Source organism: Eptatretus burgeri, chromosome 8, assembly GCF_056783735.1.
Source record: "Eptatretus burgeri isolate ZD-2024b chromosome 8, Ebu_testis_v1, whole genome shotgun sequence".
Classification (NCBI taxonomy): Eukaryota; Metazoa; Chordata; class Myxini; order Myxiniformes; family Myxinidae; genus Eptatretus; species Eptatretus burgeri.
In genome coordinates, this window is record NC_140968.1 from 44184152 (window position 1) to 44256240 (window position 72089).

Below are 72089 nucleotides of genomic sequence, written 5' to 3' on the forward strand. Positions count from 1 at the left end.
ATTTTCTGGATTCTTTAAAAATATATATATATATATATATATATATATATATATATATATATATATATATATATATATATACATACACTACAAATTCTCCACAAACACGAGTATATCAGCAAGCACATCAGATTTGAAGCACATCATCAAGAAAACCAAAATTAGGGGTTATGTGGAAAAAAAACAAAAACAATCACCACATGATAAATAAATAAATAAATAAATAAATAAATAAACAGAAGTGAAATACAATGCTAAATGAGCAAACGGAAAGGTAAACTGGGTGGGTAAAGTGAAACAAATGTGGCGTAGCTGACAAACTGGATAGCTCAGAAGTAGTGAACTCCCTGTTCAGCTGTGTAGTCTGGGTTTGATTCCTTGCTTGGGTATAAACCATCACGCTGGTGATTAACGTTCAGAACATCACAACAATGAGTACACCGCCGATTGGAGGGTCATTCAGACAGCTCTAATGTTTATCAATGCTAACTTGTGTATGTTGAAGATCCCACAGTTATCTTTTAAATAAAAAAATAAAAAAACAGGGTGGGCTATGTCCGAATTCTACGTTACTGTCCTTGCATATGGGTATGGCTCTGTACTTGATAGAATAGTCATCTGTTCAATGATAAATTCTCAGCTATGGAAACTTTCCTGACTGTTCGTGGGCACCCTTATATTCACCAGAGAGATATGGAAGTAACAAGTGATATCAATAGGTGCAGCAGCTGATAACATTGAATGGTATGAAGACAATTTTCAGAAATCTCCATGGGATGGGATCGCATTGCTCACTTTATGGATCAAGATCAACAAACGTCCATGGGTAGTTCCAGGAAACGATGATCTGCCAAAGCAAAAAGACAATGAAGACACACAAAGCTCCTCAGAATGCCTCCTTTTACATCAATCAAACAATGACTGGAATAAAAACAGCACAGTTTGGCTCAACATTGATGCATTCTATCTCAATTCAAAATTTCAATGGGATGGTGTAAGGTAGCACACTTGCGTTTGATGACCAACATGACTATAAACTGTCACAATGGTGCTTCAGAGGTAGGAAATTGTGTCAACAAGTGCACCGTCCATCAGATGTGACATTATTCTGGAGACTCATCTGCCATCATCGATCACTGGTGGACTTTAAACAGCAGGCAAATTATCACGAGCACTCCTGAACACATTTCAAATTATTGCCCTAACTCGACCCACAAAGTCAAAGCCCTGATATATGGCTCTGGCTCAATCACCCACTATGTCTCGATACCAATGGTTCACGGCAGAGCCTGAAACATGGCCAAGATAAGCAAGAACAACAGCATCTTAAATCAACAATTGTACAAACTGCTGTGGTCAAAGAAATACCATCAAAATATACATTTACGTTTCCAACTGTAACATAAACGAAGTTTCTGTGTTTGTCATGGAAGGGAGAAAAGTGCGAGTATGATGGATTATATATAAAGGCAAAAGTACATGCCTACAATCCACCAAAAGCAGAAAGAAACAACCAGTCACCTTATCATTGTGATCTGCTGCTGCTGTGGAACTGGCTCACAACTAGTCCACGTTGGTGCCAACGAAACCACCAGGCTGATCTCAGGTGCTTTTGAAACCACGCGATACAACAGATGCAGATGACAGCAGCTCCAAGGAGTTCACTTCAGTTTACAGGAGAGAAGATGGAATTCTGATCGTAGCTTTCTCAAAAAAGTCATGTGGACAGAAATAGCGTTTTTGCCACATTATAATAAAAATGTTTTTTTTCAAATCTGGTTTAAAAGGGTCCATATTAAAGAGATAGGTGGGTCGCAATGCAGCATTAATTCATTTTGGCTGCAACAGGCAGGTGGCTTCCATTACAGCAATGCCTCAAAGGATTTGGACTGCTTTATCATACCGTCATATGAGTAATGGAAATTTAAAGGAAAGGAATAAACAATAACAGGTGAAATTAAAATTGCTGAGACGGTCATGCATCGACAGGCTGTGTACGTGTGTCCCAGGAAAAGAAAGAAAAAAAAAAGAGGGCAGATGGCAGAATATATATATATATATATATATATATATATATATATATATATATATATATATATATATATATATATATATATATTCCACCCGCCATCTTGTACAAAGATGAATGCACTGTCGAATTATTTAGCTGTGATACAAGCCTATAGGCTCTGTGCTCATAAATCTTCTCAAGCAAAGCTGCAAATTTCAAAAAAGATTAAATCGCAGATACACCTGTTTCGGAATGACCTTTGAAAATTCCATTATAAAGATCTGACAAGCAACACTGCAATGTTTCTTGTTGGCTTTTAGGCTTTGTGGTGCATTTTTGCATAAATAATACCGAATTAAATAAATAAATGGAATCCTGAAAGAAGCTGACAGATAAATAAGACTAATTGTTTTGAACATGGATGTGAACTTCACAGCCTAATTATTTGAGAGCTCAGCCAATCGCATGACTGTGAGCTGACTAATTAATTGTTCAGACAATCAGATTATCAACTCGCAGACTAATAGTTCAGCCAATCACATCATCGTAAATTTATAATAATTGCCATTCAACTCAATAATTACAACACATAGTGTAAAGACTGTTGAAGTATTTATTTTGTCTCATTGTTAGGGAGCGTGTGACCCTATACCACAATCCTTTTGTGTCCACACCATCTCATAACTGCCGCCTTGCGTAATCAAATGATCTTCTGTTACTCATGCTACAAATTTTTTCTACATATGATTTGGGTAGTTCAAGGAGTGTGATAATGACTTTTGGTTTCCTCACTTTTGTAGACGTCTGTTTATTTTAGTCAAACGAATATGATTGGAATAGGTTTCAAGATTTTTAAGAAGAGGTTATGAGGTGTGGAGGGGAGTTGGGGGAGGAGGAGAGGCGAGAGGGTCCCACATTTCCCGAAAAGAAAACCAAAACTAACAATTGGCAGAATCGTGTGTGCGTTGCGATAATTTTATCACATGAAAAATAATTTTAATGAAGATTTACTTGTTGACCAAAATTAAAATACATAATTTATTGTTTCCATACACAGTGGTGGGTTCATTTTGACTTGTCTACAATAATTCATGACAATCAGGCTCAAAAACAAATTTCAATGATGAAAAAATAAGTCTTCAAATCAGTCCTCATTTGATTTTATGAAAAACATTGATTTGAACCAGTCACAACCACTTATATCTGAAAATGCCGAAGATTGCAAAACAATACACAATACACAATCCACAAAAATGTTGAAATTTATTTGATGGCAAAGGAACCAGAGATGCAGCCTCAGTTTTGCACAACTGATAAAAATGACTGCATTATCCTGATAATTTCACAAACGATTTTTACCATAATTTATGTTTTATATATAAAGTATGTATACAGTACATACACCCATTATATATAATGGTATAAATGACTAATTTAAGGTTAGGCCTATAATATGACCACTCACAAACATCTATACAGCACCATATCACACTAGTTGCCATCCAAGAATCAGCAGACTGTATCCAACGATGTTGGCATGGCTTTGTCATGACACACTGAAAAATTCCATGTTTTTGCACATAGCCGGAAACGAGCTGCCGATCGGATATAAAAATAGGTGTGTGCCGCAGCTGGAGTATGAGCCTGGTTAGTGCACCACGAACGAAAATATCACTTGAGGCTAAGTCTTCTCTTTCTTGTTCGATTCAAAATCAGTGCGATCTTTGCAAAGTTACTTCACCCAATCTTACAAAAGTTCACATTCAAAAGGGTCGTGCTCCATTTCTGTTGGCAGTGAACATTATTTACTCAAATTCTTATTTCCCTGGATGCAAATGTAATAACTCTTGGAAGGTTAGTTAATTGCATAAACTGTAGATTTTGCAGATAATGTCGTCTTTTTTTTTTTTAAATCAAAGCCAATGCATAAAATTCAGTTTGAGCCTTAAAAAGAAAACGAGAAGAATATAATGATGGGGGTAGGGGATAAGGAAACTACAAGAGAAACACTGTAAATAGGGGGTGAAAAACCTTTTGCCTTTCCAAAAAGTTTCAAAGCAAAGAGCATGTTGACTGTTTACACTGTATAAAGGGTGGACCATGAAAATGTCAATGTTTGTTTGACCACCACTATATTTGTGACAATAGTAGAAATCAGCAAGGCACACTAATATTATAAATACAGTAACTGGTGCGATGCGATACCATACAACATTACACAGTGCTGGTTCTAACAAAACAGTTTCTTCACAAGGGTCACGTTGGGCAGTTTGCCATCCCTCTCCCAGCAGTAGTTGGGCAGGAATTTGGAATATGGCCATTGTGTTTGTGATAGCTCACCGACCCTTCACAAAGGACACCATGGGATCTTTAACGTCCACAAACTAACACTGCTGATGGGACAAACAGTTTAACGTCCATCCGAGGAACGGCACACACATTGATAAATCACCTTGCCTGTGAAGCAGCGGAAGGTCAAACATATTATACCGGTATATACATATATATATATATATATATATATATATATATATATATATATATATATATATATATATATATATATATATATATATATGTATGTACAGTGCCTATTGAAAGTCTACACCCCCTTTCAACATTTTCACCTTTTGTTACCTTATAACCTGGAATTAAATTGCATTAAATCAGATGTCTCCACCTATATTTGCATATCGTAACCCACAACTTCCAGGTGTAAAACGAATTCTTCAAATTTCAGAAAATTAATGAAAAATACAAAACTATAATATCTTTGTTGAATAATTTTATCAACAATCATGTGAAAGGCTGCACTATTAGTCAACCCGCCTTATAACAGCAATTTAAATGAGTTCAGGTGTAACCAATCACCTTCAAAATCACACAAGTTAATTGGCCTCCACCTATGTTAAATTGTAGTGATTCTGATTAGTCAGAATAAAATCATCTGTTCTTGCAGGTTTCATCTGCTGGGTAGTGCATTTCATTGCAAAGACTCAACCACAAGCCCCAAGGAGCTTTCAAAAGACTTCCAGGATAAAGTTGTGGAAAGGCAGAGATCAAGGGATTGGTATAAAATATTTCATAGTCCTTGAATATCCCTTGGAGCACAATCAAACCAATCGTTAAGAAGTGGGAGGTGTATGGTACCATCAAGACCCTGCCGAAATCAGGCCATCCCTCCAAACTGGATTACCAAGCAAGAAGGAGACTGATCAGAGAGGCTGCCAAAAGGGCAACAGCAACTCTTAAAGAGCTGCATGCCTTTATGGCAAAGTCAGGTCACTGTGTGCATGTGCCAACAACATCCCAAGCTCTCCACAAGTGTCAGCCTGTATGGTAGGGTGGCAAGAAGAAAGCTATTACTCAAAAAAGACCACTTTGAGTCCCATTTGAGGCATGAGAAAAACCACTACGGAGATTCTGAAGCCATGTGGCAAAAAATGTTGTGGTCTGATGAAACCAAGATGGAACTTTGTGGCCGAAATGCAAAATGTTATGTTTGGCGCAAACCCAACAAATCACGTCATCCAAAGAACACCATCCCTACTGTGAAGAATGTTAGTTGCAGCATCATATATGGGGATGTTTCTCATCAGCAGGGACTGGTGCACTTGTCAAGATAGAAGGGAAAATGAATGGAGCAAAATACAGAACAATCCGAGAGGAAAATCTTGTGCCCTCTGCAAGAAAGCTGAAATTGGGACGGAAGTTCACCTGTCAGCAAGACAATGACCCGACGCACACAGCCAAAGCTACACTGGATTGGCAAAGGAACAAAAAGATAAATGTCCTTCTGTGGGCCAGTCACGGCCCTAATCGAAATCCAATCGTAAATCTGTGGCATGACTTGAAGATTGTTGTCCATCAATGCTTCCCACGCAACTTGACTGAGCTTGAACAGTTTTTAACAGAAGAATGGGCAAATATTGCCCCATCAAGGTGTGTAAACTTGGTAGACACCTATCCCAACAGACTCACAGCTGTAATTGCTCTCAAAGGTTCTTCCACCATGTATTAACTCAGAGGGGTGGATAATTATTCAACCAAGATATTCTAGTTTTGTATTTTTAATTAATTTTCTGAAATTTGGAGAATTTGTTTTTCACTTGAAGTTGTGGGTTACGATTTGCCAATAAAGGTTTAAAAAGACTGATTTAATGCAATTTAATTCCATGCTATAAGGCAACAAAAGGTGAAAATTTTGAAAGGGGGTGTAGGCTTTCTATCGGCAATGTGTGTGTGTGTGTGTGTGTGTGTGTGTGTGTGTGTGTGTGTGTGTGTGTGTGTGTGTGTGTGTGTGTGTGTGTATAGATATACATATACATATATATATATATATATATATATATATATAAATATAAATAAACATATATACATATATACATATATACATATATATATATATATATTTTTTTTTTCCTTCAATGTATGGTAAGTTCAAATTGTCTTCCTGCATCTTACGCACACAGGTGAGGATTGGTGGCAAAAAATTGGGGCCGCAAATGCGATTAGCGTGAAGGCCACACCACACTATTATTTTTGGAAACTGTCAAGGCAATGCGACAAAATCAACAGGATTTTTTTTCCATTTCCCCAAAACCTTGAATTTTGTTTGTTGAACATCTTGTGTCGGTACAAATGGCACTCGTCATGAAAAATCATGTCTGATAAGTTTATCTCGTTGCAGTTACACATCACTGATTCGAACATGCAATGGTGTTGGTCATCATTTGACAAATGCTGCAAAAATCTAACTTTGTACATGAATGCCTTTGTATTGCAGGAGAAAAATTTATTAGTTTTCCAATAAATCTATGCTTTACCATACAATTCTAGGATTTATTGTAAAAATTCCAAAATATCAAACCTGCCACATCATTGTGACACACTGTGTACAAGTGCCATGTGCACGTTAATTTGGGAGTGATAATGTAGGTAGTGCAGTGATAATGACATTTTACTGTAGTTTATATGAAAGTAATTCAATACTGAAATTTTGCACAACTGATATTTCCACCATCATTTTCATTATATTACTGACTACCAACCGGAAAGGGTTCCAGGAATAGCTTGCCCACTCTTCATGATGGACACCATAGGATCTTTAACAGCCATCAACTGGCAGATGCTGGCAGATGGGACACCGTATGTAACTTCCATCCGAAGGATGGCACACACATTGATGTATCATCGCCGAGCTTGCAAAACACCTGGATGACAGTTTAAAGCTGTGCCTGAGATTAAAAGCCAGGTGTGACAGCTGAGAGATGAGACACAATTATACAATCCACCATGAGCAAATTAACGAGGATGGAACAACTGCTCAATGCATTTAGGTATATCATCACATCTGCAAATGGATGGACATGGCAGAGGTACAGTGCCCTGTAGAAAGTTTACACCCCTTTAAAAAATTTTCAACATTTATAGCCTTACAGTCGGGAATTAAATTGCATTAAATCATACCTTTTCCACCTTTATGTACACATCGGGAAACCACAACTTCCAAGTGAAAAACAAATTCTACAAATTTCAGAAAATTAATAAAAAATACAAAACTAGAATATCTTGTTTGGCTAAGTGTCCACCCCCCTGAGTTAATTTTTCGTGGTAGCACCTTTGACAACAATTACAGCTGTGAGTCTGTTGGGATAACTCTCTCCCAACTTTGCACACCTTGATTGGACAATATTTGGCATTCTTCTGTGTAAAACTGTTTAAGCTCAGACAAGTTGAGTGGGGAGCGTTGATGGATAGGCATCTTCAAGTCATGCCACAGATTTTCGATTGGATTTAGGCCGAGGCTCTGGCTGGGACACTCAAGGACATTAATCTTTTTGTTCCTCAACCAATCCAGTGTAGGTTTGGCTGTGTGCTTCGGGTCGTCATGCTGAAAGGTGAACTTCCATCTCAATTTCAGCTTTCTTGCAGAGGGCACCAGCTTTTCCTCTAGGAGTTTTCTTTATTTCGCTCCATTCATTTCCCCTTCTATCCTGACAAGCGCCCCAGTCCCTGCTGATGAGAAACATCCCCACATATGATGCTGCGACCACCATGCTTCACAGTAGGCATGGTGTTCTTTGGTTGATGTGCTGTGTTGGGTTTGCACCAAACGTAACGTTTTGCATTTCGGCCAAAAAGTTCCATCTTGGTTTCGTCAAACCACAAAACGTTTTGCCACATGGCTTCAGAATCTCCGTAGTGGTTTTTCACATGCCTCAAATGTGACTCAAAGTGGGCTTTTTTGAGTAATGGCTTCCTTCTTGCTACCCTACCGTGCAGGCCGAGACTTGTGGAGTGCTTGAGGTATTGTTGTCGCATGCACACAGTGACGACTTTGCCATAAAGCCCTGTAGCTCTTTCAAAGTTTCCATTGGCGTCCTGAAGGCCTCTCTGATCCGTCTCCTCCTTACTTGGTCATCCAGTTTGGAGGGACGGCCTGATCTAGGCAGGTTCTTGGTGGTACCATATGCCTTCCACTTCTTAATGACAGTCTGCACTGTGCTCCAAAGGATATTGAAGGCGTTTGAAAAATTTTATACCCATCCCTTGATCTGTGCCTTTCCACAACTTTATCACAGAGGTCTTTTGAAAGCTCCTTGGTGTTCATGGTTGAGTCTTTGCTGTGGAGTGCACTATCCAGCAGATGAAACCTACAGGAACAGCCAATTTTATTCTGAAATAATCAGAATCAGAACAATTTGACACAGGTGGAGGCTAATTAACGTGGTTTTGATTTTGAAGGCGATTGGTTACCCCTGAGCTAATTTACAATTGCTGTTATAAGGGGGATGGACTCTTATCCAACCAAGATATTCTAGTTTTGTATTTTAAAATAATTTTGTGAAATTTGTCGAATTTGTTTTTCACTTAGAAGTTGGGGGGTTACGATGTGTAAATAACGGTTGAAAAAGTCTGGTTTAATGCAATATAATTCCAGGCTCTAAGGCAACAAAAGTTGAAAATTTAGAAATGGGGTGTAGACTTTCTATAGGCACTGTATATCATGTATTCCTCTGTTAGGAGAATCAAAAACATGCTGAAATTCACTGGAGACAGTCTGCACAATTTGGTGATGCATTTCATTCATATACTTCAGTGTTTTAATAGTACAGCGAGTTAAAAATTGCCTTAAATTGGTGAGCAATCTTGAGCATTGTCACATGCATCCAGCTGCTATCATTCAAGCAAATTATGTGTTAATTTTGCGGAATTTCTAACTACTTTAGACTCAAAACACACGCTCCAACTGAAAGCAGCCTGTGGGAGGTGGAGAGGGATGGAGGGAAAGAGTTCGCCTGTACACAGCAAATAGTGCAAATGGTTTAACCAGTGACCCATACTTCTTCAACGCATATGGACAGATATGTCTCCTTTTAGTAATAGTAACATCTGTTCCCTCTGGGAGCTAAACAAAAAGCAGTGTCAATACTTGCTCATTCTGGCAGGGATAAGTGATTGAACCACTTGCACGATTCTCTGTCAACAGGTAAAAATTACAAGTCGTCTTACCATTCTCGCTGGGGGCAGCGACGACGAAGGGAGAATTGTTTTGTACGCATAACTTGATCCTGAGCACCCGCAGCATGCATGCAAAACTGGGTGCAGATCAGCCAAGCCATTTTCGATTATATAAGGTTCAGACATACCCAAATACATGGAGGGAATTTATGAATTTTCGTATGATTAAAATGCAAAATTTGATGTCAGTGCTGGAAGTGCAGAAACGATCATTCATTCTCACTTGACATTCAATAAGGTTAGTGAAAGGTGGGTATGAAAAACCATCAAAAGGCAACTGATGTGGCCATTGCAACAGAACTCCTGGTCAGGTCAGGTCAGGTCAGGTCAGGTCAGGTGTGGGAGCATGCACCGGAACAGCGCGTCGCTGCGTCCACTTTCCACCAGTACTCCAGGGGCCTCGGTCTGGCCATCCCCCAGGCAGATGCCTGCCCCAACCCAATCTCCTTGAGATGCCAATCAACCTGCTGCAACCATGAGGCACATGGTCGGCCCATTAGCCTCCTCCTTTCATGAGGCTCTGTCGATGCAATTTCTCTAAAATTAGCATAATGGCCTTGAGGGTGATAAAAACAATAATAAGATGTTGTCAATTAAACATGATATCAAAATAAACGTGTTGTTATACATCTGTAATGGAAAATGTACTCAAACGTGGTATGATTTTATGTGCTTGAACATGAATCTATTTTCATAATTTTGATCTACATAATCATATCTTTCCTCTGTATTGAAAATTGCTCAACCTGCAGAGTCATGGTGTTCAAAACAAGTTGACCTTTCAACTAAAACTTCAATCAGTATTCAGCATAAAAGAATTGTCTATCATTTAAATCTATCTTGCTTGCGAAGGGATTTTTTTCATGAAAGGATAGATATAAGGCACCAGCAAAGCTCAATACTTTTACTGCAATAAAGCTTTACTGGCCTTTAGCTATTGGACTTGGCCATTCCTTCCAGTTCGTCTTTCTTCGTGATGGCATATGAGTTGAAAGAACCCTTCGCAGTATTGATGACCTCATCAGCAAGACACTCTGTGCTGGTTTGATGTTACCGAAGGCAGCTTTACGTGCACCCGTACACAACAACCAGATCGCCTGGTTGACGCGACGTAAGGGTGAAACGTCCGCTGCTTGGCGACGCACCATCCCAGCACGCCTGATCCGAGTCGAGTCCTCTCTTGGTCCACTGTTTATGATGGCATTTACAAGCACCTGCAGTGGGTTCTCGCTGGTGAGCAAATGGATAATCCCAAACGCGTGCTTCACAATGCACACGGTCATCAGCTTCTTGCGGGTGTTATGGCCATGCATCTTTATGGAATTGCACAGACGCTCTACGATGGGGGCACTGCACCTTGCGGAAGCACTTTGCGGCATATCGCACTGCCCTGTGCAGTAGATACTTGGCGTAGTTCTCCTTCACGGCGATGTAGTCCTTCAGAGAGATATCACTGATCTGCACATCTTCATTTTCAATGTCTTTAGCCAAGCATTTCTCCAAAGGTTCAGCAATCATGGATATTTTGTTCTTCTTGTTTGGTGTTTCTGCAAAACGTTTGAGGGATTAGGTCTCCACCACCATCTCGCAAAAGGACACGACCATCTGCCACTTTGATGTCGATCTCTGAATACATTTTCCGTAAGTCGTGCATCACACAGTCCAGGTAGAGCTCTCTGGCACCCAAGACGACATGTTCCCCTGACTCCTATACCTTGGTGGTCAGCAGAGGGTAGCTCTTGTTGACCTTTCGAATACCCTCCAGCATTTTTGGCAACTCCGAAGGGTTCACAGGCTCTACAGCAATCTTGATAACTGAAGCAGTGTTAAACTTCGGTGGGCAGAAGATCTGAGCCTCATCAGAGCCACTGGGATCAGTGATAGCAGCTGTTTTAATAATGGGTTGATCAACACCTTCAATTGGTACCCAGTATCCTGCAGGTACTCGGCTCACCTCCACCTGGTACCAAGCTACAGAGACCCAAAGGCCACCCACAGTGTAGATGTATGAGTCCTTGTCATCTTCAGTCCATACAAGTGCTGAAAAGTGTGGGGGCCAGTACACACCCCTGACAAACTCCAGTAACAACTGGAAATAAGTCGGAGATGGTATCACCACATCACACAGCACTCCAAGTTCCAGAGTATATTTCAGACATCAGTTTGATCAGTTTTGGTGGCACCCCACGAAGACCAAGAATCCTCCAGAGGGCATCCCGATTCACCAAATTGAATACTTTGCAGAGATCAACATAGGCTGCAAGTAGCCCCTGCTGAAACTCTCGTTTGCATTTTGTGAGGACGCTTAGAACAAGGATGCGGCCAATCATTGACCCTTTTGGTGTAAAGCCTGACTGCTCTGAGCACTGGTGCTCAAGCAGAGGGTGGTGAACCCTATCAAGAATTATCCAAGCAAAGACCTTGCCCGGCACTGAGAGCAGCGTCACCCCTCAGTAGTTGTTGCAGTCCTGGTGATCACCCTTCCCTTTCCAGAGAGGGACAACAAAGCCACTCCTCCAGTCAGTTGGGATGATGCCTGTCTTCCAGGCAGAGCACAGAACTGCATGCACTGCCATGAGTACAGCATTTTCACCAGCCTTGAGAAGTTCAGCACGGTTGCCACAGATCCCAGGAGCTTTACCCCATTTCAACTGGTTCTTTCACAGTCTGTGTTTCCACAAACGAAGGTGGACCACAGTTGCTTGGAGGGTCAGCAATAGGAATAGTGACACCCCTGACATCCAACTCAACAGCTGGTGGATCAGCGTGGTACAGCCGCTCAAAGTAACCGACCCAGCAGACCTTCACTGCGGACTCCTCTGTCAAGAGCCCATCACGCTCCGCTCTATCTGCAGTGCACCGAGGCATGGGCTTGGAGGAACACAATGCAAGAATTACCTGATAAGCATGATAAGAATCACCTGACCACAGGTGATGCTCTACCCCCTCACAGATTCCTCACACATAGGCTTCCTTGTCCACCCTCAGCACTCGTACAGCTTTACACCTCAACTCTCTGAACAGCTCAGCTCTGCCATTAAGCCTGGCTTTGCGACTCTGGTCGATGGTATCCAGTGTCCCTTGAGTGACAGAAATTCTTTGTTGCCCTACGGTGAGTTCCAAGACATCCACCGGAAACATTAAGGATGGTGGTCTTGAAGGCACTCCACAATTCTTCAGGATTCCCCAAAGCACCCAGACCCCCCCCCCCCAAATCACCAATAATACTCCTGGAAAAAACAATAAAACAAAACATAATAAAACTGATCAATACAACTCCTGGACCGCTACAAGAAGGAGCAAATTACTCCTTCAATGAAATTAAAATACGTGATAAGGCCCAGGTGATTTACTTATACCATCAGTGTGAGTCTGGATGGAGTGAGACATTCTTTGTCTCCACCACCCGAGAAAATAAAAACAAATTGAAGGTTCAGCCATCAGCTAGAAAGCTTGGCAAAATTGTTTTGGGACCTTAATGGTTTAACGAAGGTGGAATTTCTTCAATTAGTAATACCAGCTCCCAAAGGTAGTGAAATACCATGTCAATGATCAATACCCCCTCCCGACTTGAGGTCCTGCTTTGCCTTCGTGTGAGGACCGATGCATCTCCTTTTCGTGAATGAAACACCCACTCCCTCCAGAAGAGGTCAAGGGTTAAACTACTCGCACTATTCTACATGTACAGACGAAAATCGCAAGTTGTCTCCCTATTCTTGCCAAGGGGCATTGGGAGGGGGATAGGGAGGAGGGTGAGCTATTTTGTGCTCATGACATGCGCCTCGGTATCCCGATCAGAATTACAAAAGTTGGTGGAGATCGGATGAGTTGTTTTCGATTCTATAATGATCAGACATACAAACACATTACATTACAGTATGCGCATACAGAGAATGGCCTTATTACCTCCACCATTTGCAATCGATGGAGGTTACGTTTTCACCCCTGTCTGTTTGTTTGCTTGTGTGGAGGATATCTCAAAATGGTGTGGACAGATTTGGATGAAACTTGTTGGGCAGGTTGGGAGTGTGATAAGAACAAATGGATTAGATTTCGATGAACATCCGGAAACAAGGATTTTAAAATTTCAAAGTGATTCTTCACCATTGAGAGATAGGGCAAAAAACGATATTTAGCATATCTCAAAAAGTTGTGGACGGATTTAGACGAAACTTGGTGGATGAGTTGGGAAGGTGACAAGAACAAGCCCATTAAGTTTTGGAGGTCCGAATACAGATCTGGCCTATCAGTGGGGTACAAAACATAAACTGTTCAGCCTGACGGAGGTATGCGCTCTTCAGAGTGCTGTTCTTGTTTTAGTATGATATGGGAAAACCATAAATGCACAGTCCTTCAGTGAATTGGTACACAATGAAATGGGACTGTAAGTATGCAAATAGCCAGGTATGCCATCTCAGGGCATGATTTTACTACATGGTAATGCTTCCCTGACACCGCAAATGTGACTGCAACTACCACTCAAGAAGAGATGGGTCGGGAAGTTCTAAATCATTCCCTATGCAGTCCAGACTCGTCACCTTGTCATTTTCCTTTCTTTCGACCACTCAGGGAACATCTAGGTGGTATTTATTATGAGAAATGAGAAATTGAAAATAAACTATTTAAATTAACATTACCCTCGTCAATAATGTAAAAAAAAACAGACCTCGAGTGAAGTTTCCTTCCAAGGCTTCCTTTCAATATTAAAAAAAAAAGTATCGATCCTTGTGGATTTGGAAATATATATATTTGTTTATTTTTACAACAATAGACCACCTTGACATTTTCCTTTGCAAGGATTAAAAAATATGTTCCGATCAAGATCTCAGGCCATTCATCCCTTTGGAAGAAAGACTTGTTCTTATATTTATTGAAAAATAAGACTACTTTTAAATAATTTATGTCATCCATTCCAGGAGGTTAAACGTTATGATTTTTATTTTTTCTCAAGCAAACGCCATTAATTTATTTATGATGCTTTTTCTTCCTTTCCTTCTTGCCATCGCATGCACTCAGGCATGGCGTTGCATCACTCAATGTGCCTTCCCTTGGATAAATGTTTCAGACAGTGCATCGATCTTTGAACTTCTAGTAAGTACGTTGGATTACACTGTACTCAGAGAAATAAGTCAATTTGCACATCAATTACTTGGAATACCCAGACTACAGAAGACCTGAAAAGGCATTAAAATCAAGAGTGTAGATGGAAGAAAGAAAAGTAACTCATTCTGGAGAGCTGGAATATCTCCATTGAAAACACAAAACATAAGAATGCAGTTTCTTATTTGTCGATATCAAAGGCAAAAAAAAAATACATTGTACAGTCCAGTGTACCAAATCGAGGCTCATGGAAGAACAAAGTGGCAGAGGGTAAAAAAGGCAACATAGCAATGTTGGGGCCCACAGATGGACACAACAAGCAAGGGATTAAATTAGCAACAAGAGTCGAGTGAGGAGGGGAGTAAACACGGCACTGATAACCTGTAAATAAGAGGGTTGGGGTAGATAGGGTTAATAGGTTATGTTAGGTTAGGTATGGGAGCATGCGCCAGAGCAGCGCGTCGTCGCTGCGTCCACTTTCCATTGGTACGCCAGGAGACTCCGGCTGGACATCCTCCAGGCAGATGCCTGGCCCATCCCAATCTCCTTGAGATGCCGATCAACCTGCTGCAACCACCAGATACATGGTCGTCCCGTTGGCCTTCTCCACTCACGGGGATCCCTCGCTGACAGAATCTGGTGATCATGTTAATGGGAGTAGAAAAGATTGTGGTTATGGATGGAAAATGGTATGAGATGGTGGTGCACTGCTTGCTTGAAGCCCTGAAGTGGAGTTCAATCTTAGTGTTTTTTTCACTCCAAGGATTCAAGCAAGTTGATTTTGGGAGTACAAACACCAATGAGTGAATGGAAGTGCATGCATCCTGGAGGAGCTGGGGAGGGTCAGAGGGCTGATAGAACAGAGTGAGCATGAGTGAAGCATAAGGGGTTAAAAATAAATAAATAAATAAATAAATAAAAGAGGCCACCGACCCCTCAGTGATATGACAGTGACAGGCTTTGTATTTTGGCCTCATTTCAGGAGATATCAACAATGTTGAGAGCTTTGGATACCACAGAATCCAGGAGAGATGAATGCAATCCTTGGGGTTCTGGATCATATGGAAGAACAGTATCCCGTTGATCGATGGACAAACCAAAAAAAGCCTTGTCGGGTGTAAGTATATCTCATTTTTCAAGGAATTATATAAAATTATGTAGGATACCCCATCTGCAGGTTACTTTGCAGGCCAGCCTATTCTATATGATGACCGAGGAGAAGTTACGGCTAATGGTGATGCCTAAAGTTCGAAATGGGTAGGTGGGTTTACTTTTTGTCCTAAAACTGGAGTGATAGGGTCACCATGAGATTTGTTGGGATTGAAAGGCATGTTCCATTTCTCAGAGCAGCATCTAATCAATACCAGATTGGCAGAAAGTGATATATTATTCGTGATTAGTCACCTGCATCATCTGATACAATGAAGAGTTATCTGCAAAAAAGGAAAACAAAAAAAGGGTTTCCAGAGTATTGGAGAAGTTGTTTATGTAAATGAGGAACAAGACTGCACAAAAGACATTACCTTTGAGAATTTCATCCTCCAATGGGAATGAAGAGGAAAGACTTGGTTCCATTGATAGCAAAGCATGGACTACATGAGTGCAGCTCAGCTGCGCACTGCTTTCCTGTGCATGCTGCAGCAACAGCCGTGACGTTTCACATTGTGTGTGCTCTACCTCTGTGTTCAACATTCTTCATCAGTGATTTAGAGAAGATGATTGAAGCAAGAGCACCTAAACAAGCTTTGTCACAACCACTACTTCCTTAATGGCCACAATTATTCCCACTATCTTATAGGTTCGGTCGTGGGAGGTTTTTGTACCAAACCTTTCATGAAACTGTTGGCCAACACATTTGACTGAAGGTTGTGCAGCAATTTGGGATTTCAGGTCCCCTCGTCTTCACCAAAGAAATTTGGAATTTATTCAGAGTGAAAATGATATCTTGCATTCTTTTGCCAAAAGACCTCGTGAGATTTTTGACATCCACCAACTAATGCTCACAGACTGGACATCCAGCTTAATGTCCATCTGAGCAAGACACACTTTGTGATGGATCGCCCTACCTGCGAAGCACCAATCCGACAGTTTATCGTTGGACCGGCAATCAAATCCAGAATAGACATCTCAAGGACAAGTGTGTTAACTCTGCACTGTCCTTTCGGCGATGATATTTCTGAAAGTTATATAATAAGCATCGATAAGAATTTTATATTGCTTCAGACTATGGAGGAAGAAAATAAATCAGCAATGTCAACTTTCGTGATATCTCAGTAATTGCACAAGCAGTTCAATTAACTTGGGTCATCGATTTGCAGTTATTTTCATCAGATATTGCAATCACTATGCAAGAGATTTGTGAGATTGATCGATCGATTGATCTATTGATCCAAACGGAGAATCAGACCATCAGGGAAAACTGTGTGCCTCCAGAATATTTATTGAGAAGCAGCAAATGCTCCCCATCCTTTAGATTAGGACAGCACCATTGAAGAATACGTGTATGTGGACACATTGAGGCTGGTATTTAGCAAAAGGTTACTACAGTTGTGCATAATGTACAATGTCTGATAGAGAAAGCGTATTCAGCTACAAGTGCTTTCAAAGTGTACCTTTTTAATCGCCAAGCTGCATGTGTGATGTCGCTTCATTAATCGATGAAACAAACCAGGCAATCAGCACATTAACCTTGAGGTCTAACCGGTCATTGAACATGGGATAGCCTGTTGCTTAATAACTTGACAAATAACTTGCAATTTATACCCTGAAAGCATTACACAAGGATACACAAGGAACTTGAATGCAGGAAGGCGTCATTTGGTCCATCAAGCCTAAGCTACAGTCTACACCATGTAAATCCAATAGAATAGTTTATCGAATCGTATCAACTTCATCATAAACTTCACCAAACGTTACCATCACCTTTACCAATCGAATAGTATCCTCAACTTTATCATAAAATAAAATAACAAGCTCAAATGAGCTAAGATCCTCGTCCTCTTAATGATGACGTCATAAAAACGAATATGACGTCATTGTGATGTATCAGGTTTGCGATAAATTACTGTGCTAATGGTTGGCTTGATTGCCGCAAACAAAATTCAAACAGCTTGCCTAGTTTCGGAGATAATGGTATAGGTGATTTCCATTAGCGGCGATATTATGACGTCAACTTTTTTTCTCGGAAGAATTTCCAAAATCGGAGATGGTTACTGCCTACGCGTGGGCTTTCTGCATATACATGGCAAGTTTCACGAAGATCCGATGAAAACTCTGGGTTGTGAAACAAAAAATGTCAAAAAATAGGAATGACGTCATAAAAATTGATATGACGTCATAGTGATGTATCATGTGCAGTAATTCATCTCTGCTAACAGCCCTGTTCGATTCCCGCAAACAGAATTCAAAAAGCTTGCCTAGTTTGGGAGATAATTTTTTAGGTGATTTCCATTAGCAGAGATATTTTGACGTCATAACTTTTTTCTAGGAGGAATTTTCAAAATCGGAGATGGTAACTGTCTGCGCAGGGTATTTTTACATATATATGTCAAGTTTCAGGAAGTTTCGATGAAAACTGTAGGCTGTGAAACAAAAAAGTCCACAAGAAGAAGATGAAAAACAATAACGTGAGTAAGACTTAGGGATCCTCCACGAGGATCTAAAAAACAAACAAACAAGAAAAAGAGCAATCAGATTGCAGACCCTCGCCAGGACTTGTTTTCTATGGTGTTTATGTACTGATGTGTTCCGTAATTAGAGACATAACTAGAACTGCCACTTTATAACTGCTGGCAGTGACAACCGGGTACCAAGACGTCCTGCTTTGATGCACAACCGCTTTGATCGGACACCTGATCCTGACCCATGGCGTCTATTTATTATTCAATTGAATTCAGAATGATATTAAAATAAATTCAATTCAAATCAAATGGAAGACCAAAGAGGCATAGTCTTGCATGGGAGTAATTATAATCAGAAGGAACCCAAACAAGCAAAGAGCAAAGATTAAGTCATCAGGAGGAACCTGGATAGGATTCGCATTTCAACTGTTTCTCCTCTACCCTCAAACCCATCCAGGCACAGCCAAGTGAGCCTTATTGAAGAAAAAAAAAACATAATATAAATAAATAAATAAAAAGTACCCAGCTAAAAAAAAATCAAATAATTCTGGCTGCCAGACTATGCACCCGATCAGGTTGAAATTTAAAATATATACTGTATTCTGCATCACTACACGATCATAATTGTGAAGTTTCACTTCGATTGATTAAGCACTTCAAGAGAAAGAATATTTTTGAAAGTTTTTTGCCCAATACAATATGGCGGCCAGACCACGTGACTTATCAATTATTCGTGAATACCATGGTGGCCCCAAGACTTGGGGAACATTTGTGTGAAGTTTCCCCTCGATATGTGCAGCTGTTTTGGAGAAGATTTTTTTATGCGTTTTAGGGTAAATCCAATATGGCTGACAAACCATGCGACCCATGACATCATCACGGATAGGCAGTCAAACGTGTAAAATTTCACCTCGATCTGTTGAGCCGGTTCAGAGAGGAAGATTTTTGAAGTTTTTTTTTGAACAACATGGCTGCCGAATCACGCGACCGATGACGTCATCAATTTCTTTTCTGTGGATCATTTTATCCCAAGATGACCCTCCAAAATTTTCATAGTCGTCACATGTAGAGTTCTACATCCGCAATTATGACGTCATAAAAAAATCACATTCTCCATGAGGAGTACTTGCCCATGTGCCAAGTTTCATATTTTTTTCCTGGGTGCGGTTTCAGAGATACAGAGGTCCAAAGTATTTCCATTTTTCCAACATGGCAGCCACACCACATGACCTATGACGTCAATATTATCAATAAAATACTACATGAGTAGTTGCTCCTATGGTGAAAATTTTGTCTCAATCTGACAAGCAGTTGCAGAGAAAAACACTTCTTCATGAAAGTCCCCGTCGTGTCCATCTTGTTTACCCCGTGAAACCCCGTCCCATCCCTCTCCCTTCCACAGATCTCCTCATGCCTCTGTTATCCACTGTTTTTTCCTTCCCTCTCCCACCCCTCTTGTCTCCTGCTCCCTTTGTGCATTTCTGTGTGTCAGCTCTCATATGAGCCTCGACAGTGTATACAATAAAATAAAAAACTATAGTTCTGTGTGGACAAACAAACAGACAGATAGATACAGACAAAAAACAAACAAACAGACCCAAATGCAATACCCTCTCCTCCGGCGACGGTAACTAGAACGACATTCGGTAGAGCGCATAGCTCCGTCAGGCTAAACAGTTTATGTTTTGTATCCCACTGATAGATCGGACCTGAATGCGGACCTGAACCAAAATCGAATCGGCTTGTTCTTGTCACCTTAACCAACTCATCCACCTAGTTTTGGCATAAAACGTCCACAACTTTTTGAAATATTATGCTATATGCTGTTTTTGGCCCATCTTTCAATGGTGAAAAATCACTTAAAAAAATTAATAAACCCGTGTCTGGATTCGGATTCGGATCTTCACCAAAATCAAATCGATTAGTCCTTGGAAAAGTCCGAACTTGTCTGCCAAGTTTCGTCCGCATCCGCCCACAAGTTTTTGATATATTGTGTTGTACGTCGGTTTTAGCCCGATAGACCACTCGATGGTGAAAAATCACTTTAAAAATTATTGGAATCGGACACGAATCTTCAACCGAATCGAATCGATTCTTCGTTTGTCAGACACCCAACCTGTCCACCAAGTTTTGTCCGAATATGTCCACAACGTTTTGAGATATCGTGCTATGAATCGTTTTTGATCCAATCTCGAAATGGTGAAGAATCAGTTTAAAAATTATAGTATCCAGATCCAGATCTTCACCAAATTCTAAATGATTCGTCCTTGTCGCACACCAAACCTGTCCACCAAATTTCGTCTGAATCCATCAACAAATTCTGAGATACCCTGCTCACAGACAAACAAACAGACAGACAAACACAGGGGTGAAAACATAACCTCTGTCCACCTTCAGTGGCGGAGCGGTTTAAAAAAAACAAATAAAGGGCCTTGTCTTGTGTGCCAGGCACACAAGCAAAAGAGACTTGGGGGCCTGTCACGCATTTCTTGTCCCCACTCCTCCCCACACCCACCTTTTGAAATTTGGTTGTTAGGTTGCGATTTAATCTGGTGTTGGTGTAGCACAGGTACGATGGGCCGAATGGCCTCCTCCTGCGTCAAATTTCCTTGTTTAACTTCAAGTCAGTGGGTGGGTGAGGGGTGGAGGAGTGAACATGAAAACAGTGGAGCAAGGACAGACGTAATCACCATGATGTGTTATACACAAATATATTATATTGTTACTGTTATGGAAAAAAGGACCCTGGAGAGTTGCATCCAACACAAAAGAAACCTTCAATTAGATATTTCATTAGTAAGTGTGCTTAGTCAGATCCCATCTTTTCAGAACAGGGGATGGGGAAGATGCATTGGGTGGGTTTAGCAGCTCTTTCTCTCTATGTGATTTCCATCTTTCCATCCATCAATCCACGCATCCATGCCTCCATCAAAATTCCTCACCCTTTAGCTCCTGAACCTCTATCCTCCGTGCTTCCTGAAAAGCCTTCACCCTTTACCTCTCAAACCCCAAACTGGTTAAAGAACCATACTTCATTTAAATCCATATCTATCCATTAGTTCCTCAAACACATTCAAATCCCACCCACCCCCCCCCCCACCCACACACCTTTCCCACAGCACAAATTAGGCAAACAATGCAGCAAACCACATAGCACACACATTACAATCATATTACAAGTCAATTCCAGAACTGGAAATAACCCTCGCTGAAGCAACACTGCAATCGATTTTTCAAGAAGCTCTTCACTGCAACGCTACCATAGTCGACCCCTTCAAAAGATGATGAGCGCAAGCTAATGAGGATGCACCCACAGGGTCAGAGACCATGTGGAAACCCTTGCTCCCTGGAGCTATGCCTCACGTGAAGTCAGAGAGTGTTGCACGACTTTGTCATCCCCCCCCACCCCCTTCAAGGCCTGGGAAAGATAAAAGGCAGCCAACCAGAGCTGTTCTTTGCTGCTGATCTGCATGCTGGGGACCCTTTCATGAAGTAAGCTGCCTGCATTTTCATGCCAAGAGACTGCTTTCCAGGACAAGCTGTGCTAGGCTGAGACAAGCTGTGTTGTGCTGATTCGAGCAGGAACGAGGCCCGAGAATGTTTGACGCCACGAGGTCCATGGAGTGCAGCAGTAACTCCATAGTGAGTTACACAATCTTTTCATTTTTTCTTCAAGAACCCCTAATTCATCTATTTGAGACACACAAAGAGTTATCAATGTTCCAAAAGAGGTAATGATTGACCTTTGTCCCAGGTGGACGAGGCATTGACTCGCACCTCACACATTTTCCTGTAAGCTTACAGTGCACACGCTGCACCTCTCCTTACACAGAGCAACCACACACCACCGCCTTCCTTCCCTTACCTTCCCTCAACTATGGGATCAATGCAAGCCTGCCTGCTTGCGTATGGTGAGCAAGAGGCCGCATTGAAGCCTCATATCGCCTCCATTTCCTTGTTATTTCTCTATACTTTTTCCCAGATGATTGTGGCATGCCTGTCTTGTGTCCTAAAGTAAGATTAAGGGGCTTTTATGTGTTCAGGGATAATTGCTTTATCTGTGACACTGCATTTGGCTTCAAACATGCTCAGTTGTCTCTTTTCGTTCATTGTTTTGAGATGGCGTGTACAAAATAATCAGACGGGAAGTTGTGCCCCATTAATTTGCAACAATAGATGGCCAACACCCATCTACGGTTTCACTTGGCCGTTCCTTAATAAGTCGACGAGGTGGGATGTTGAGACACGGTTCCCCTGTTGATATAACTAGTTCACCAAGTGAGGTAACGTGACGCTGGGCGCGAGGACCCTGCTCGAGCTAGTTGTCCCAACCTGCATCCACGGTTGCCTCACAACCTGTTGGGTCATGGAGTTATCCGTGGCTTGTGGCTTCAGGGTTGGCAGTGGAGTGGCAGGTCCTAGTAACCCCCTTGTGAACCCGCACATGCACCGGCAACGCGTAACAATATAACAAAAATATATCATATTATTATTTCAAATTTGTAAAATAGTTTTTTGTTTGATTATTTTTGGGAGGGGGAGAACAGGCTTGTAAGGTGAGGAATGAAGAAACACAGGACAGTACATTCACCTTTTGAGGAGACCCTTTCACAGACATTGCAACCATGACACAAATATACAATCACCCATCGATATCTCAGCTACCTACCATTACCAATGTCCATGTACCGCTCTATCCCCAATTATTTAGGTAACTATCCACTTCAAACTAAAACTTATATTATAACTATGAGCCAGACCATTAATTTCATAGATAAATATATTCGGTGCCGCAATCGAAGAGCAATGAATGAGCAAGCGTGTTGAAATTTCACAAGCTACAAAATTATTTCTTCATTTGGTGAACTCGATAACGAAGTCTGGTAACTGAAAACAAATTTTGATGCAGTATATATCGAGGTGGTCGCAAGCAGAAAGGGCAGTTTTAACACGTCGAGTTAAATGACATCATTAAAGAAGCGATAACATCTTGTGAAATACCCGTCTACACTTTTGTCAATAAAATGGTCGCAAAAAGCAAAAAGTGATTCAAAGCAGAAGTTTTTCAGAAATTTTCACTCTCTTCGACCGTGTTCGATCTGCTTAAGATAGGGATGCCACGTTTTCACTGGAGCATTCAGACATGATTTGAGTTGAATCGGAAAGAGAATATCAAGGGATTACCTAGATTCTGTAATATGCAATAAAAACATGGAGCTTAACTGTAATGGGTCTCCAACTTTCCATGGTCTTCTAAATTCTTTCATTCTCCCTATCCTTCTATATCATTCACAAAAACATTGGTTGCTATTGAGACGGCATCACAAAAATAAATCTAACCAAATTTGTTTTTAACTTTCAAAACTTAAAAACTTTAATTTAAAAAAAAAAAACAAAAAAAAAACTCAATTTTAGAAATTGGAAATTGGTGAATTAGCGAAATGTGGCACATATGTTCTCATACATTTTGCACTTTTCCATTGAGCACCCACCACAGGAAGTGACATGGAGATGTAGAGAAGGCAACAGTCAGCTAGTTTGTTCAGTTCGACCAAGGGCAGCAGTATCAGTGCAAAAGACCAACCAGAAAATTTGTTTTGTTCCACCTCGAGTCATATAAGGACAGGCCATCCACTCTTCTGTATCATCAAAGATCTGATATAATATATCAGCGACGACACATTTATTATTGCATTTTAAAATCCAGCCATGGACAACCCAACATTGAATCAACGCTGCCTCATAATTATTGTATCCTTGGTGGTTCAGACACTGAATTAGAAGAACCCATGCCAATCAACAATTACTTAATGAAAAGGCCAGAACATTTGAACTATCTGTAGAACACAAACAAATCAGCCACAGTAAGGGCTAGTAGGATAGCTGAGAGATATGCATGCGTGCCTCCGGTTCTGAGCTATCCAGCCTGGTTTCTAATCGCAGTCCAGCTATGAACTGTTATCCTGGTGTTTCGCAAGCAAGGCCATTTACCAATTTCTCTGCCATCCGTCGGATGGATGTTCAACTGGACATCCCTTCTGTTCGCTTTAATTAGTGAACATTAAAGATCTCATGGTGTCCTTCATGAAGAGTTGGCAGGCTATCGCTGGCACCCTGGCAAAATCCCGCATTCCGGCTATAACCTCGAGGGGGCATTGTATCAGTGGCAAAGCCAAACCCCCCTCGGCCAATAATGCTACTTACAACCCTGTGCTGCATGTGAAAGAAGAAGTAGTAGAAACAAAAAGCAGCAAAGTGCATTGGTTGAACAGTTAGGAATATGTGTCACAGTTTTGGTGGAGAACGGTAGTGGATTTAAATTGTGAAACAATGGTACGGTAATGGATTTGAATTATGAGACAACATTGTGTGCGAGACCAAATGTGCCACTTCACTGTTGCAGGGGCCCAATGGATCAAATGTCATAGGATGAACAAGCCAACTAGTAGCCCTTTATCTTTGCAGTTTATCTCTCAGTCTTCATCCAAATCATAAAACTGGGAGGTACAATATGTCATAGCAACAACTGCCGTTTGGTCATGTTATACCTTGTTCACACCTAAATCAGTCCCAGGTCAAGGTGCTCCTCCATTACCTTTACACCCCACAGAACACCGACTTCAGTGTTGGTCACTGTATGGGATGGAGCAGTCCAAAACAGGACAGTCAAAGCTGATGTAATTATCTTGTATAATGCAATCACTTAAATGTTAAGTGCTAAGGGTGTGAAATAATAATTTCATTGCAATTGTGGCCGTTTGATTATCTATAAAATTGGAGTCCAAACAGCATTCTTTCTTTTCAAAAAAAACTGCACCCCCACTAACATTTTATCATGTTTGGAACTGCCTACTTGTTAGTCTTGCCTCACGCTCAAATGATCCTCTGCAATTATAGCAGAAATTCTCATATCTGTATGTCTCCAGATTGGCTTGCATATTCTTGCAACCCCAAACTGGCAGTAATTCATTGACCTACTCACCCTTCCACACCACACAAGTCCACAATTTTGTGTTATCAGAAAAGAAGCAGAAAGCAACCATGCCTTTTTGTACACTAAATCCAGGCTTAAGGAAGAGTGAGGGTACAGAGGATAAAATGGCAATCTACTGACAGTGGTTCCACAGTTGCACACAACATGCGAGGCAAAATACGGAGGGAAAAAGTGGGTAGAGAGGAGGGGAAGGAATAATAACCTAAAAAAAAGAAGGCTTGGTTAAGTAAGGTTAATGGGGGCATAAAAGATTGTGGGTGGGGATGGGAATGACACAGGATGGTGGTGCATCAATTGCTTAAAGCCCTGAAGTTAAAAATGCAATTGAACCGTTTCTGGGAGGAAGTTCCACATCTGGGAGAAAATAATAAATTGTCCCCACTTTGAAGGTTGTTTATGAGCTATTTGTTTTTTTTAACCTTCCCAAGGTCGTTTGTTCATGCCTGATCCTTTAAATGCTGAGCATCAAGCAAGGAAGCAGTCTGTCAAATTTACATTTAAAGTCTTTGGTGTGACTCAGCTGGGGTCAGAATTGAACTTCTGACCGCCTGAGACTCAGAGCAGATGCTCTAACTGTCATGCAACTGAGTCTGCTAAGTTTTAAATCGAAATCTTTAAGACTGCTGCCTTCAGCACAACTTCAGCTGCTTTGTATGCCAGTCCTGTGTCCAAATCAACACACAAAGGATGTATATCTCTACATCACCACCCCCAACCCCTTCCCAACCTCAAAAAGTTAACATTTTTCATTTTATTTTCACTCTATAAATATATATTTTCATCACCTTTATAAATGAATAAGCCAAACATAGAGAACCTCAATTCTAAAATCCTTTAGTCTGTCTGTAAATATTCCCCATTACTGCATTTTCCGTCTCCCACTCCTCCTTTCTGGAGTACTGAGTGTACTTTGCACCCTTGATTTGGCTGAAGCAATACACACATAATACTTCCATTTGAATCAATCAACCTGCATGCCGACATTTAATCCCATGAATAGCCGAACTAAAAAGATCAGATTTAGGCAGCACACAACCTAAGTCGTTGTTGATATGATGTGCCTCTCATCTCACACATATCTAACATGTCTGATAGGCATTATCCAAATTAATTATTTCCCTCCAGGGATTATCAATATAATCTGAATTGTGGGAAACATGACAGGAACTCAAAACACACACACACACACGAAATGGAAATAATTTAATGGGGTACAGGACAAAAAGTTGGAAATCCCAGACGAATATAGACGATAAACTCGAGTTCATAGTACATTTTACCCCTCGCAGTCTTGAGACATAAGGACATGGGCAGGGTCTGAGAGCAGCAAATTTGATTGGTCGTAATGACATAAAATGCCATAATATTTTGTCCATGTACTGCTAAATGAAAGGGTTTTGAAAGTGCCAAAAACTGGATTTTTGTTCTAACGTGTTCAACTACATAATTAATTTTTCAGAAGTTTACCACCGTTGATGCAGTGTCTTTCACACCACCTTATTTAAGACGTCACACGAGTTCTTCATGTTTGTTGTTTGTGTCCTTTATGACGTCCTTGGAAATGTAAACTTCTTGTGTGGAATGATTTTTAATTTTGTTTCACTGCCAGACTAGACAGGCAGATCGTAAAACAAGAAAATTATCTCACTCCTCTCTGCACATACGTGATCAGTTTGAATTCAGAGCCAAAGTACTGCTAAACTGCAGGTTCGTTTTTCGATTCATGTTCCGATTTGTGTTCAAAATATAACATTCAATTGAAATCAAGTTGTTCCTCGATCATAAACTGACTTGTAGACAGACAAACAGACAAAGTAAACCACAAAACCCATCCACACTGAATCAGATAAGATAATGATGGCTGGCAGGCAGGTAGCTCACGAGGGCAGACATCCTTCCACAGACACAGGCCATGCGAGATAATGCGAGCAGTCACCAAAAGCTCCAACTTTACGAGAGACACAAGTGCTCAAACTTATGCTCTTATAGGCCTGGGCCTCTTAGTTGTTGCCCCCTTGCTGCATGGGCCATTGGCGAGCTATTTTGCTCGCTGACGCTCAGAGGTGACAATGCTAGAAGGTGCACCTGTTTCCAGCAAGACATCAGAGGCCGGAGCTTCCTCCCCTTCCCCAAGGTGTGAGGAGAGGGGAAGAGGTAGATCGGTGTGCTGCAATGTGGATGTGGGGAAGGCCCTGAGCCTCTCTCCCACCACCCCCTGCCTGGTTCAACATGAGAGACATATGACAGGACATCCTTAACCTCTCTAGTCTAAAGTTGGAAAGGGCCCACCTCTCCCATGGGCCATTCACCATGCAGTTTTCTCTAACACGTACTTATTATTTGTTTAAATGTTCTATAAACCACACCAACATTAACAGCTTGTTCAGGCCTTAAAATCTAACTACAGACCAGATATGTCAACAAGTCACTTTATCCAAGTCTCAAGTAAGTCTCAAGTCTTTGAGGGATAGTCTCAAGTCAAGTCTAAAATCACCGTAGCATTACTTCAACTTGTGTCAAGTCCCACATTTACTTATAAACCTTGTACACAAGCCACCAAGGAATCAAGGCACAGGGTTTCAGTGTGTGTTCTGAAAAGCTGTTGAACTCTAGTTTTTATTTGTCAACTTCATACAATGGAATTTTTTTGCTTTGTTCCCAGCAAAAATTAATTTATGTTAAATTTACTTCTCATATCTAGTGTATTGAACATATGTACATGAGACGAGTCAGTAACCTCAGCTTATGTGCTTAAATTGTTTATACATGGAACCAAAGCATCCAATGTGGAATTGGAAAGGAGATATAAAAAAAATTTACTTATGTATTATTATGCATGTTCAAATGAAATTTATAAATCAGGAAGGAAGGTGGGACGCTCGGGAATTAGGAAGGGGGTAGTATGCTGTGAAAGCAGAACGAGGGTGTGACAATTGGGAAAAATTAAAAGTATAACTTATTAACTTCACTTTATGTCTTTTTAACATAAACCATACTTTTTATGTTTTCCTTTTAAAAAGATAAGTCGTGATATGATATACAATCATTGATGAAGTTTAAATAATCCAAGTCAAATTGCATTTAGATCACCACAAAGTCATTATATCTGATTGGGATGTGCACGGGGCCAAGTTTCTCAGATCTTATATGAATGTCGATGACATGTTTTGAATGAAGTTGTGCTTCCCACGGTGGTAAGCTGGTGTTTGGCACTTTGACATGGTTTGCTCTGTGCTTGAGAGTGGACACTCCCTTTAACCCTCATTGGAGAACAAACGGTATGTGACCCGGTGACAGTGAGCGCTGCTGATGTGTTGCATATGTACAGCATACACGTACAAGGTACATGTTGCCATTGACTGAACCGTGCATATTGACGACTGAAAATTATTTACCATATATTTTCAACCCTGTTTTAACTCGATGTTTATTCAATGATTATTATTTTCCGAACATTGTGAACAAGTTATGATAACCTCAAGTCGCAAAATCCCCAAACACCGAGTCCGAGTCACAAGTCAATTTCATCAAGTTGCAAGATTTTGTGACTCTAGTGCGACTCAAGTTGGAGTCGCCAACTCGAATCGCAAACTCTGCTACAGATCCATACTCCATAAATGTAACAGTATTAACAAGCCTGTATTTTACAAGCCTGCCCAAAGCAGAATGAAGTGATATTTTAATTACTTTTTTTTTTATCCTTTCTTTGGATTATGAATATAAATTTTTCTGTTCACTTGGCCTTACACAGCACACTTAAGTAGTTTCTTGTTCATCACTCGACAGATGTATGCTAACACATTAGTTACACATTGTAGGGTTCAAGAACCCTAGCCACATATATTATTTATATATCCATAGGCAAGGTTCGTTGAAGAGCTAGGACACAGAACAGATCAGGACACAACATAACAAAGGGAACAGCAGGAAAAAGGGGAAATGCCAACAGGGAGAAAGTACATCGAGACGGACAAACAAGGGATGCAGGTAACGATGAGTGGAGGTGAGCAGTGGTCCTGGATTTCGGCAGTTTCATGAGGAGGGGGTTGCTGGTGGACCGTGTGTGCCTTGCAGATACCTGGGGGGGGGAGGTGGGGAGGTGGGCAGACAAATCATTGCGCGGGCAAAGAGTCGGGTCAGGTCAGGTATGGGAGCATGCGCCGGAGCAGTGCGTCGCTGCGTCCACTTTCCACCGGTACTGAAAGGGCCTCCGTCTGGCCATCCCCAAGGCAGATGCCTGGCCAATCCCCATCTCCTTGAGATGTTGATCAATCTGCGACAACCATGAGGCACGTGGTCGGCCCATCGACCTCCTCCACTCATGAGGCTCCCTCACTGAAAGAATCTGGTGAGCAGGATCGGCATCAGGAAAACGAACCACATGTTCATGCAGCCGCATCTGAGAGTCCGTGAGGCAGAGAGTGCAAGACCAGAAATGAGGCGGAAGAAGACAGCGAAACCACCAACCTGTGGGTAATTGCGAAGTGATGGGCTCATTGACTCAGCTTCATCGGGGGACATTTCAATGATCTTGAAAACCTTGGTTTCCATGGTGTCAAGCGGCGCAATATGTGAGGCATGGCAGCCAGCCCAGTGGGGAGAGCAGTGTTCCATTAAGCTGTGGACAAAAGCCTTGTAGGTGAATGGGAGCTAAGGTGCACCAAGGAGGGACTTTGCATGACAGAGGATGCCCAATCAGCGTCTCGCTTTGGAGGCCAACTTTGAAATGTATCTTGCCCAAGAAAGATCATGGCTGAGAGTGAGACCCCAAGAGTTTGAGTGACTGAAACTATTTGAGAGGGTTGTTGAGAAAGTAAATGGGAAAGTTTGCAGAATGGTCCTTTTGGAAAGAGAGTGTGAGTGCGTGGGATTTCTCACGATTTAAAGACATGTTCCAAGTGTTTGACCAGTGTGTGATTTTTTTTTCAAGGTCTGAGGAGAGGGAAGAGGCTGCTGCTTGTCTGTCAGAAGGAAGAGAGTTGTCATGGCAGAGAGTGGAGTCATTGGCAAAGAGAAAAAAGGATTTTCCTGAGAGTCAGTGAGATCATTGATGAAAATTATGAATAAGATGTGACCAAGAACACGACCTTATGTTACTTCAGCCTTGACAGGGAGAGAGCCACATGACTATGAGACACAGCTTCTGTTAAGAGCCACATGGCTTTGAGAGTGGAGGAAGTCAGTAATCCAAGAGTGGAGTTGGCCTTGGATTCCCCAGGCAGCCAGGTTGGACAGCATGGCAGGATCACAGACTGTATCAAAAGCTCGAAATATGTCCAGAGAAATGGCCCTGATCTCATGTCTGATATTGAGGGCCTCCATCCATTGTTGGGAGAGTAGAAGCAGCATATCCAAGGTAGATTGACCAGGTCTGAATCAGAAATGGTGATCAGAGATTAGGCCGTTTGAGAAAAGGAATGATATTGTCATGGAGCCGGCGGTTAACGTTAATTCCCCCCCCCCCAACCGACCCAAATTGTGGTGACGGGCGGTTAACACCGCCAGTCGAGATAGCCGAGCGATTCTCCTTCAGAGGCGGACACATTGGACCTCAGAGATTGTAATGCGTGCGGAAAGGGCAAAGCGTGGGACTGGTGGAGCGACGGAGGCATGGGAAAGCACAGCACAGGGGGGTTTATATTCGAACCCCATGACAAATACACAGATACAGCAACCTTTAATAACTGCAGAATTTAATGAAAATAGACAAATATTTACAAGGTACAATAATTCAGATATCATAATAATCATGAGATAAATTAAACCTAAAGTCGAGGCACCTCTACAAACAGACTTAAATACAGACAAGGGGAAACACAATAAAAGAAAATCCTTCCTTTATTCTGGCACTTAGCTTGGTCCAGGGATGGTTTTTGTACAACTTGGAATCAAGGCACTTCATCCTGCATGTGTGGACGCTCCCACAAAAAATGGTGCCGAGCTGCTCTCTCACAGCGGGAAAACGTACGTCAAGGCGATTTGTGAGCGGTATTCAACGCAAAGGCTCAGAAATCCCATGCAGCTGCTCCGTGCATCGCTCATCCTCACCGACCCACTGTTTGACATACACAAGGCTCCGAGGTCCATCTCTCATGACCCAACCAAGAGCCAATGGCCAACGCCTTGCTCAGTACTCGTCAATTCGTCAAGCCAATTCACCTCAGCACGAATACGAGAATCGTGCCGTCTTCTTCATATGTCGAAAGAAAGCCAGCCGTAAAACCCTGTTCTTACAGGCTATGTTAGCTACGTTCTCTCTCCTTGCTATGTTCTCTCTCGACCGCATGCGTCCCTCACTCCGAACTCATCCAACAAAGCAAACGTCCTCGCTCCCGATCTCTCGTTGACATCACAATGAACAACAGTTCCACCTCCAGAAGCTTGCTTGCACAAAACCCGAGAAGGTGGAGCCTCTCTGTCTGTTCAGCATGCCTGGCTCATTTGTTGTTATCATTGTGGTTATTATAAAAACGAGTACGGGCCTGTAGGTGAGTGCCAGTATGTGCAGCCCTCTCTCGCCCCCTCTCTCTCGCCCCCCTCTCTCACCCCCCCCTCTCGCCCCACACTCTCATCCCCCCTCTCGCCCCACACTCTCATCCCCCTCTCTTGCCCCCTCTCTCTCACCCTACCCTCTCGCCCCCTCTCTCTCCCACCCTCCCCTCTCTCTCCCCCTCTCTTGCCCCCCTCTATCCCCCTCTCTTGCCCCCCTCTATCCCCCTCGTCTCGTCCTTCCTCTCTCCCCCCTCCTCTCTCGCCCCCACTCTCATCCCCCCCTCCCGTACCCCTCTCTTGCAGATATTGGTCGACAGATAAATGGCCATAACTTGGGAACTGCTTCTCCCATTAATATCAAACCTCGAAAAGGCACATCCGCGGGTCCCCAGCAATATTCCTGGCAAGTTTCAATCAGGTTGGATCGTCACTCATGCAAAAAATAAATAAATAAATAAATAAATATTAATTGTGACGTCATTCGTGACGTCATAGCACCATGTCTTATCATTGGTCGACAGATTAATGGCCGTAACTTGGGAACCGCTCGTCCGATCGACATCAAACCTTGAAAAGGCACATCTGGGGGGTCCCTGGCAATATTCCTGCCAAGTTTCAATCAGATCGGACCAGCGGTCGTCGAGAAACGGCGGTCGCAGACAAACAGACCAACAAACAGACAGACACACACACAGAGATTGCTGGAATTATAGATAGATGTACTTCTTTCATGGTTTGTAATACAAAAACATAGGGAAAAGTCACAGGGGGGCAATTACATACTGGGGGAACTTATCCTAAATCCCTATCTAATTGACACCGCACCACCCCCATATAGTGACACGTAACACTTAAGCTCGCAGTTTCCCTTCTTAATTACATTGAGATGTCTCCTACACATCCACAGACAAAACAACTCTATTCAATCCTAATGTTCCGATGAAATTCCTCCATCTACCCCCACAACCGTAACAATATTATGTTAACTGCGATGATGAAGTCCATGACCTTGCTGATGAATGGAAGTTAGCTAATTTGTCTGTTGTTAAGAGGATCCATTTTTTGCACCTTTTTATGTGATGCTGTGATGTTGGCTCATTTCCAAGCAGATGGAAGATGATTGGGGGTAAATGACAGGATGGAAATGGCAAAGAGAGGAAGTGCAAGAGCAGCAGAGCATGTTTTTAGGACACGTGACCTGATGCTGTCTGGTCAAGTTGCAGAGTCAGAGTCGAGAGTGCCAGAAACTTTTCCACCTTTTCAGGCACAAACGATACATAATCCAGGAGCAGTTGGATATGACTGGGAAAGGTGGGGGGGTAGGGGGGAGAGAGAGAGAGAGAGAGAGAGAGAGAGAGAGAGAGAGAGAGAGAGAGAGAGAGAGAGAGAGAGAGAGAGAGAGAGAGAGAGAGAGAGAGACAGAGACAGAGACAGAGACAGAGACAGAGAGAGAGAGAGAGAGAGAGAGAGAGAGAGAGAGAGACAGAGACAGAGACAGAGAGAGAGAGAGAGAGAGAGAGAGAGAGAGAGAGAGAGAGAGAGAGAGAGAGAGAGAGAGAGAGACAGAGAGAGACAGGTTTGGGACACAATATTTTGAAGCAAACAGAATTGAGGCATTTGGCTTTCTCAAGAGCGGAATCAGTGGTGCCATTTGAAGTGACGGAAGGGATGGAAGGGGAGCATACACCAGAGACAGACTTAATAAGGCACCACCAGGTTTTCGAGGAGGGATACAAGTTTGAAAACTCCTTGAGATTTGACAGATGTGTGTCCACTCTCAGTTAGCCAGAAAACATCACTTTTTGTAGGCTTTGTGGAATGATATGAGATCGCCTTCGGTTGGATTTGCCTTCCAGGAGGAGAATGCCAGTTGTTTTAAAGCAGCTGCATCGTCACAAGATTCAGAGTACCGAGAGTGGAAGGGTGGGTAAGATAACTGAAGATGAGATGGGATGAATTTGTGCATTCGAGAGAGCAGGTTTCTACGGAAGAATTCCCAGGCTTAATTAATATCAGGGATGGTAGATATAGGAGACCCTTCCTGACATCTGATGGCTGCTTGCAGTCCGTGCCAGGTTGCTTGTGTGAACTGCCAGACTCTCTGGCATTGAGGCTGTTCTCTGCAGATGGCTCGAGAGATGTTGACCTTCACAAGCACCTGATCAGATGAGCCAATTGGGGCAGAGGAAGAGCAGGATACATTGGCAGGAAAGCTGGTCATCACCAAATCCAGAGGTGAAGATTTGCCATTGGGAGAAAATTAACGGATCGAGTCAGTTCTATGGGGTCACCGAAGATGTTTGCAGAAGCCAAATGACCCTCCTTCCGATTTCAATGCAGTATATTGAAATACAACTTAATTCATTGGAAACTTGAATCAGGAATATTTACTGTTATGTTGTATAAAAACAACAGAGCACGTGTTTCAGTATACATCACAATTTCCTTCGAGGCACCGCATTTCTCACTATTCTGCACAAAATATGTTCAAACTTTTGAGACTGCAAACGTCACTGCCCTCAATGGTCTCCATTTAAGTTTATAATTTTGGGAAATAGTGCACGCAAAAACTTTTCCAATGAGACAGAAGAGTCAAAAAATTGACAACTCCCTCTAAGGAATGACTCATCGAGTCATCGACTATTGTGATCCATTCTCTTTCCCCAATCATTAAGTCTTGTGGAAGCACCAGACCGTCCAATTTACACCCCTACCCCCTTTTTTACCCACACATGGCAACAACCACAATTGTGTTTGTATTCTTTGGGTGTGCAATATCAATAACAGTGATGCACACTATAAATGAACCGTAAATTTTATGGTAAAAGTATTAGCAACTACAGTATATTGCTCGTATCTCACCATAAAATGTTTGGCCAATCCAAACATGATGACCTGCTTGGCTAGGCCACGTGTCACAACATGAAGGAGGCTGATTGATGATCATGCTGCAGGATGTGGTAAATTATTCATCCTTTATTCATCAAGCACAACTGAAGGAGAGAAATAAACCTGGGAGAAAATCTCAACACTGTCGGTAGAGCACCATGACCCTCAGCATATGACAGCAAAACGGGAAACATTATGTAGACTGCCACACCACAAACCACAAAACGGCTTGTTACAGAATTGGGCTCCAGAAATGGGGATCTCAAGTAATGCAATTTTATTCATTCTTTATTTAAGGAATGGAAAGTTACTGAAACAGAATAGTTTGAAATAATTGTAAGAGAGAAAGACAGAAGAATAATAAGATAATAATACCATTCCTTTTGTGCTGTAAAGACACATAGAGCTGCCGAGGCAGTTTAATTGGCAAGGAGTACAGTCCCGGACGGGTCACCACTCTCACACAGGCTACCCCGAATGGTTATTACCCGAGTACACTGATACTCATTCCGTCGACCTCGGAAGAATGACAAGCTGAGTCAACCCCACCTGGTGTTAATTCAACGGTTGCCGGGGCTCAAAATCAGGAACCCTTAGGTCCCAAGCCAACCACCTTAACCATCAAGCCAACAGCAGGCTTAAGATAGAATAAACCAGGAGGTATTTCTTCTTCTTCTTCTTCTTCTTCTTCTTCTTCTTCTTCTTATTCCTCTTATTCTTTTGGATGCAGAACCTGTCTGCGGGTAGCATAATTTTCTGTGGGCACAGCTGTGTTGCTTATACAGTGCTCCCTTGTATGCGAGAGGAAGAATTTGAAATTTGGTGAGAGTGCCAGCAATAGCTCAGATACTCTTCGTGAAGGACAGCATGGGATATTTAAGGTACACCAACTAATGCGAGTAGACAGGATGCCTTGTTTAACGTCCACTAGAGAGATAGCACACACACATTGATGAATCACTCTGCCTGCAAAAACACCAAGATGACATTTTATAGCTGGGCCACTATTCAATCCCAGGCGAGACAGCTGAGAGGCGAGTGTGCGCACCTCCGGGAGATCCTGCTAGCCCAGGAGGATTTTTGCATTTGAATTACAATCCTCATGCTGGTCTGATATTAAAATAATCTGGGAATTTTCAAACAATTCCAATTTTGTCTCCAATAGCTCTCACAGACAATTTTTTTTAACAACTATGTTCTCAAAAAAAAAAAAAACCCACACAACAACTTCTCAAATTCTGTCTGGCAAGCCTTTGATTGTTTTTCCCAATTATATGTTATATTCAGGGCAGTAATAACGGACTTCACTTAGATGCCCAAGATAATTTAAAACGTCGTTGCCGTGGCCGTGTTGACTTTTCAAGATCGTACCTCCAGGGACATCACTATCGCAGAAACCAACTATGCAACAGTAATATTACTGGATTGGAGGAGAGTAAAGAAGAGAAGTGTTGGGATGGTAGTTGGGGTCTTTCACTTGGAAAGAAAATGCATGGATTGATTTCCCTGGAAATAGTGGGACAGATAACAGCAATTTTTGAGAGGAATCGTGCAAATGAGGATACAAGTATCAAATTTGGCACATTTGTTCTCCAGGGGATTCTAATCAAATCTGCCTGATTGGCCATTTGAAAATCCAAATTTTGAAGAAAAAAAAAACCTTCAAAAAAGTCAAGATCACGAATCGATGTTGGATGCTGGCTGAGATTGGTGACTGTTTCAGAAACATCATCAAAGACGTTCCAAGTCTGCCATGCAGTTTTCTTCCCTTTACCGCGGAAGGCAGACACGACGTCACATCCAGCGAATGCATGGAAGTATGGGATCCCTCGAGCTTTCTCAGGCCCTATTGCAGAAACTACCTCATCGACTGGAATCCATCGTGCCTTGGCTCCTTGGCCAAAGGCAATCCAACATGTTCTCAAGATCTAGTTCCTGTAAGGATGGCAGTACAGATATTGCTATGACTCGTACGTCCGTGTCATTAGCCTTAATGATAATGGACTTGCTACCATCCGCCGTTGCATCCCTGGCGTGTACAAATATTCGAGCGTCAGCTTCTTCATGACAACATGGAGACACAGCATCCAGTGACTTCCTTGTGTTACTAATGGCATCTTCTCCTATTGTGACAATGGCTGTGCTTGTCGTCTGTGCTTCACACATCTTTTCCGCAAGGAAGTGAAACAGCTCAGTCTTGTTGCTGTCATCTCGAAGAAAGCTTCTCCAGTTACTTGGGGTCTTACTGGTTCCTGTTACTCTTCTTCTGATTCCTTGCCCCCTTTTCGACCTTGCCTCGGACTTCAGACTTGACTTCTTGTACACATCAAACACCACGTCTACCCTCTCGTATCTCGCACCATAGGATTCCACCTTTGGGAAGATGTCTTCTTTAGCATAGTCATCAAATATCTTTGAAGTGCGTGGAGGTCGGGCATTGATAAGTGCTGAGCCATCAATGATGACTGCATCTCCCCTTGGTTCTCTGTCTGGGATGTTCACTTGCGCTTCAAGAATTTCAGCCAGCTGTGACTTTAAATCTTTTTGAAGTTACTTTTTTTTTTTTCAAATTTTCCAAAATTTGGATTTTCAAATGGCCAATGGGGCAGATTTGATCAGAAAGCCCTGCAGAACAGAAATGCCAAATTTGATGCTTGTATCATAATTTGCACGATTTTTCTACTATCTACTACACTAAAAGGTCGTGGCAGCAGAAACGGCAGAAAGGTTTAAAATGGAATTGGATAGGTGGGATGGAGGGGTACATGGAGATTGGCAGGAAAAATAATCCACACCCTGGTGATGTCGCTGTGCTTGCCTCACCGTTATCCCCACTCTAAACCCCCACTGCCCTCTCCACCCCCAGCTCACCAGAGAAATTAAGCAAATAAACTGAATGAGTGAATGTTGTCTTGATGGAGCACAGACATGATGGGCCAAACGGCCATCCTTCCGTGTTCAAATTCCTGGTCGGCTATATCTTTGTATTTACATATTTTATATTTTACCATAGTTGCTTACAGTCATGGTGTTATTTATTTAAGAAAATAATTTGAAAGCATAACTTTGTTTGTTACCAAAGATGACTGACATTACCTTATAAGCTGAATTATATAATCTCTTCCTCTTGGGTCCATTCTCACATCTGTCCTGTCTTCCCTGCTCCGAGCTAACCCATTCTCAATTCCTGACATGAAAGCCACTCTGCACCCAAGCAGCAGATGTCCTTTTGCTAATACATCACCACTGCCACCAAGCTGAGCACCATCAAGTCACAGCATGGGCCGTGTCAAACTGCTACCACGCACTGACATGTTAAAGCTAGGGCCAAACAACAAAAACACTCTCTCATGGTACAGTGTCTTCAGCAGAATGTAGCGTTCATTTTGAACCTTGCCTGCTTATTTTGTTGACTAATGAAATGTGGGATAAATTCATGGAAGAAAGGCCTCTTCTTGAGGAGAACCCACTGTGTGGAAAGGATGATTCGAGGAAACCTTTGTAGATTAATTGTACAAACTGAGTCATGCTGCATTGGGCTCCACAACCGCACACCACAAAAAAACAGTTGCGAACAGTGCTGGCAATGTATACAGGTCTAAAAAACAAACAAACAAACAAAAAAACTCAATTAAACATACAAGATCAACAAAACCATTTCATTTTGAGCCTTCTCACATTGATGTGAATAAATGGCTCTTTGTTGGAAATGAAACAGGGATATATGTCAAAGATATGATTTACACTTTGGGATGGTATGATTTACATGGTCGGATTCCGAATTCCCGCCATGAATTGATGTTATGGTCCAATGCTTCATCCTTTAACACATGTCCTGGTTTATAATCGTGGAACACGCACGAGCCTCATACGTATGTACTTTTTTGTAGACATGGCAGAGGCTCGTGGAAGAGCTGGAGCAGAACGGAAGGGAAGAAAATGGAAAGGGGAAACACCAACAGCAGGGTAGAAGTGCGAATGAGAATGACATCATGGGGGGGGGCAGGGGAAGCAGAAGGAAACATGGGGGTGAGGAGGTGAGTAGTGAGGCTGGATCTTGGAGGTTTAACAAGAACTGAGTTACTGGCAGATCGTGTGCGCCCTGCAAAGAGGGCAGAGGGTACAAGACCAAAAAGGAAGTGGTATAATACAGAGAGGACACCAACCTGCCTGCAATGTGAAAATAACAGACCTAGACACAAAAAAAAGACACAGAGGACGCATGAGATAAAATGGTGAAAAACACCTCTTAATGAAAGTTTTGTGACTGCAATATGAGCAAGCACGGCTACCCAGGAGACACTCTGCTTTAAACAGGGAACGAGACAGTTATCGGATCGATCTACGTTGCCAATGCCATCGTATGGATGAGGAAGATAAAAGCACCGAATGGCAATTCAGCGAATTGCAACCTGTGGTTCGTGGGTCTTCTCATGGCTTATCAGTGAATCATCTTGAAAGACGCACATGGAATGAAGCAGGTAGGTGTTGGAAAAGTGTAGTTCAAGTTCATCATTCCTCCTGAAATGTCGGGGGAGATGGAAAAGCATTACACATTTCGAATGTGACATGACTTGTGAAATTCCATTTGAAGTGTCAATATACATTTCATTTGAAGCTATTCTAAATGCAGTTCGCAAACATGGGATATAAAAGTTTCATATAAACGCACAAAAGAGGAATCAAAGGGAAATTGGGTAATCAAAACTTTCTTTTTCATATAAAAGTATTCAACCTGAAGATTTCTTAGTCATTCATAGTTTTGTTCAAAACCAACTTTTACTCATCCAGATAAAATACAACTGGGGTATTTACTTGAGTAGTACGTTATTGTGAACTTGAGTAGTACGTTGTTGTGAACTTGAGTAGTACGTTGTTGTGAACTTGAGTAGTACGTTGTTGTGAACTTGAGTAGTACGTTGTTGTGAACTTGAGTAGTACGTTATTGTGAACTTGAGTAGTACGTTGTTGTGAACTTTAGTAGTACGTTATTGTGAACTTGAGTAGTACGTTGTTGTGAACTTGAGTAGTACGTTGTTGTGAACTTGAGTAGTACGTTATTGTGAACTTGAGTAGTACGTTGTTGTGAACTTGAGTAGTACGTTATTGTGAACTTGAGTAGTACGTTGTTGTGAACTTGAGTAGTACGTTGTTGTGAACTTGAGTAGTACGTTATTGTGAACTTGAGTAGTACATTGTTGTGAACTTGAGTAGTAACGTTATTGTGAACTTGAGTAGTACGTTGTTGTGAACTTGAGTAGTACGTTGTTGTGAACTTGAGTAGTACGTTATTGTGAACTTGAGTAGTACGTTGTTGTGAACTTGAGTAGTACGTTGTTGTGAACTTGAGTAGTACGTTATTGTGAACTTGAGTAGTACGTTATTGTGAACTTGAGTAGTACGTTGTTGTGAACTTGAGTAGTACGTTGTTGTGAACTTGAGTAGTACGTTGTTGTGAACTTGAGTAGTACGTTGTTGTGAACTTGAGTAGTACGTTATTGTGAACTTGAGTAGTACGTTGTTGTGAACTTGAGTAGTACGTTATTGTGAACTTGAGTAGTACGTTGTTGTGAACTTGAGTAGTACGTTGTTGTGAACTTGAGTAGTACGTTATTGTGAACTTGAGTAGTACGTTGTTGTGAACTTGAGTAGTACGTTATTGTGAACTTGAGTAGTACGTTGTTGTGAACTTGAGTAGTACGTTGTTGTGAACTTGAGTAGTACGTTATTGTGAACTTGAGTAGTACGTTGTTGTGAACTTGAGTAGTAACGTTATTGTGAACTTGAGTAGTACGTTGTTGTGAACTTGAGTAGTACGTTGTTGTGAACTTGAGTAGTACGTTATTGTGAACTTGAGTAGTACGTTGTTGTGAACTTGAGTAGTACGTTGTTGTGAACTTGAGTAGTACGTTATTGTGAACTTGAGTAGTACGTTATTGTGAACTTGAGTAGTACGTTGTTGTGAACTTGAGTAGTACGTTGTTGTGAACTTGAGTAGTACGTTGTTGTGAACTTGAGTAGTACGTTGTTGTGAACTTGAGTAGTACGTTATTGTGAACTTGAGTAGTACGTTGTTGTGAACTTGAGTAGTACGTTGTTGTGAACTTGAGTAGTACGTTGTTGTGAACTTGAGTAGTACGTTGTTGTGAACTTGAGTAGTACGTTATTGTGAACTTGAGTAGTACGTTGTTGTGAACTTGAGTAGTACGTTATTGTGAACTTGAGTAGTACGTTGTTGTGAACTTGAGTAGTACGTTGTTGTGAACTTGAGTAGTACGTTATTGTGAACTTGAGTAGTACGTTGTTGTGAACTTGAGTAGTACGTTATTTGTTTGCAGCATAACCCCCTACTGAATCCAACATCAGCTGTGCTGCATGCTCCCCACAGTGTCAGTCAGCCTTTCGGCTTTCGAAGTCTTTTTGGCAATACCAGCCCCACCCTGTCCCTTTTGGAGAATAATTAATCCAGAAAGTCAGAAACGCATCCGCGGAACCATTTTGTTGACAAGTCCAAGAATGATCTCTGATTGGTCAGAGTTGACATCAAACCTGCTATTCTGAGAAGGGTCAGCAGGAAGGGCTGCTTCTCGGAGCACATTGTCCTCATACAAGGAAATATGAGGGTATCTCGAGGCAGGAGACCTGCATTCAGCCCATTATGCCTGTACCACATCTACATTCCCCAACCCCGATCCAATCACACAATCCGGGAACACATTCTCCCTCCACAGCCCCACCCCATCCATATCACAAACCCAATCCAACCCGACATCCACTTAATGGGCAGGGGGAAGGCAATCATGGGAGGGAGGGAAAGGGTGAACATCACAGACAGAAAGGGCATCAACAATCACAACAAACGAGGATACGGAGGGTGGGGGTGGCAGGGCACCACTTCAGAAAGCACAGAGGAGCTTGTACATACATCACATATAGGAGGACAAGGACTTGAGGAAATTTCAGTGTATTTTTACATGAATTGCAAGGATATTTGACGACAGACAAATCAACATAATATATGTGATTTGAACCCGGGGGAAACATCGACATGAGCGATGTGCTCACGCAAGGGTAGCAAACAGGCCACCATGATGGGACGTAAAGTGAGCCGTCTCATCTGCATTAAGGTTGTAGACAATTGTTTGCTGGATACTTTGGGCCAATTCCCAGATTGGGATTGTCTGTTTGCTTTTAATTCCATGTCAATTGCTTTGGAAAGATTCTGTGACACTCCGAGCCAGTGTACGAGCTGCACCTCATTTTGAACACTCGGTTCATGATGTAATGCTGGAGTTTACCCTTGAACCTCACAGAAAAGGTATACAAGCCCTCTGTCGAAGTCTTCAAGCCATGTTACCATTATACAAAACAACAACAAACAAACAAAAAAAAACAGGAGCATGGTACGTGTCCAACGAGATAGTCCTGTGAAAGACAATACATTTATTTGCTTCACTACTGCTTTCTTTGAAGCGGCTTCTCGGAAGCACCAACACTCGAAAAAAAAACCAAACAATGTCGCTGGTGAGCATTGATCTCAGCACAAAAGGATGCAGAATCACAAGTAGGACTGACTGTAGGCCACAATGAGGTCGAGTTGACATGACGCAAACTTTCTGTGACATGCTGCAATGAGTGTGTCCCTCAAAAGGCATGAATAAGCTATGAAGAGAGTTCAAAAACTTCGAAAGACGAAGTGCTCCCAATAGTCCAAGTGAAACAAGGCATAGCTATACAACCCCCCCCCCAACCCCCACCAAATGCATTTACATGTTTTCCTTCTCATTATCCATGCTTGTAGATAGAGAAAATAAAATAAAGTGTTGATGTGGACGCGTGGCTTGCACAACTGAGAGTATATCTCGTGCGGAGACCTTTTTGAGCTCTCCTCGCATCTCCATGCAATGCGGTGCATCACAAAAACTCATGTCACACCGAAATCCACCATTGCACAGCATTCCTCATGTCCAACAGAACATTGCGATTCTCTTTCGTTTCATTTCGAGGGATGTGCAACTCACAAATGCAACACGTGACTCGCATCACCTTCGAGATCTTTTGATGTGCATCTTTATGGATTCTGAAGGATATACCTCGAGGTTGTGGAGAAAGATCTCCGTTGCTCTGCGGATGATGGATGATCCAACGCGACTCGACTCCATTTCCAAACACTTAATGACACGCACGAAAGCATCGATCGACATGGTGGACACGGCCCCTGATCTCAGTCCTGATCTAGGCCGTGAGGATGGGAACGCAGCAGCTCATGGAAGCCAGCTTGATTGTGTTGATAATTGGAACAACCGAAAACATCAAGCAAAACTTGAGTGTGGAAAGAAAACGGTGTACTCCATGATATTAGTGGTATGTATAAAAATATAATGTACAGCATATCTTTGGGTGCTATCATGGTATTTAATTATTCTTTTTAGTGAACCAGGCGTATTACCGTGTCAATTCATAAGATTTTATACATCAAAGTAAAACAAATAAGAGTGGTGTAGTTACTACGCTTAGGCATAAGTGAGGTGTGGCTGACATTTCTTTCAAGCCTTAGCCCTTTATCAGAGCAAAAGAGGATTGGGCCATGGGCAGGTTGCCAAGACAGGGTGGGTGGAGGGGTAGAGGCAGGTGGGGTAACTACCCCGGGAGCGTGACCTATTACGGGCCCATAATTATTGGTTCGTGGGCGCCAGCAGTGACCACTATTTTCGTTGTGTCTGTGTGTCTGTTTGTCTGTTTGTTGGGTCGCCGAAATATTGGGTCGCCGAAATAGATGACCTTTATTGTCAGTAATTCTGTCTGTTTGTTTGGATGTTTGTTCGTTTGTCATCAGCATAATTGGTTGTAAACGTGGGCGGATTTTGACCAAACTCGGGTGGTAGGTACATCTTATGACCCAGTGCTTTGCATATTGTGATGGTTGCTAGGGACGCTTTGGTTCCCTAGCAACAACCGAAAAACCTTCAAAATCGGTACCGTTCACGCGAAATCAATTCCGAAAGCCATTATCCCACGTAGGGTTATGAAATTTGGCACGAATGATCTACAGGTGATGCTCTATCAAATATATTCCGACTTTTGTGATATATGGAATACTTTACCCGTAGCGCCCCCTACAATTAGGGTATGCGCGAAAATTGGCGAAAATTGAAGGCCCCCTAGCGACCAGGTGAGTACATCGATATGAATGAAACTTTGCAGGTTCATGGTACTCAATGAGTACTACAACTTTGCCTCAGGACATATTGACCGATTTCCCTTAGGTCAGGGGTCAAAGGTCAATTGGTGCAAAAATCTTCAATATGCGAGAGCTGGAGGTGCCTTCGCGCCAAATGCTACTCCTCCGAGGGTTATGGTCGGATGGTCATGAAAATTCACACTAATCGTCTGGAATACATTGTGCACAAACGATCGAGCCGGATTTTCGATTTATATCTTTGTTCACCCAGAGCACCCCCTCGAACTTTGGCGATTTCCGAATTCAAACTGCATTTTCGGTACTTTTCATTCAAATGGATGCCGAGTAGTTATCAGTAGATGGAACTGGATGAGATTTGATATGCATAATCTTAAGGTGATTCCCTATCCGCTATATGACATCCATTTTGCTCTATATCTTATAGTTTCCATGCTAGGCGACCCATCGCCACCTACCGGCTTGTCTGTCTGTCTGTTTGTGACTCTCTCCAGAGCATAGCTCCATGACGTTTGATGTGATCCTGATGAAACTTGGACACAATAGTCCGTTTGCCACCCGTATATGTTCTGTACTCAACCTTGTTGTAATGAGAAATGTATTGTTTTTTGATGGTTTCGTACTCACATGGGTCCATAGAGAAAATTCGGCTTGGTTGCCGAAGTAGAAACCTTGGGGAACTCCGCTAATTTGCATAAATCCAAAATGGTCAACACGGACGGGGGCGGAATATAAGTTTTCAACCAATTAACTTACGTGTGATACCTCTTTTCTTTATAATTTTGACTTGAGGAATCGATTTCTGAGGTCAAATTTGTGATTTGGGGTCAATTCAGGGTCAAAGGTGAAGTTCAAGGTCTTTTTCGGCAAAAAATGAAATAAAATAATAATAATGACATTTTCAGAGCGACGGTGGTCAAGCGTTTATTCACTTACGTCGATCACTCCCATTCATCATCAGAGCCGAATGCAAGATCAAGATGTTCAGTTTCCTCGTCATCTTCCACATCTGCTTCTCCTTCCTCTTCCATTTCATCTTGGTCTTCGTCTCCTGTCTTGAACGGGTTGAAGCAGGCATCACGACAAACACAAGCACAATACACAGTGCATGATATCTTTCCATGGTGACAGCTGCAACGTTCAGTGCCGCACGCCTTCACCGCCGCCTTACAGCTGCACCGCACTACATCCATGAGATCTTGGGGTCCTGGGGGCTGATCGGAAGTTGCTGGTACTGGGGTGTCATCTATTATTTCCCACCCATACTTCATGATGTCAAGTTCAGGTGGAGCCTGCTGGTCAGCAGATTTTGCAAGAATGGTCTGCATCCCTGGCTTAGCGCGGCCATACCCCAGCATACCTGCGGGATGAGGTTGCTGGAATTCATGTGAGAGGACATGGGTAGTGTGTCGACAATTGGGTGTGAATACCTGGAGATCGAAGTTGTCAAACCACGCGAAGATGGCACCGACGGTTCTACACAACCCCATGAACTGGTGGAGAACCTGTGCATTGTCACCTAGTAGACGAGCGGCCAATTTTCGGAATCTCAGGGCCTCATCGTACGAGGTCGTGAAGCCATGTTCATGAAGGGGTTTGAGAAGTTCGGAACTGCCGTGCCGGTGCAACAGTTTGACGGCCAGTCCTAATGTTGTCTGATTTCTGGTTCCTGTAATGTGACTGAATTGACTGGCTCAGGCTCAGAGATTTCTTGGTCACTTTACCACCGGAGACCAGGTCCGAAAGCAACTTCAACAAACTTGGGCTGGTCCCCTTGATTGTGTTGGCCTGTGTAAACTCTGATAGGTCATAATTGGCGCTGCTGTACTTGACCGACCGTGCCTCATGCTTGATCTGCCTCACCACGAAAGCAATGCTCCTCTCATCCGTATCATCTACCTTAACTATCTTGAGACTTTTAGCAACGGACTCACGGAAACCAACAATGGCAGCACAGCTATCTACCCGAACAACGATAACATCCTTACTGATGCAGTCAGTCAACTTGCTTAACATGTCACGAGCTTGCCACCTCGATCCGAGTACAGGGAATGCAGTTCAACACTATTCCATATTCTGGACCTGTCTCGGCTCATGTACTCAATGACTTCCTTCAGAGCATTTTCATCTGCACTACGAGTTGGCAAATCGGCATATGTGGGGACTTTCGTGAAACTGTTACAGCAGCGGACGTGGTACTTGCACTCAGCAGAAGGTAGATCAGAAACAAAAGCAAGGTGCAACTTGACCCTTCTCGCAACATCATCATAAATGCCCAGTCACACCTTGACGTTTTTATTTTTATTTTTATTTTTTTTTTGTTTACCTTGGTCGAGGCTCTTATGAGAGCTAACACACAACTCACAGCAAGGAGGCATGAGACAAGAGGGGCGGGAGTGGAAGGGACAAAACATTGGGGAACAGACACAGGTGAACTGTGGAAGGGAGAGGGATGGGGATGGGACGGGGAACATGGCGAGGGGAAGATGGACATTAAAGGGACTTTCAGGAAGGAAAGCAGGAGAATTGAAGGAAGTGGGCTTGGGTGGATTATCGGGGGTAGAAAAGATCGAGGATTTGGATGGGGGAAGATAAGAGGTGGTGGTGAACAGCTGTTTTGAAAGCCTGAAGGGAAGAATGGGAAAGAATAGAGTGAGGAAGTTTATTCCAAAGGCGGGAAAAAAGAGGAATGAAAGAGTGAAGATGAGCAGTGATTCGTGATTTTGGTAGTTTTACCAGAAGGGGGTTGTTGGCGGACCTTGAGCGCCCTGTGGAAATGTGGTTGGGACAAATCGCAGAGAGAGCAGGGGGGGCAAGGCTGGAGAGGAGTCGGTAGAAGACAGAAAGACCACCGACCAACCTGCGGTGATTGAGTGAGAGGCCCAAAGACTCAGCTTCATTGCGGGAGATGCCAATGATCTTAAAAGCCCTGGTTTCGACAGCGTGAAGTCGAGAAAGGTGGGAGGCAGGAGCACCAGCCCAGAGGGGAGAGCAGCACTCCATCAGGCTATGGACAAAAGCTTTGTAAGTGGTCAGGAGCTCAAGAGGGCCGAGGAAGGACTTTGCACGACGGAGGATTCCCAGTCGGCGACTGGCTTTTGAGGCAAGGTTGGAAATGTGACTTTCCCAGGAAAGGTCATGGCAGATAGTGAGACCCAGAAGCTTGAAAGAAAAGACTTCTTCCAGAGGATTGTTGAGAAAGTGGATGGGGGGGTTTTGTAAATGGTCCTTTCGAAGAGACATAATGAGAGTGTGAGATTTGTCTGGATTGAAAGACATGTTCCACGTGTTGGACCAGTTTGTGATTTTATCCAGATCTGCAGTGAGCGAAGAAGCTGCTGCTTGCCGGTCTGAGGGATGACAGATGGTACGGCAGAGGGTGGAGTCATCGGCAAAGAGAAATAGAGGATTTTCCAGAGAGTCCGAGAGATCATTGATGAAAGCCAGAAAAAGAACAGGGCCCAGAACGCTACCTTGAGGAACTCCAGCCTGCACAGGAAGAGGGGATGAAAGAACTCCATTTAGGGCCACACGTTGACTGCGACAGGAGAGGAAGTCTGCGAGCCATGAGTGGAGATGGCCTTGAATACCATGGGAAGAGAGTTTGGCCAGTAGGGCAGGGTGCCAGACTGTGTCAAAAGCACGTGATATGTCCAGGGATACGGCTCGGATTTCCTGTCTGGCATTGAGGACCTCCATCCATTGATGGGAGAGCAGTAGCAGCATATCTAGGGTAGAGTGACCTGGTCTGAAACCAAATTGATGATTGGAAATCAAGCCATTGGAGAAGAGGAAGGATTTGATGTCTGAAGCGATGATGGATTCCATAACCTTGCTGATGATTGGGAGAAGGCTGATTGGTCTATAGTTACAGGGATCTGTTTTTGCACCTTTTTTATGCAGGGCAGTGATGTTAGCAGATTTCCAAGTAGATGGCAGATGACCTTGGGAAAATGAGAGGGTGAATAGAACAGAGAGAGGGTGAGCAAGAGCAGAAGAGCAGGCTTTGAGGACACGTGGGCTGATGCCGTCTGGACCGGTTGCAGAATCTGACTCGAGGTTTGAAAGCAAGCTCTCCACCTTGTCAGGAGAAAAGGATACAGAGTCCAGGGACAGTTGGGTGCGACTGGGTAAAGTGGGTAGAGATAGTGATGGGTTTAGGACACAAGATTTAGCTGCAAACACCGAGTTTAGACATTCAGCTTTATCACGTGTGGAATCAGCAGTGCGGCCATTTGAGGTAAGGGAGGGGATGGAGGGGGAACATACACCAGAAACAGATTTGATTAAACGCCACCAGGATTTTGAGGAGGGAGAGAGGTTTGAGAGTTCAGACTTGAGATGAGAAAGATGTTGTTTTCTGGCTCTCCTGAGGGTAGCTACACACTTGTTCCGAGCTTTGTGGAAAGAACTGAGATTGCCCTCAGTTGGGTTTGCTTTCCATGAGGCAAAGGCAAGTTGTTTCAGGACAACTGCCTCGCCACAAGCTTCAGTAAACCAAGGGCGGGAGGAAGGGTAAGACAACTGAACACGAGAGGGGATAAATCTGTGCATGAGGGAGAGCAAGTTTCTTTGAAAGAATTCCCAGGATGAGTTGATGTTTGAGAAAGTAGTGATAGGAGACCAGTCTGTAAGTTTGATGGCTGCTCGGAGACCCTGCCAGTCGGCTTGAGTGAAATGCCAGACTCGACGGCGGTGAGGTGGTTCTCTGATAACAGCCAGAGAGATGTCCACTTTAACAAGGACGTGGTCAGAAGAACCAATTGGAGCGAAGGAAGAGCAGCAGATATTGTCAGGGAAATTTGTCAAAATCAGATCCAGAAGAGATGGAGTACCATTGGTTGAGATCCGGGTCGGGAAGTTGACCGATTGAGTCAGTCCCAATGAGTCACAGAAAGCTTTTGCTGATGTCCCATGGCAGGTGAGAGAGGTACCCACACCTAGCCAACTGGCGTGATGACAATTGAAGTCGCCACATAAGAGGAAGAGAGAGTTTGGATGAGAAGATAGAAGATGGTCCATGTTTTCGGAGAGTGAGGTGTAGATGGAGTCATCACTGTTCGGTGGACGGTACAGTACACATATAAACATGAGGTGGGAGTGGAGGGGAAGCCGAAGCCAGAGTTATTCCTGGGGGTGTGGGGGAGTGAGAGCAGTGCAGGGAGAGTGAGGAATAGAGTCTTTGATGAAGAGAGCAACACCTCCACCAGGACGAGGCTCAGGTCTGTCATACCGTAAGAGGGAGTAACCAGGGAGAGATTCTTGGGAGTCAGACACGTCTTGGGAGAGGAAAGTTTCTGTTAGGCAGATAATGTCTGGTTTGTCAGTGGCAACCTGCATGGAAAGATCTGAAAGGTTTGAGCGAAGGCCCCGGATATTTGAGGTCCACACTTTTAATGAAGAGGTAGGGGAGGAGGCTTTGGGTGCAGGAGGTGGAGGGGGCGGGGGAGGGTAGGACGAGGGACGAGTGGGGGAGGTAAGGAGGGTTGCTGAAGGAGTGTGGGGTATTGCAGAATAGCGAGGGGAGGGGCCGAATGAGGAGGAGAAAAGGCTCTGTGGTGCTGGGAGAGAGGGGGGACAAGAGACAAGGAAGATGGCAGTTGAGTATTTGAGGAGGTGGAGTGAAGAGATGGAGGTGAGAGGGCAGTGGAGGGAGGCAGGTTGGTGGATGAGAGGGGGGCAACTTAGAGAAGGAAGAGTGAGGGGGATGAAAGGTGGGAGAAAGGTGAGGGGGAATTTTTGAAAGAGGTGAGAGGGAGGCTTGGAGGGAGAAGAGTGGGATGGTTGCTTTGAGAGTGAGAGTGAGGGGTGAGGGGGTGAGTTGGCACTGAAGTTGGAAAAAAGAATGGTTGATGGAAAGCGAGCATCCATGGCAAACTGTGGTTTTTAAAAGTTTTAGGTCAGAGATGCGATTTAACACAATTCTTGATGGATGCAATGAAGGCGAATTCAGAGCATGGAGAGAAGAAGCGCTGTAATAGTTGGATTTTTTAGGCAAGGAATGAAGGAGAGGTCGAAATGAGAGCAGTCTGTTAAAATAGCAGAAGAGTAGTGCATTGTGAAACAGTAAAGAGTACCACATGTGTGAGAGAGGAAGATGAAGCATTATAAGATCGTTTTTGTTGTTAATATTAATGTATGAGAGAGTTCAACAGATTAGGTCATGGAAGTGTAAAAAAAAAAAAAAAAAAAAAAATCGAGGAAGACGAGGAGGAAGTTAAGAGGAAGAAGAAGTAGCAGAATCGGGAGAAGGTGAGCGTGTTGTTGTTGTTGTTGTTGGGTATATATATATATATATATATATATATTTTTTTTTTTTTTTTTTTTTTGAGATAAGAAAGAGATTAGTTGGGAGAATGGGGGATGTTTGGAAAGTGGGGAGGATGAAAATTGAAGGTAATGGGGAGGATAGAAATTGAAGGTAATGGGGAGAAAAAACAAACAAACAAACAAAAAAAAACGATCGAACACCAAGTGGAACCGGTAGGCCTCAAGCCTAGGACTAGGCCTCAAACACCAGGTAAGAACGTCGACATAAATACTCACAAAATAGCACGATTTTTGAAACAAAACCGAACTAGGAACACACATTAACATGTAGGTGAGAAAATTAAACAGTTAAAACGGGACAAATAACAACCGGAACTTAACTTTGAGAATGTCAGCAGGGAGCCCCAAAGGAGACCTCTTGCCGCTCAAAACCGGAACCGGAAGTCGATTTTACCGGAAGTCGGAAGTTTTAGCCAGCAATGGCAACGTATCAAAATGTATGGAAAACGCTGGCTTACGCTGAACTTTGATGTTTTTTCTAAAGATTCGGATGTATTCATAACGAGTTGGTCGTATGCATAACATATTAGTAACAGACACAGAACATTTCATTGTCTTATACATAACTTACACCAACGAATGCTTAGCCTGTTGTCGGCGTTCACAACCTATGCCCAAGGATAGTCTAACTTATGCATAGCACGCTGCACGTATCGCCGATGATCACGTGACGTAGCCTATTAAAAGGCTGCCGCACAACGATTCAAATCATAACCGCTGGAGAAATGGAAGTGTCAACATCACAGTCACACCTTGGCGATCTTGCCAGTGTATGCTGACCTCTGAAAAATGCGTCTAAAACACTGGCGCACGTCAAATACGTATGGATAAGTTTGGTATACGTGAATAGAACGCTAAAGTACGCTATCATACGTCGTAGTAAGTGGAGTACGTCTTGTACTTTTAAACATGTTAAACATTTTACGATGTACTTGCCGTATGCCTCACACGTTCCGCATGCGATGGGAATAAGTTGTACGCACGATATGCGATCGTTGACGCACGTCGACAAAAGTTACTTGTAAGTTATTCATAAGTTGAAACACGTCAATGTAATGGTTAGCATCAGTGTTCCAGACTCCCTGTTTTTATTTTTTCATTTTTTTTTCTTCGGTATGACGGTGATGTTGACACTTCGATTTCTAGTGCGGTTATAATATAATATAATTAATAGGCTGCCGCTCATCAATTTAAATCATAACCGCACTAGAAATCGAAGTGTCAACATCACCGTCATACCGAAGGAAAAAAAAACAAAAAAAAAAAACAACAAAAAAACAGGGAGTCTGGAACACTGACGCTAACCATTACCTTGACGTGTTTCGACTTATGAATACCTTACAAGTAACGTGTGTCGACGTGTGTCAACAATCGTGTAACGTGCCTACAACACATTACTCATAGGTTAGAAATAAGTTTCGGGTACGCTAATCATTACCTCGACGTGTTTTGGCTCATGATTAACTTACAATTAACGTGTGTCGACGTGTGTCAACGATCGCATAACGTGCCTACAACTTATGGCCAGTGTAGCGGAACTTGTGAGTCATACGCTGGCATAAGTCGTAAAATTGCAAGCATGCTAAAATTTGAGGACAACCGCAAAGTACAACAATGAAAGGCAGCGTACTATGACGTATGGCACTGTTTTTCAGCGTGCTCTCAATGTTTCCAAAACTTACCCATAACGTATTCGACGTGTGCCAGCGTTTAAGACAATTTTTTCAAAAATCGGCATAAGCTGGCTAAAACGTCAAAGTGTGACTGGGCCTTTACGCTGCTCAGCAACATCAAGGAGCATATCTTTCATAATTGGGAGTGGGTTACATTCTGTGTCAAAATGTTCTTTGGTCATATACTCACGAACGCGGTCCCATCTTTCTGGGTGTCTATCATCAATGGGTAAACATTCCTCACGACAGAACATACAATCACGTTTGTATTCAAACACACCTTTGTCAGCTACCTTTGTATGAGGCCTTGTAGTTGTCCTTACATCCTCATCTTCAGCCTTTCTTTTCTGTGACTTTCGCACTCTCTCAATTTTCTCTTTTGATGTACACGTACAGTAGCAACCTTTGTGGCAGGCGATGCTTGCCGCATCTCCACCAACATCAACAATGTTCTGTAGCTTAGCCTGCAGGTCCCCATCCCGACGGGATTTGGCGCACGAGATGAGCTTCTTGATCCCAATCTCAGTGAATTTCGTTTCTTCTCCGTGACACACCGGAAGAAGACACCTTGAGTCAGCCATCATACGTTTCTCTGAAAAGAAGAAGAGGTGAGATTAGAATCAACGGGATCGTTCATCATCTATCGAGTAGGAGTGATCTGCAGTTGATGCAGGGGTCAAAAAGTTTTAAACCCCTCAATAGTCCAAAAATGACATTGAACTTGACCTTTGACCCTGAATTTGACCCCCGAACCACACAACTGAGCTCAGAAATCGATTCCTCACCTCAAAATTATACGGAAAAAAAATGTATCACACGTGATTGTAGGTTGATTGGTTGAAAAGTTATTTTCCACCTCTGTCCACGGTGGCCATCTTGGATTTAGTCCGCGGTAGCCATCTTGGATTTAGTCCGCGGTGGCCATCTTGGATTATTCCGCGGTGGCCATCTTGGATTTAGTCCGCGGTGGCCATCTTGGATTTAGTCTGCGGTGGCCATCTTGGATTTAGTCCGCGGTGGCCATCTTGGATTTAGTCTGCGGTGGCCATCTTGGATTTATACAAATTAGCGGAGTTCCCAAGGTTACCACTCCGGCAACCAAGCTAAATTCTTTCTATAGACCCATGCGAGTACGAAACCATCAAAAAACAATACACTTCTTGCAACAACAAGGTACTCAACCTGGCAACTGGACGACAAGCGAGATATCATGGTCGAGTTGTGTCTTTTTGTATGAGGGGCGTCCCACGCCCCTTGTGGGTGGAGCCACGCCCACTTGAACTCTTTATTTTATTTTATTTCTTTTTCTCGATTTTTTTTCTCGCAATTTCATTTCCTAGAAGCTGTGCGTAATGTCCATAAGTACAACATATAAAAAAAATCCGATTTTATTTGGTCAATTTTGACGGAAGAGATAGGTTTTTATGGTAGGGCTTCCTTCAAAGCTTCTACTAACTCTATTGTACCTATCGTGGCATTGTTCAATGATGCCCGCGAACCATCGTCGCCTCCCGGCTTGTTCCTTCAATTTTCTATTTCATATAACACTGGTCAACAATTTTTTACTTTCTGAATGTTGTCTAGATTTCTACAAGTGAATTAGGGTATTCTGGCACTGCTGAATCAGGAAATGGCATCCGTTTCTCTCCATCAGGTCAGGTTTTTGTGCTAAGTTGATTTGAAAAAATCAGATCTTGTGACAAAATCAATTACATTTTTGCGGCATTATCAGCTGATTTTTGTCAACACATATCATCCTAAACATGTTTTTAAGAAAAAAAAATGTTTTGCCAACAACATTTATTGATTACATGATAGAAACATCGATTACTGTCATCTGAATGGTGGGCATTGATAAAGGTAAGTACAAGTAAATTGCATGTTGCGTCACCACTGTTCAAACTTCAGGGCTTGAACTTCCGTTTCTTCGAACTCCTGGAATGTTCAGCGGCAGGGAGGTCTCTCTTCAGATTCCAACAGTAGTCAGCCATCATGACTGCGTCCCAGCGACCCTGATACCTGGTCTCCATCTCCTTCATGTCCTGATGGAATCTCTCCCCCTGCTCGTCATTCATTGAACCAGGTTCTCAGGAAACCGGTTCATATGTGAAAATAGGTAGTGCATCTTGATGCTCATGTTGCAGCCCAGGTTTCTGAAAGCAGTCAGCATGTTGTTGACAAGTTCTGCGTAGTTTCTGGCCTTATTGTTGCCAAGAAAGTTCTTCACTACCAAAACAAATGTCTTCCACGCTTCCAGTTCCACTTCGTTCATTGAGTTTTTGAACTCTGGATCTCTGATGAGCTGACGGATCTGAGAACCATCAAAGATGCCAGCTTTCAACTTCTCCATGGTCAATCCTGGAAAAGCCTGGCACAAGTAAGTGAAGCAGTCACCATCTTTGTCCAGAGCCTTGGTGAACTGCTTGATTAAGCCGAGCTTGATGTGCAGCGGTGGGAAGAGTATTCTGTCTCTGTCCACCAGAGGGTCGTTGATGACGTTCCTTTCTTTGCATGGCACCAATTCCTCCCGCACAGGCCAGTCCTTCTTCGTGTAATGCTGAGCACGGTCCCTACTATCCCACATGCACAGTAAACATGGGTACTTGGTGAAGCCAGACTGTTGTCCCAACAAAAAGTTCACCATCTTCAGGTCAACACAAATAAACCACTTATGCTGATCATAACCAATTTTCTCCAGCACGTACTTCACCGCTTCATACTTCTCCTTCAGTGTAGTCGAGTGAGCGATGGGTACAGAGGCAAACTGGTTGCCGTTGTGTAGCAGAACACATTTCAGTGATCGCTTGCTGCTGTCAATGAACAGTCTCCAATCTTTGGGTTCGTACTGTGGCACTCCAAGCTTGAGCAGAAGCGCATGTCATAAATTGGCGCATGTAGGTATTGTACATTCTTCAGAGTTCGTTATTTCAAGAAATACAACTTTTTTGTATCACATTATTACAAAATCTGCCCCATTAACTTTAGTTTTGATCCACGAACTTTATGCTTTGCCTCACCAATTTTTGGAAGATTTTGAGGTTTTATGACTTCAAACTGATCCCTTTTCGACATAATCACCCAGAACTATCGTACCTGAATACTTCTTGTCATTAAAATAATTATTTCCAATCAAAACAATTATTTGACATGACATTTTACCCCCACCAACTTCTTCTAAAATGCTCCACACATGCGTACATGTGAACAAAAATGTAAAAAACGACATGTGGCCATATCTCAAAAACTTGACCTGATTGAACAAAACTAATGTGAGTTTTGGATTCAGCGCATCAGATTCGTCCTAAATCAGCTTAAAAAATGCAGACAACAAATTTGTTGTTGACCAGTGTAATGATTGTTTGTGGTGATGAAACACCGGGGGCAGCTATATTTGGTGCCTCCCTCCAACCCACCCATTAATTCCACGGCATGCCATTGCCATGGACACCCTCCCTCATAAAATAAATTATTGTTCAGTCTGAACAATTTAGCGTACATAATGACAACCGCCGTAATGACGTAATGACGTAAATGAACGGACGAGTGTTGGCCCCACCCCATCAGGATGAATTGTGTTAAACGAATCTGCATGTAGGAATAAGTGAATAAGACCACCATTTCCAGTGGAAGAATAGCAGTTTCTGACAGAAAAAATACGGAAACCTCTGTATAGGTTTAAAAAAAATTTTTCTAGTGGGTCATTCTGACTCTCAGCGGCCCTGGGTGCGAGCCAACCCTTCTGACAGCAGATTTATAATTACAACTATCTGCAGTCTACACTTCTGAGGTAAATGTGTGAAAATTCTACTTTGAAAATTTTCGATGGACGCTCAAAATGTGTGATCTATCAAATAGTCATGAAACATGTGGTAAAGTTTCAATTTCCTCGAGTGAATTGTTTTCGATGTACACTCTTATACACACACACGCACACGCACACACACATGCACTCGCACACGCACACACACACGCACACGCACACAAACACATGTGCACACACACACACACACATGCACACGCACACACACACACGCGCGCGCACCCACGCACACACAAACACACACGGACACATGCACTCGCACACACACGCACACACACACACGGACACATGCACTCGCACACACACGCACACACACACGGACACATGCACACGCACACACACACACACACACACCCACACACACACACACACACACGGACACATGCACACGCACACACACACACAAACACACACACACACACGGACACATGCACTCGCACACACACGCACACACACACGGACACATGCACTTGCACACACACACACACACACACACACACACACACACACACACACACACACACACACACACGGACACATGCACTTGCACACAAACACACACACACACACACACACACGGTCACATGCACATGCACACACACACACAAACACACACACACACACGGACACATGCACACGCACACACACACACAAACACACGCACACACACACACACACACACGCACACGCACACGCACACACACGTACACACACACGTACGTACACCGATTGCTTGACCCCGCTTTTTACTTCACGCGCGGGTTAATTCAAGTATCCGCATCTTTACCAAAATCTCATTAATTCGTCCTTGCAACATACCCAACCAATCCACAAAGTTTCTGTGGAATCCATCCATAACCTTTTGAGATATCCTGCTCACAGACAGACAAACAGACAGGGGTGAAAACATAACCTTCGTCCACCTTCGGTGGCAGAGGAAACAATCACACAGTCAAGACGCAGCTCATTAATGGCAGACAAAGCAATTCGGTATGGTGAGATCCAGAATAATAATAATAATAATAATAATAATAATAATAATAATAATAATAATAATAATAATAATCCTGAAAAATTTCCTTGATGAACAGTTTGGGATTATTCTTCATTAAAATTGTTTTGCAATAATACTTTTGGAACAAAATCTTCAATAACGACAAGTCTGAAGACGACGTTGGCTCACGAGCGGTATTTGACGATGTGGATTGTTTCAGAAGTCAAGGATGAGACAATGTGATAATTTTTGACCAAGTTATAAAAATGATCAACATGATGTGGTACGAGTGACAGGTTATTAGCTGCAACATGTCGAAAACCCGGTTTTGTTCAACAACTTTCAAAATTTGACCTTAGTTGCACAACCTTTAAAGGTCACAAAACAATGTTGTGGACATTAAAATAAGGAAACAGGATACATGCTATAGCTTATTGGAGTTAGTTCGGCGAAGAAGGTTCGAAAACCCGGTTTGATTCCCACAACTTTGAAAATTTTACCTTTGTGGCCTTTAAATGTCAAAGGTCAAGGATTATGACCTTTGGTGCAAAACTTCCTCTGGAACATTCCAGGAACAATATAACGTCATATCGGCTATATAGCATTCCGCACTCCTCGGATTATCCATACTTTCATGAAATCAGCGTAAAAACAAACTTGAAGGGGGCGCCACGGGCAAGGTGTTCGAGATAGAGCAAAATGGTTTCAAGACTTTAGGTGGGGAATGACCTCAAGTTTATGCATAAAAAAATATTGTCATCCGAGCTCTCAAAGTTTGGGCGGTCGTATGATTTTTATGTCAAAATTCGCAATTTTCTAAGTTTTTGACCTTGTGACCTTGACCTTGGGACGAAAATGAAAAATCGGACAATGCCAAGTTTTAGATAATTCATTTTGCTATTCAAATACCGAAGAACCCATTCCATTCAGTCAATTCCCTCGGAGAAGATAGATTTTTAATCCGACTACCCCCTAAAAATGGCTATTTTGGGGGCATGGCTCTGCCCACAATGGGCGTAGCACGCCCTCATCCAGGAAAACACAACTAGACATCGATATCGAACACATAACCAAGTTTCATCAAGATCGGATCTAAGTCCACGGAGTTATGCTCTGGGCCAGTGTTTCTCAACCGGGGTTCCCCGGAACCATAGGGTTCCGCAAGAGGTCGCTAGGGGTTCTGCGAGAAACAGTAATAAATAGGCTAATGTATTTTTGAGTAGTTTTTGTTTGATTTAATATTCGTAATTTTACTATACACGTACAGCATATTGTTGGAAACTCCTTGGTTATTATAATAGACTAAATAGAGGTTTCAACCTCATATTATTTACACTTATAACAACCATAGGGAATGTATTTAACGATGTCTATATGGCGCCAGTGTGAAACCACCCTCACTGGTTAGTGGACGTCTTGTATGCGGCGGATTCGTGTATCATTGAGTGACTGATTCAAGTACGGGACGCATGCACGGTGTCCATCTATCTTCTCTGTGCTTCCTAGCGCAAAGTCTCTCTCTCTCTCAAGGTTAGTTATTCTGTTTACCTTTATTGCTTCAGCTTTATTTGTTTAAGTTTGCTTATCAAGTTTCATGCGGTGTGTTTTTTTAATTGTCAAACAGACTCGGGGTTGACAAACACTTTCAAAAATGACGTTTTTTAATTGACCAAGCAGCACAACCCAATTACAAGGCAAGCAGATTGGCCCAATTCAATCAGATTTTTTAGTGGTTTGAAACATGTGTTTGAACAGTGAATCGCGGAAACTTGCGAGAAACGACCTCGTGACGTCATCAATGTAAACAAAACAAGAGTAATAGGAGGTACGACACAGCTGCGATAGTGCATAAGTCTAATATTTTTTTATTATTTATATTTGAATCTGTTGTTGGTTGTTTTTTCATTGCCAATAAATTTGACAAAAAGGGGGTCATTATTTCCTTAAACCAGGTATCCAAAAAATATATTTTATTTACCACGTGAACTGCGATAGAAATATAAAAGAGCTAGATATTAATAATGGTATATCATTATTTTTATGCAGGGGTTCCCTGAGACATGAAAACTATTTCAAGGGTTCCACAAGGGTAAAAAGGTTGAGAAACGCTGCTCTGGACAGACAGACACACAGACAGACAGACAGACAGACAGACATAACGAATATAGTGGTCACTCTGGCTGGCGCTCGTGAACCAATAAATTACACAACAAAAATGATACACACAAACTCTTCTGGAGTGATAATAAATGCCATCAAGTTACTGCAGCACGTGACTATCTTGACTCGAACCTCCCCAGCCTCACTCTAACCTTTTACATTGACCCACTCAGTTCTGCCCATGACTACCACAGCCCATGGCAACCTCAATCCATTATACCCATCACCATGTTGGCCCACACACCTTCTTTGAAGCAACATATTTGATGGTTGAGTGTTTTGCCACTGTTCGTGCCAGTTCTATCTTTTGAATGGATGCACAACGTATCCAGCCAGGATCGCCGTGGGTAGAAGTGACAGGCAAACGGTAAAAAAACTTGTAAATATGAGGAATAACCTTCACATCCTTGCAATACAAAAAAACATGTAAAACAGAGTGGTACAAATAACAGCACAAAGCCATTTCATATGAACAAAGTTCACAAATGTCATCCCTGTAGATTGAAAATGGATGATGCATATGAAGAACACATCGAGCCACAAGCAAGTGAAGAATGAGTCATTTTGAGGTACAAACACAAACAGCTGCTGGTCTGAAAATTGCATAAATGAACACGTGATTCACCCAACAGTAATAATGTGTCAATGCTAGCTGGTGTCTGATTGGTTCAACCACCCTTTCATGGCATCATGGACATGTATATATGTGGGAGTAAATAAAAAAACCCATAGTGATATCGTGTGTGTGTGTGTGTGTGTGTGTGTGTGTGTGTGTGTGTGTGTGTGTGTGTGTGTGTGTGTGTGTGTGTGTGTGTGTGTGTGTGTGTGTGTGTGTGTGTGTGTGTGTGTGTGTGTGTGTGGTTTGACCATGAGGGAGACTGCCATTGTTTTGGATCGTTTGTGTGGTCGGGGATGTTGTTGGCATAAATTTCCACCGTTTTTTGATTGAATCCCTTGTTTTGGAAACTGTAATTTATTTCACATTCATTATGGTTTAATGAGTGATTTATAATAGTAGGGGAGAGGGGGGTAAGTTGAGTTACTTTATGGTGATGTTGATCTCGAATACAACGTATTGCATAGTCAAAGATGACATTTGTGTTGTTTTCCACAAGTACAAGTGCACAGTTTGTGGGCCATAATCAGTCATGCAGGATCAACACCAGTGTCTTAATGAAGCAATTAAGAACAAGGAAAAAAGACATAAAATGTCATAGCCCCCATTGTTTTATTAATTTTGCTGTACAGAGTTCAAGGGCTAGCCCATATTTTTTAATATGTTAAAGAGTTAAAGGTTACTCTCGCCCCCTGTGGAGCATCCTTCTCAACCACTGGATTGAGAGAAGACTGACAAAGTCCTTCATAAAGTTCAGCATGGCTCTCATTGCCAAAAAGTCCAGTATTTGGCATTTCACTTTCGTCATGCAATTCATCCATCTGTTTCTCCTCAATACCCCTTGCTGATGAATCTGTTGGACTGACATCTGGAAAGGATTCCTGGGGTACATCAGCAACTGCAAGTTCATCCATTGAAAAATGCTGAGCATCATCTTCATCACTAAAATCATTGACATTCAAATCAAGTGGGGACATTTTCTCTTCAAAGCTTCCACTTGACTCACTTTGATTTGATTCAAGATGAGCCTCTTGCTCAACTAACAGGAAGTTACAGTTGCTGCAACTCTCTTCATCAACACATCTTTCTTGGGATTGTTCCAATATTGGCTCAACAAAATAAACTTCAAGATTTGCCTTCTTGTAAGTGCCAAGTTCAGGAAGATCACTTTCCTCACCCAGCACCTTTGCAACTTCAATGTCATTTTTCTTCACAGTATCCAATGTGCCATTCCCTCCTGTACAAAAATCAAAAAACATTTCTATAGATCCACTCTCAACTACAGCTGTACCATCTGCATTATAACAGCGAGAAGTATTAGACTCGTCATAACCTTCTGCCTTGGCATCACTTCCACAAGGTTCATAAACAGTGAGTAACTGCCCCTCACAACTATGATCCAGATCTGAACTCTGGGATTGGTACTGCAAATTCTTTTCAAAAACATAACTTTCCCACTTGTCCATTTGACATGCATCTTGCTCTTTCTCTTGAGGTCCATCTGTGACTGTTAAACTGCCCAGCACTTTTTCACATTGAGCAATTCTCTCTCCAGAGTTTACATCAGCAAGCTCACTTTCGAATGTTTCAAGATCAGTCACTTGTTTTGTACTTGGCATGTCAATATTATTGTCACTCTCCTCTAATACATGTTCTGCAAATGATTCAAACATTGGTTCAGCCAAATCTGCTTGACCCTTTTGTGTGGTTGGCTGCTGGGATGAGCACTGCATCATACTGTCTGCAAGCCGCCATGTCGGACTATTTGAGATTGTGTGAATCGCAGCATCCTCGTCTCGCAGACTCGGTTGGACTCGCAACCTCTCCCACCCCAAGTGTTCAGCCGCTCCTGTGATATGTCATCCATCCTTTCTCCAGTCAATTGTTGCCCCCACAAGCCTTTATTAACTAACACCCACTCTTGTTCTGTTACACTGGTTTCCAACTCTTTCACATACTCAGCCAAACCACCACCTTTGTGCTCACAAAATCCCAATTCCTCGAACAGTTGTTGCATTCTGGTAATCACACAAGCATGATAGCCCTCCAGGTCCTCAGTTACTTTGTCAATTCTTATATTTATTGACCCAATTTTTCCTTCCAACTTTTCCTCCATTCGGACAGCCTAGGTTTTACCCTCTTCTATTTACAATGCCATTTTTTACTGTTTTATCTCAAATCCGGTCTCCAATTTCGTCTCCATTTCCCCCATTTCACTCCTTTGTTCATCAAATTCACCCTCCATTCCACCAATTTGTCCCCTCAGTTCAATCACCTGTCCATTCATTTATTTACTCGTTCATTTATTTCCTTATTCACTCATTCCCTTCCTTCATCCTCACTGTCTTCCCGCCGAAACATCTTTTTGTGCACGTCCACAATTTCCCACGTGCGTTTAATCAAACAAAAAAAGAAAATATTTCCCTTAAAATGTTTTTCTTTTGTTCATCAATTTTATTTTCCATTCTATAAATTTGTCTCTTCGATTCACTCGTTTGTTTATTCATTTGTTCAATGATTCCCTTCAATTCACTCATTTGTTCACGCATCAATTGTTCCAACATGACCTGGAGAGCCATCATATCCACTCCCCATGTCCCATTCCCCACCATTGTGGAGTACGGGGGACTGACGCTCGGGACGGGGCAAGATTCTATCCTATCGTCCTCAAACAACTCTAACCCTGGCTCGCTTCCTTCGTCCTCACTGTCTTCCCGCCGAAACATCATCTTGTGCATGTCTGCAATTTCCCAGGTGCGTTTAACCAAATCAAAATGAGAAAATACTTCGCTTAAATTTCCAAGCATTCTTTTCTGCGGACACCAGTTAATTATAAAATTTGTACCTCGATCACAACAACCCCCTCTCCATCCACGGCAGAGAGGTGATCACTTAAATATTTAGATTCCCATTTATTTATTTTTTAAAGCTTTGCTCACTCCAACACCATCTGTCATGGTGGGGGGGGGTCAAAAAAATCCCACTCCTGATCAACAAATGTCGTGTTCAGGCCGATTAACACCGACCCAGACGGATAGCCAAACGTTTTTCACTTGGAAGTAATCAACCGAGATCTTTGGAAATTATTGCACGCGTGGGACGGGAAACAGCGCAAGCGCTCACCAGAACGGAAAGTCATGGGTTTATTCTTGAACCCACGATTAAACGAACACAAGTAAAATGAACAAATAACGGTTTAATGAACATAAATCAAAGATTTATAATGAAATTACTCGAGGGTGAAAATGAAACGTGAGGTAAAACTAAATCCTAATTTGAGACGTCTCCACTCAGTCGCAAAAACAGACAAGGGGAAAGATAAAAACAAAAGAAATTCCTCCCTTTATGTCAGTACTCAGCTTTGTGTCCAGAGATGACCTTTTAGAAGCCTCATTGTCATCGAACCGCGTAGCCACCACGTGGGAAACACACAAAATGGCGCTGAGTCGCTCCTCGCGGCTTGCCGGTTACCATTTTTGGGGGCGGGGTTTCGCCTGCCCATTGTGTTTGGACTGCGTCGGCAGCCAGGTTGGTTGTTGTTGTCGTTGTTGTTCTTGTAAAACGTGATATGTTTTTATGGCTGGCTTTGCAAATGCAAAAACATATGAAACGGTCACAGGGGCAATCACATCCTGGGAAAAATAGCCTTAAACCCTCCCTCGTTAATACTCCCACCCCCTCCACCCCAAATATGTATGTGTGTGTATATACATATATATATATATATATATATATATATATATGTATATATTTATATATTTATGTGTGTGATATATATATATATATATATATATATATATATATATATATATATATATATATATATATATATATATATATATTTATGTGTGTGATATATATATATATATATATATATATATATATATATATATATATATATATATATATACATATATTTATGTTTGTATGTGTGTAAATATATATATATATATATATATATATATATATATATATATATATATATATATATATATATATATATATATATATACTGTTGTGGTGAAAAATATTGGCACCCTTACACTTTTTTCAAATAATTCACCATTTCTTCCAGAAAATTGTTGAAATAAAAAAATACATTTTGGTATCCGCATATGTATTTTTTTTGGTTTGCAGTGGAACAAAACAAAGAAAAGCTGAAAAAATTACTAAATCTTAGCTTATTCCACACAGATATCCTAAAATGGCCTGCACAATATTATTGACACCTTTCAGAAGTTGTTAGAAATCATCAGATTTCAAGCAAGTGATTCTCCTTTACTTTGGAATTGAACTCACCTGTGGTGAGTTGCAGGTGCCTGCAATATAAAAATTATGCATTCAACCAGTTTAATAGGAGAAAAGGAGTCTATCTGCTGTTTTGTGTCATTGTGTGCACTTCAATGAACATGCAGAAAAGAAAGAAAACCAGAAAAATGTTTGAGGTCAGACCCAACATTGCAGCTAAGCATGGACAATCTCAAGGCTACAAATCCATCTCCAGAGACCTTGATGTTCCTTTTTCCACCGTACGTAATGTTATCAGGAAGTTTAAGGCCCATAGCACTGGAGCCAACAACTCTGGACGTAGCCGCAAGAGAAAACTTGATCGAAGATTGCAGTGAAGGATTGTTCGAATGGTGTAGAAAGCACCTCGATCAACTGCCAAACAGATTTAAGCTGACCTTCAGGCACAAGGTATGACAGTCTCAACTCACACCATCCTTCTCCAACCGAATGAAAGGGGGTTCTATGGAAGGAGACCCAGGAGGACCCCACTGCTGAGTGTGTGTGTGTGTGTGTGTGTGTGTGTGTGTGTGTGTGTGTGTGTGTGTGTGTGTGTGTGTGTGTGTGTGTGTGTGTGTGTGTGTGTGTGTGTGTGTGTGTGTGTGTGTGTGTGTGTGTGTGTGTGTGTGTGTGTGAGAGAGAGACAGAGAGAGACACAGAGATTTAAGAAAGCCCGATTGGAGTTTGCCAAATCACACCTGAACAAGTCAAAATCCTTCAGGTAGAATGTCCCAAAGACAGATGAAACCAAATTTGAGCTTCTTGGTAAAGCACATCATCTCTATGTTTACAGAAAACAAAATGAAGCCTTCAAAGAAAAGAGCATCTTCTCTACAGTCAAACATGGTGGAGGTTCAGTGATGTTTTGGGGTTGCTGTGATGCCTCTGACACTGAGTGCCTTGAATGTGTGCATGGCATAATGAAATCAGAAGATTACAAATGGCAATTTGGAGCACAATGTTCAACCCATTGTCAGAAAGCTGGGTCTCCGGCGAAGTTCATGGGTCTTGCAGCAGAACAATGATCCAAAGCACACTTTAAAAGCACCCAGGAATGGTTCAAGATAAAATGCTGGACTGTTCTGAAGTGGCCAGCAATGATCCCAGAGCTAAATCCTATTGAATACCTGTGGGGAGGTATTAAAAAATATAAATATATATATATATATATATATATATATATATATATATATATATATATATATATATATATACTGTATATCGATATACATATTTACTGTATATTTATATACATATATACTGTATAGCCTGGTGTTGGCTCAGTGGTTAGGGTGGCGGCTTGGGATCCGAGGGTCCTGAGTTCAAGCCTCGTTGCCCGCTGAATTAATTCACCAGGGGGTTGACTCAGCCTGCCATCCTTCCGAGGTCGGCAAAATGAGTACCAGCTTGCTGGGATGACCGAGTCATTCAAGTATCCTGCGTCAGAGTGGCGACCTGTCCAGGATTGTGCCCAATAGCCAAGGAGACTGCTTCGGCAGCACCAACGCTCTGTACAGAGTATGGTCCCAATGGACAATGGATATACTGTATATCTCTATACATATATATCTGTGATATTTGTATAGACCATAATGTGTGTTGTGAAAGCACCGGTGACATATAAGACTGCAGTTTAGCTTTTTTGATGAAAGAGTGGAACTTGTTATAAAATGTTCTGTAAAAGGAAAGTCCGAAATATGAAATCCCAATAAGGGGGCTCTTGGAACAACTTGCAAGTGGAAATGCACCATACATTTTCCTTTTACAACCACTCACTTCACCACTAATGTGTGCATTGGCATCTGTGGCACTTGTGCTGTGAAATGCATCTGCAAAGATCGTGAAATGTGGAAAAAGCTTCTTCAAATACCAAATTCATGTTTCCTGTTGGTGAGGTCATGACCATGTCACGAATGGAGTGAAAGGTAAAAAAAAAAAAAAGGGATTAGGTTGAGAGGGCTATTCACACGTCATCATTCACATCAAGATAGGAAGCATTAAAGACAGAGCACAGTGAGTTCCTGTTAGGAGGAGGATATTAGTTATGAGGTCTAACTGAGCTGTTGTAAGCACATGCTGTCTTTTCAAATTTGTGCCTCCAATCATTTGCACCAGTCACTTTTGTTTGTGTTAGAAAGTGGTGACAGTGCAGTAATGAATGGATCATGGTCATGACAAAATGCTGGAGGATACAGAGAGATTCAATCATTTATCCCAAAAACTTTCAAGCTCAAGATCTTCAAGAACATCTGTTAAAACTATTCAGAACTTGCCTTGTGCTGACATGATAGCTCAGAGGTAATCTAGTTATCTTTTGTCATCTAGTCTGGGTTAGATTCCAGACCCAACTTTAAATAATTGTCACCCTGCTGGTTTGCAGCCAGGATGTTGCATCGATCAGTGTATTGTCCTTTACAGGAATGTCAGTCCAGGTGTTCAGTTTGCTAGCATTCACCTGCAGAATTTTAACTGTCCCACAATGCCTCTCAAAAAGGGTAACCCATGTGTGCAAGTAACTAAGGAGAACTCCAAATTCCTGGCCACGTTTACAGGGACACTGAATCAGTGGCATTCATCATCCTCATCCTCAGCTTCAGTAATGACTCAACTGTCCAAATGCATTATCAATTCCTGGACCAAGATGCATTTGCTCGACGAAGGATTGCATAGTGTGTCCAAAAGTTCAAAATTCAAATCACAATGAATATCGTAGTGAAATTGGATACAATGATGCGGATTGCTGCATGTGAAAGAACATTTCTTGATGTTTCATCAAGATTTGTCAAAATTATCATACGTATCTGAATGGACATGTGGGAATTACGTTTGAATGACTCCTCAACGTGTTCAACATTCTCAACACCACTTGTGCTTTTCTGGCCTCTCCCCTTCCTCTGCAGGATGCTTCCAGTCTTCATAAATGTTTTGTTCCATTCATGAATCGTTTTTCTCGATGGTGGCTGCCTTCCATAAATCGTCCTGAAGTTTCATGGAACCTGTGTAGCTAATTTTGATCGATATAAACCAGGCAACACACTGAACTTTTTCTTATGGAGATGCCATGTGCAGTAAATGTGACGTCACATATCGTCACATAGGAGATACCTCTCAACTAAAACAAAAAAAATCAAAGAAACTTCTGAGAAATGCTCTTTCTCATGAAGCAAACCACCTTATATCTCATTTCATTAATTTTCTAAATTATGGTTTGAATTTGGAACGGTAATTTGTGGACATCCTGTATTATAGTCACAGACGATATTCATCTTATAATAATTGTATGACAAACCCACCTAACCCATAAGAAAAATATGAGCTATCTTACAAGGAACTTCAACACAGAAGGAAGCCATTCAGCCTATCCAAGACTGTGCAATGGTTACCCACCTATGGTTTCTTGTCTGTATTCTATCCTTTGAATGCTGAGCATCAAGGAAGGAAGCAGCACGTACCATTTTTAAAGTCTTTGGTGTGACCCGGCTAAGGACGGGTTCCAACCACCGACATCCTAGACTCAAAGCATGAATGCTCTAACCATTAAGCCACTGAGTCTGGTTTTACAGTACTCATAGCTAAATTGACTGTGCAGTTGAGTGGGTGACCTATGCACTGCCATGGTTGGCCTTGTATTATGCACTTTCAAGTGCTGCTTTTGTTTAACAGGAAAGTTTTACTCTGAACCAATTATTGATGTCTATGGTCGTTTTCCAACAGTCAAAGTGCAATGTTTGGGAGGCTGAATGTTTAGAGTTCCTTTTAACTGATTTCTCTGCAACAAAACTTTCAATAACCTCAATGTTCATCTCCCACAACAAGGATGAAGCACAAGGCATGTTGCTCTCACACAGCAGGTGGATCAATGGCCTGTGTTTTTTGATCGCCTCTTTCAGTTTAGCTCCCTCTGCTCTCTCAGCCCTCTAACCTTCTCCAAGTACTCAAGGATGCACATGTTCTTCCAGTAACCTCATCCTAATTAAGCTCTCCAAAAACAGGCATCTGCCCACCACCAAAATTTTGTTCCTCTTTTCTCCTATTTGTGAAATTGTCTTCTGGGAATGGTCTAATGCTTTTTTCATTGTCGGACTTCAGTGAAGCAGCATACCGCCATCTCATGTCATCCCAATCCCATTATTTTCTACCCCATTAATCTTACACATCAAAACCCTCTTACCACTGTGTTTTTCTCTCTCTCTCTCTCTCTCTCTCTCTCTCTCTCTCTCTCTCTCTCTCTCTCTCTCTCTCTCTCTCTCTCTCTCTCTCTCTCTCTCTCTCTCTCTCTCTCTCTCTCTTTCTCTTTCTCTTTCTCTTTCTCTTTCTCTTTCTCTTTCTCTTTCTCTTTCTCTTTCTCTTTCTCTTTCTCTTTCTCTTTCTCTTTCTCTTTCTCTTTCTCTTTCTCTTTCTCTTTCTCTTTCTCTTTCTCTTTCTCTTTCTCTCTCTTTTTCTCTCTCTTTTTCTCTCTCTTTTCTCTCTCTTTTCTCTCTCTTTTTCTCTCTCTTTTTCTCTCTCTTTTTCTCTCTCTTTTTCTCTCTCTCTTTTCTCTCTCTCTTTTCTCTCTCTTTTTCTCTCTCTTTTTCTCTCTCTTTTTCTCTCTCTTTTTCTCTCTTTTTCTCTCTCTCTTTCTTTTTTCCTTGCTTGTTGTATCCAACTTGTTCTTTCTCTTGCTTGTTATGTCCAACTGTAGCCCCACTATCAGCATGTTGCTTACTCTTCAATGAGCCAATATTTTTTTAGACATGATACCCAAAATATAGTCACACCATATAATAACGGTTTAAGTATATTAAGGTTGTTTGCAGACTCAATACATCATCAACACCCATTACATCGTCATTGTATTGAATCGTGATGAATGAAGTTGTTTGCAGATAGCTAGTCAAATGTAAGAGACAAAAAAACAAAAAAAGAAAGAGATAACTACTTATTATTCCACAAGCTCCAAATAAATTACAAGTTTATTATCAAATAGTTAATGGAAGTTAAATTTTCATCAAGTGACATTAAACAAGAAACCACTGAAACAGCCTTGGTTGATTTTTCCAGGTAATTAGCTCAACCATCAAACCTTGTTTCATATAAATGTCACCCTCCCACCCCAAACAGAGTCAGGGTCAAATTCTTCAAAATTTCATCCAGTTTCATATTATATAGTAAATGTAACTTGGCATTTTTTAGATTTCATATCTCTTGAGGGCTGTACTTATTTCATTGTAAAAATGGTGTTCAAAAAGTTATACGAACGAGGTTTTCACAATCGTCCTTAATAAACTAACGTTTGTTTTCTTTCAATAATTAAGTATTTATACTCTCTATATTTTATCTTTAAAATATTTTCTTTCTAATTACGTATTGGAAATTATAAATGGAATGTCTTGGACTCTCCTGGAAGGTTGGCCCCACCCTTTGGTAGGCTCAGAGAATCTCAATGGCCACCACAAGACACCAAACAGCATGACCTCACGGCTGGTGAGGAGATGGACGAGGAATTGGCGATAACTCACATACTCATCATCAAATAACACCGTGGCTTTTCTTAACATCCACCAGCAATCAATGCTACACACAGGTTCACAGCTTAACATCAACCTGAGGGACAGTGTACCCATTAACACATTGCCATACTGACATGGTCAATAAACAAATGTGGACTAAACTGCTCGGAGGTAAGTGCACTACCTATGCACCATTTAACTCAACTCGTTGGTGTAATGGTTGGAGCATCTGCTCTGAGTCTGGGAGGTTTGCGGTTCAAACCCCAGCCGGGTCATAGCAAAGATTTTTAAGATGGTACGTGCTGCTTCATTGCTTGACGCTCAGCATAAACAAAGGGTAGAACATAGACAAATAATTATAGGTTGGCAACCATTGCACAAGCTTGATGGGTCTAATGGTCTTCTCCTGCATGTTGAAGTTCCTTGTAAGGAACTCATATTAGAGCACAATCCTATTATTTATTTTACCATCAATAATTCTGTCACCACCATCTTTCATTAACTTTGAACAGAATATTTATGCTTTATTAATCCCAACAAACGCCTGTCAGCAGGGAGAAGATGTTTACTAGGTTCTGGTTTCCGTGAATGACAAAGGAAGTTTCCCAGATATTGTGTGACATATAGCTGCAAAATGTGTGGTCAGAGAGAGCCATCTTATGGCAAAAGCAGATTCAGTATAAAATACAATAATTGCACAATGAAACTGGAGATTGACATTACTAAGCTACAAAACTACTCACGGCAAAATATACCTGTGTTCAAAAGCAAAATGAACACATGATGCAAACATATCGACAAGTGATGATTCAACAAACCCAAACTCTACTTCTTCCCTTACTCAACCTTATATATGTTCCACACCTCCTGACTTCAATGGCTCAACCTACCTGCAAAAGGTGCTCACGTGGGTGTTCACTGCTTTTAGTTTGCCAGCTACCCTGACTAAAGTGTGTGAGAGAAACTTTTGATGGCATTTGTATTAAAAGCAGTCACCCGTGTTAAATCTACCCTATGTGTGAGGACGATTAAGATGCGTCCCTCCATCTCTGTGGACAAATCTTAATCGTGACATTTAAAAATCATGTCCCAGGTCGTAAAGGTCACATATAGTCAAATAAGCAATATATTGGATATTGTTGGAGCACAGAATTGGAGACTATGTGATGCAAACAATCTAGAGGTTCTAAATAGATTAGATATCGCGTCAGAGACAGATTTTCATGAGAAAGTAGTAAAACGATGCAAGGCATGCTGGAGTACTTTCATCTTAGAGAGTTAGATATCCAGACTTAGGAAGCGACTTGAATCATGTGCCTGAGTGGGACTTCATTGGACATCAAATCTGTCTAAATACTGTACATAGTTTTATCCTCCAACCAATTGGAAAGTATCAGAAGACCATCAATGGGAAGGTTTACATATTAACCACAATGCATAAGTCAGAAGAAGTGAGTGAGATGGTCAAGAATGATTTGGCGATGACAGTAAAAGGCTACGCAGTGTCCTTGATCTTGTTGCAGTCGAGGGTTGTTATCATCTACGAGTTTGGATAGCATTTGGAAGACGAAATAAGCAGAAGGAAATAGTATCAACAACAGGGATCGAGAAGGATGAGTGTATGGACATCTTCTGTGCAGACTTAATTGCAAGGTTGTCATTTCATTGCAAGGTTGTCACAATTTCAAGGTTGCCTTGTGGTCATATGTATGTGAAGTTCTATGGAGATGTTCATAAATACATTACAACAGAGGGGCAACTATGTCCTGTTTATATCTGTTTCTCCATTTGCTGTTTGGGGACATGGCTATAATGGATGAAATTCTTGAAGACTATAATGACGTGTAATCGAAAGTGTTCAACATTGCTCAGGTCATTGTATGTGCTGTGCTTAGTAGTCACAAAACGACTCCAAAGCTTTTAGGACTGGGTCTTGTTCTTCACTGGGAGAGATGTTTCGTGCAGCACGCCAGAGTACTGGTGTTGATATTTTTCGGAGAATTGATGACAACAGCCAAAAACATCGATAAGTTTGAAAGAGCATGACCACATGTATATCCCAGCCAACTCTGTGAATGGGCATATGATTCACTATTCATTTGACAATATTGACTGTAAAGGTCGAAAGTGAGAATGTCACCGACCTACATCTTAATCCTTATCCCCTTTTGATATTTAGCATGGGTTTTGATTTCTAGTTGATTTAGCATGGGTGACCGATTTTAACAAGAAAGCCATTAAAACCTTTTCTTCGTGATGTGTCTTACGCATTATTCCACTTATCGATTTTATTGTGGGTTAATTTTTCCCACCCATTATCTGAGGGTTTACTGGGTAAAATCTAGCTCTGTCAAGCTGAAATCACCCCGGAAGGTGTCTCTGTGTGGAAAATTCAACAGGAAGTGTGCTGCTTTTACATTGATAACAGATAACGTCAGTCATAACATCAAAAAAAAAAAACCCTGGCAGGAGAAGGCCTTTGGGTCCACCATACCTGTATCACCAATAATACTTGATCGAGACACAAAATCATTGATTTTATTCAGTGAAATACTTGAACAACCTGTCATGCACAGTATTTTCATGTATGTACGAAACTCACCAAAATATGAAAATAGTGATAAGGAAATTACCAAAATTTGGTCTCACCATGGTCATGATTATTGCAATCACATGATGTCTCCTTCCTTTGGGAGGATGCTTAACATCTCGTGCACGTTGCCCGCATGGTTCCAGATGAAGACCACTCAGTGGTCAAAAACTGTGGACCGGAGCCGTTGGATTAATAACACTAAACGTTTAAATCTGTAATTTGTGAAACCCAAGGGTTGATCAGCAAACCCATAGCTTAGAAAAAGATTATGTAAAAAGTGACAGTTTTAAATATGGTC

The 72089-nt window shown here is 42.0% G+C and overlaps 1 pseudogene; it reads right to left on the reverse strand.

The window, feature by feature from the left end:
* Nucleotides 1-10465: 10465 nt before the first annotated feature.
* LOC147021628 (small ribosomal subunit protein uS7-like) lies at nucleotides 10466-42834 on the reverse strand (annotated as a pseudogene).
* Nucleotides 42835-72089: the final 29255 nt, after the last annotated feature.